Source organism: Rhipicephalus microplus, unplaced genomic scaffold, assembly GCF_043290135.1.
Source record: "Rhipicephalus microplus isolate Deutch F79 unplaced genomic scaffold, USDA_Rmic scaffold_14, whole genome shotgun sequence".
NCBI lineage: Eukaryota > Metazoa > Arthropoda > Arachnida > Ixodida > Ixodidae > Rhipicephalus > Rhipicephalus microplus.
Window position 1 is genome coordinate 38650545 of NW_027464587.1, and position 68661 is coordinate 38719205.

Genomic DNA, 68661 nt, shown 5'->3' on the forward strand with positions numbered 1-68661 from the left:
TGGTGTTGAGAGTGGAGCACGACTACCTCCGGGACGCAATTGGCTAGCGCGTTCGGCTGTTAAGCAAAAGGTTCGAGGTTTGAGCCCTCTCGAGAGCGGTGTGTCTCTTTTTTTTCTTTGCGCTGATAGCTTTGGAGAAATGTTCTGACGGTGGTGAGAATGGAGCACGTCTGTCTCCATGGCGCAATCTGCTAGTGCGTCGGCTTTTAAGTGGAAGGTTGGAAGTTCGAGTCCTCCCAAGAGCGGTGTGTCTCTTTTTTTTTCTTTGCGCTGATAGCTTTGGAGAAATGTTCTGACTGTGGTGAGAGTAGAGCACGACTGTTTCAGTGGCAGAATCGGCTAGCGCGATCAACTGTTAACCAAAAGTTTCGAGCTTCGAGCCCTCCCGAGAGCGGTGTGTCTCTTTTTTTTCTTTGCGCTGATAGCTTTGGAGAAATGTTCTGATGGTGGTGAGAGTGGAGCACGACTACCTCCGTGACGCACTTGGCTAGCGCGTTCGGCTGTTAACCGAAAGGTTGGAGGCTCGAGCTCTCCCGAGAGCGGTGTGTCTCTTTTTTTTCTTTGCGCTGATAGCTTTGGAGAAATGTTCTGACGGTGGTGAGAGTAGGGCACGACTGTTTTCGTGGCAGAATCGGCAAGTGCGATCAACTGTTAACCAAAAGGTTGGAGGTTCGAACCCTCTCATGAGCGGTGTGTCTCTTTTTTTTCTTTGCGCTGATAGTTTTGGAGAAATGTTCTGACGGTGGTGATCGTGGAGCACGACTGTCTCCGTGGCGCAATCTGCTAGTGCGTCGGCTGTTAACGAATAGGTTGGAAGTTCGAACCCTCCCATGAGCGGTGTGTCTCTTTTTTTCTTTGCGCTGATACCTTTAAAAAATGTTTTGATGGTTGTGAGAGTGGAGCACGACTACTTCCGTGACGCAATTTGCTAGCGCGTTCGGCTGTTAACCAAAGGTTGGAGGTTCGAGCCCTCCCGAGAGCGGTGTGTCTCTTTTTTTCTTTGCGCTTATAGCTTTGGAGAAATGTTCTGACGGCGGTGAGAGTGGAGCACGACTATCTCCGTGGCGCAATCTGCTAGTGCGTCGGCTGTTAAGCAAAAGGTTGGAGGTTCGAGCCCTCCCAGGAGCAGGGTGTCAGTTTTTTTCTTTAAGCTGATAGCTTTGGAGAAACGTTCTGACATTGGTGAGAGTGGAGCGTGGTTCGGTCCGTGGTGCAATGGCTAGCGCGATCGGCTGTTAACCAATAGGTTGGAGGTTCGAGCCCTCCCATGAGCGGTGTGTCGCTTTTTTTTCTTTGCACTGATATCTTTGGAGAAGTGTTCTGACCGTGGTGAGACTGGAGCAAGACTGTCTCCGTGGCGCAATTGGGTAGCGCATTGGGCTGTTAACCAGAAGGTTGGAGGTTCGAACCCTCCCATGAGTGGTGTGTCTCTTTTTTTTCTTTACACTGATACCTTTGGAGAAATGTTTTGATGGTGGTGAGAGGGGAGCACGACTACTTCCGTGGCTAGCGCGTTCGGCTGTTAACCGAAAGGTTGGAGGTTCGAGCCCTCCCGTGAGCAGTGTGTCTCTTTTTTTTTCTTTGGACTGATAGCTTTGGAGAAATGTTCTGACGGTGGTGAGAGTGAAGCACGACTGTCTCCGTGGCGGAATCTGCTAGTGCGTCGGCTGTTAGGCAAAAGGTTGGAGGTTCGAGCCCTCCCGAGAGCGGTGTGTCCCTTTTTTTTCTTTGCGCTGATAGTTTTGAAGAAATGTTCTGATGGCGGTGAGAGTAGAGCACTACTGTTTCAGTGGCAGAATCGGCTAGCGCGATCAACTGTTAACCAAAAGTTTGGAGGTTCGAGCCCTCTCGTGAATGGTGTGTCTCTTTTTTTTCTTTGCACTGATAGCTTTGAAGAAATGTTGTGATGGTGGTGAGAGTGGAGCACGACTACCTCCGTGACGCAATTGGCTAGCGCGTTCGGCTGTTAACCGAAAGGTTGGAGGTTCGAGCCCTCCCTAGAGTGGTGTGTCTTTTTTTTTCTTTGCGCTGATAGCTTTGGAGAAATGTTCTGACGGTGGTGAGAGTAGAGCACGACTGTTTCCGTGGCAGAATCGGCTAGCGCGTTCGCCTGTTAAGCAAAAGGTTGGAGGTTCGAGCCCTCCCGGGAGCAGTGTGTCGCTTTTTTTCTTTGCGCTGATAGCTTTGGAGAAACGTTCTGACGGTGGTGAGAGTGGAGCGCGTTTGGGTCCGTGGTGCAATGGCTAGCGCGATTGGCTGTCAACCAAAAGGTTGGAGGTTCGAGCCTCCCATGAGCGGTGTGTCGCTTTTTTTTCTTTGCACTGATATCTTTGGAGAAGTGTTCTGACCGTGGTGAGAGTGGAGCACGACTGTCTCCGTTGCGCAATTGGCAAGCGCGTTGGGCTGTTAACCAAAAGGTTGGAGATTGGAGCCCTCCCAAGAGCGGTGTGTCGCTTTTTTTCCTTTGCACTGATATCTTTCAAGAAGTGTTCTGACCGTGGTGAGAGTGGAGCACGACTGTCTCCGGGGCGCGATTGGCTAGCGCGTTGGGTTGTTAACCAAAAGGTTGGAGCTTTGAACCTTTCCATGAGCAGTGTGTCTCTTGTTTTCTTTGCGCTGATACCTTTGGAAAAATGTTCTGATGGTGGTGAGGGTGGAGCACGACTACCTCCGTGACGCAATTGGCTAGCGAGTTCGGCTGTTAACCAAAAGGTTGGAGGTTCGAGTCTTCCCGAGAGCGGTGTGTCGCTTTTTTTTCTTTGCACTGATATCTTTGGAGAAGGGTTCTGACCGTGGTGAGAGTGGAGCACGACTGTCTCCGTTGCGAAATTGGCTATCGCGTTGGGCTGTTAACCAAAAGGTTGGAGGTTCGAACCCTCCCATGAGCGGTGTGTCTCTTTTTTTCTTTGCACTGATATCTTTGGAGAAGTGTTCTGACCGTGGTGAGAGCGGAGCACGACTGTCTCCGTGGCGTAATTGGCTAGCGCGTTGGGTTGTTAACCAAAAGGTTTGAGGTTCGAACCCTCCCACGAGCGGTGTGTCTCTTTTTTTCTTTGCGCCGATACCTTTGGAAAAATGCTCTGATGGTGGTGAGAGTGGAGCACGACTGCCTCCATGACGCAATTGGCTAGCGCATTCGGCTGTTAACCAAAAGGTTGGAGGTTCGAGCCCTCCCGCGAGCGGTGTGTCGCTTTTTTATTTGCGCTGATAGCTTTGGAGAAAGGTTCTGACGGTGCTGAGAGTAGAGCACGACTGTCTCCGTGGCGCAATCAGCTAGTGCGTCGGCTGTTAACCAAAAGCTTGGAGGTTCGAGCTCTCCCGGGAGCAGTGTGTCGCTTTTTTTTCTTTGCGCTGGTAGCTTTGGAGAAACGTTCTGACAGTGGTGAGAGTGGAGCGCGGGTGGGTCCGCGGTGCAATGGCTAGCGCGTTCGGCTTTTAACCGAAAGGTTGGAGGTTCAAGCCCTCCCGAGAGCGGTGTGTCGTTTTTTTTCTTTGCACTGATATCTTTAGAGAAGTGTTCTGACCGTGGTAAGAGTGGAGAACGACTCTCTCCGTGGCGCAATTGGCTAGCGCGTTGGGCTGTTAACCAAAAGGTTGGAGGTTCGAACCCTTCCGAGAGCGGTGTGTCTCTTTTTTTTCTTTGCGCTGATACCTTTGGAAGAATGTTCTGATGGTGGTGAGAGTGGTACACGACTACCTCCGTGACGCAATTGGCTAGCGCGTTCGGCTGTTAACCAAAAGTTTAGAGGTTCGAGCCCTTCCGAGAGCGGTGTGTCTCTTTTTTTTCTTTGCGCTGATAGCTTTGGAGAAATGTTCTGACGGTAGTGAGAGTGGAGCAGGACTGTTTCCTTGGCAGAATCGGCTAGCGCGATCAACTTTAAACAAAAGGTTGGAGGTTCGAGCCCTCCCGAGAGCGGTTTGTCTCTTTTTTTTACTTTGCGCTGATATCTTTGGAGAAGTGTTCTGACCGTGGTGAGAGCGGAGCACGACTGTCTCCGTGGCGCAATGGGCTAGCGCGTTGGGCTGTTAACCAAAAGGTTGGAGGTTCGAACCCTCCCATGAGCAGTGTGTTCCTTTTTTTTTCTTTGCGCTGATAGTTTTGAAGAAATTTTCTGATGGTGGTGAGGGTAGAGCATTACTGTTTCAGTGGCAGGATCGGCTAGCGCGATCAACTGTTAACCAAAAGTTTGGAGGTTCGAGCCCTCTCGAGAATGGTGTGTCTCTTTTTTTTCTTTGCACTGATAGCTTTGAAGAAATGTTGTGATGGTGGTGAGAGTGGAGCACGACTACCTCCGTGACGCAATTGACTAGCGCGTTCGGCTGTTAACCGAAAGGTTGGAGGTTCGAGCCCTCCCTAGAGCGGTGTTTCTTTTTTTTTCTTTGCGGTGATAGCTTTGGAGAAATGTTCTGACGGTGGTGAGAGTAGAGCACGACTGTTTCCGTGGCACAATCGGCTAGCGCGATCAACTGTTAACAAAAAGGTTTGAGGTTCGAACCCTCCCATGTGCGGTGTGTCTCTTTTTTTTGCGCTGCTGCCTTTGGAAAAATGTTCTGATGGTGGTGAGAGTGGAGCACGACTGTCTCCGTGGCGCAATCTGCTAGTGCGTCGGCTGTTAAGCAGAAGGTTGGAGGTTCGAGCCCTCCCGAGAGCGGTGCGTCTCTTTTTTTTTCTTTGCGCTGATAGCTTTGGAGAAATGTTCTGATGGTGGTGAGAGTGGAGCACGACTGTCTCCGTGGCGCAATCTGCTAGTGCGTCGGCTGTTAAGCAAAATATTGGAGGTTCGAGCCCTCCCGGGAGCAGTGTGTCGCTTTTTTTCTTTGCGCTGATAGCTTTGGAGAAACGTTCTGACGGTGGTGAGTGTGGAACGCGTTTGGGTCCGTGGTGCAATGGCTAGCGCGACTGGCTGTCAACCAAAAGGTTCGAGGTTCGAGCCCTCCCATGAGCGGTGTGTCGCTTTTTTTTCTTTGCACTGATATCTTTGGAGAAGTGTTCTGACCGTGGTGAGAGTGGAGCACGACTGTCTCCGTGGCGCGATTGGCTAGCGCGTTGGGTTGTTAACCAAAAGGTTGGAGCTTTGAACCTCTCCATGAGCAGTGTGTCTCTTGTTTTCTTTGCGCTGATACCTTTGGAAAAATGTTCTGATGGTGGTGAGGGTGGAGCACGACTACCTCCGTGACGCAATTGGCTAGCGAGTTCGGCTGTTAACCAAAAGGTTGGAGGTTCGAGTCTTCCCGAGAGCGGTGTGTCGCTTTTTTTTCTTTGCACTGATATCTTTGGAGAAGTGTTCTGACCGTGGTGAGAGCGGAGCACGACTGTCTCCGTGGCGTAATTGGCTAGCGCATTGGGTTGTTAACCAAAAGGTTTGAGGTTCGAACCCTCCCACGAGCGGTGTGTCTCTTTTTTTTCTTTGCACTGATATCTTTGAAGAAGTGTTCTGACCGTGGTGAGAGTTGAGCACGACTGTCTCCGTGGCGCGATTGGCTAGCGCGTTGGGTTGTTAACCAAAAGGTTGGAGCTTTGAACCTCTCCATGAGCAGTGTGTCTCTTGTTTTCTTTGCGCTGATACCTTTGGAAAAATGTTCTGATGGTGGTGAGGGTGGAGCACGACTACCTCCGTGACGCAATTGGCTAGCGAGTTCGGCTGTTAACCAAAAGGTTGGAGGTTCGAGTCTTCCCGAGAGCGGTGTGTCGCTTTTTTTTCTTTGCACTGATATCTTTGGAGAAGTGTTCTGACCGTGGTGAGAGCAGAGCACGACTGTCTCCGTGGCGTAATTGGCTAGCGCATTGGGTTGTTAACCAAAAGGTTTGAGGTTCGAACCCTCCCACGAGCGGTGTGTCTCTTTTTTTCTTTGCGCTGACACCTTTGGAAAAATGCTCTGATGGTGGTGAGAGTGGAGCAGGACTACCTCCGTGACGCAATTGGCTAGCGCATTCGGCTGTTCACCAAAAGGTTGGAGGTTCGAGCCCTCCCGAGAGCGGTGTGCCTCTTTTTTTATTTGCGCTGAAAGCTTTGGAGAAAGGTTCTTACAGTGCTGAGAGTAGAGCACGACTGTCTCCGTGGCGCAATCAGCTAGTGCGTCGGCTGTTAACCAAAAGCTTGGAGGTTCGAGCTCTCCCGGGAGCAGTGTGTCGCTTTTTTTCTTTGCGCTGGTAGCTTTGGAGAAACGTTCTGACAGTGATGAGAGTGGAGCGCGGGTGGGTCCGTGGCGCAATTGGCTAGCGCGTTGGGCTGTTAACCAAAAGGTTGGAGGTTCGAACCCTTCCGAGAGCGGTGTGTCTCTGTTTTTCTTTGCGCTGATACCTTTGGAAGAATGTTCTGATGGTGGTGAGAGTGGTACACGACTACCTCCGTGACGCAATTGGCTAGCGCGTTCGGCTGTTAACCAAAAGTTTAGAGGTTCGAGCCCTTCCGAGAGCGGTGTGTCTCTTTTTTTTCTTTGCGCTGATAGCTTTGGAGAAATGTTCTGACGGTAGTGAGAGTGGAGCAGGACTGTTTCCTTGGCAGAATCGGCTAGCGCGATCAACTTTAAACAAAAGGTTGGAGGTTCGAGCCCTCCCGAGAGCGGTTTGTCTCTTTTTTTTTCTTTGCGCTGATATCTTTGGAGAAGTGTTCTGACCGTGGTGAGAGCGGAGCACGACTGTCTCCGTGGCGCAATGGGCTAGCGCATTGGGCTGTTAACCAAAAGGTTGGAGGTTCGAACCCTCCGATGAGCGGTGTGTCTCTTTTTTTTCTTTGTGCTGATATCTTTGGAAAAATGTTTCGTTGGTGGTGAGAGTGGACCACGACTGTCTCAGTGGCACAATTGGCTAGCGCGTTGGGTTGTTAACCAAAAGGTTTGAGGTTCGAACCCTCCCATGAGCGGTGTGTCTCTTTTTTTCCTTGCGCTGATACCTTTGGAAAAATGCTCTGATGGTGGTGAGAGTGGAGGAGGACTACCTCCGTGACGCAATTGGCTAGCGCAATCGGCTGTTAACCAAAAGGTTGGAGGTTCAAGCCCTCCCGAAAACGGTGTGTCTCTTTTTTTCTTTGCGCTGATAGCTTTGGAGAAATGTTCTCACGGTGGTGAGAGTGGAGCTCCACTGTTTCCGTGGCAGAATCGGCTAGAGCGATCAGCTGTTAACTGAAAGGTTTGAGGTTTAAGCCCTCCCGGGAGCGGTGTGTCTCTTTTTTTCTTTGCGCTGATACCTTTGGAAAAATGTTCTGACGATAGTGAGAGTGGAGCACGATTGGGTCCGTGGTGCAATGGCTAGCGCGATCGGCTGTTAAGCAAAAGGTTGGAGGTTCGAGCCCTCCCAAGAGCGGTGTGTCGCTTTTTTTCTTTGCACTGATATCTTTGGAGAAGTGTTCTGACCGTGGTGAGAGTAGAGCACGACTGTCTCCGTGGCGCAATCTGCTAGTGCGTCGGCTGTTAACCAAAACCTTGGAGGTTCGAGCTCTCCCGGGAGCAGTGTGTCGTTTTTTTCTTTGCGCTGGTAGCTTTGGAGAAACGTTCTGACGGTGGTGAGAGTGGAAGGCGGTTGGTTCCGTGGTGCAATGGCTAGCGCGATCAGCTGTTAACCAAAAGGCTGGAGGTTCAAGCCCTCCCATGAGCGGTGTGTCGCTTTTTTTTCTTAACACTGATATCTTTGGAGAAGTGTTCTGAACGTGGTGAGAGTGGAGCACGACTACCTTCGTGACGCAATTGGCTAGCGCGTTCGGCTGTTAACCAAAAGATTGGATGTTCGAGCCCTCCCGAGAGCGGTGTGTCTCTTTTTTTCTTGCGCTGATACCTTTGGAAAAATGTTCTGATGATGGTGAGAGTGGAGCACGACTACCTCTGTGACGCAATTGGCTAACGCGTTCCGCTGTTAACCAAAAGGTTGGAGGTTCGAGTCCTCCCGAAAGCGGTGTGTCTCTTTTTTTTCTTTGCGCTGATAACTTTGGAGAATTGTTCTGACTGTGGTGAGAGTAGAGCATGACTATCTCCTTGGCGCATTTGGCTAGCGCGATCGGCTGTTAACCAAAAGATTGGAGGTTCGAGCCCTCCCATGAGCAGTGTGTCGCTTCTTTTTCTTGGCACTGATATCTTTGGAGAAGTGTTCTGACTGTGGTGAGAGTGGAGCACGACTGTCTCCGCGGCGCAATTGGCCAGCACGTTGGGCTGTTAACCAAAAGGTTGGAGGTTCAAAACCTCCCATGAGCGGCGTGTCTTTTTTCTTTGCGCTGATACTTTTGGAAAATTGTTCTGAAGGTGGTGACAGTGAAGCACGCCTACCTTTGTGAGGTAATAGGCTAGTGCTTTCGGCTGTTAACCAAAAGGTTGTAGGTTCGAGCCCTCCCGAGAGCAGTGTGTCTCTTTTTTTTCTTTGCGCTGATAGCTTTGTAGAAACGTTCTGACGGTGGTGAGAGTGGAACGCGGTTTGGTCCGTGGTGCAATGGCTAGCGCGATCGGCTGTTAACCAAAAGGTTGGAGGTTCGAGCCCTTCCATGAGCGGTGTGTCGCTCTTTTTTCTTTGCACTGATATCTTTGGAGAAGTGTTCTGACCGCGGTGAGAGTGGAGCTCGACTGTCTCCGTGGCGCAATTGGCTAGCGCGTTCGGCTGTTAACCAAAAGGTTGGAGGTTCGAGCCCTCCCGAGAGCGGTGTGTCTCTTTGTTTGCGCTGATAGCTTTGGAGAAATGTTCTGACGGTGGTGAGATGGAGCACGACTTCCTCCGTGACGCAATTGGCTAGCGCGTTCGGCTGTTTACCAAAAGATTGCATGCTCGAACCCTCCCGAGAGCGGTGTGTCTCTTTTTTTTCTTTGTGCTGATAGCTTTCGAGAAATGTTCTGACGGTGGTGAGAGTGGAGCACTACTGTCTCCGTGGCGCAATCTGCTAGTGCGTTGGCTGTTAAGCAAAAGGTTGGAGGTTCGAGCCCTCCAGAAAGTGGTGTGTCTCTTTTTTTCTTTGCGCTGATAGCTTTGGAGAAATTTTCTGAAGGTGGTGAGAGTGGAGCACGACTGTTTCCGTGGCAGAATCGGCTGGCGCGAACAACTGTTAACCAAAATGTTGGAGGTTCGAGCCCTCCCGAGAGTGGTGAGTCTCTTTTTTTTTCTTTGCGCTGATAGCTTTGGAGAAATTTTCTGAAGGTGGTGAGAGTGGAGCACGACTGTTTCTGTGGCAGAATCGGCTGGCGCGAACAACTGTTAACCAAAATGTTGGAGGTTCGAGCCCTCCCGAGAGTGGTGAGTCTCTTTTTTTTTCTTTGCGCTGATAGCTTTGGAGAAATTTTCTGAAGGTGGTGAGAGTGGAGCACGACTGTTTCTGTGGCAGAATCGGCTGGCGCGATCAACTGTTAACCAAAAGGTTGGAGGTACGAGCCCTCCCAAGAGCGGTGTGTCTCTTTGTTTTTCTTTGCGCTGATAGCTTTGGAGAAATTTTCTGAAGGTGGTGAGAGTGGAGCACGACTGTTTCCGTGGCAGAATCGGCTGGCGCGAACAACTGTTAACCAAAATGTTGGAGGTTCGAGCCCTCCCGAGAGTGGTGAGTCTCTTTTTTTTTCTTTGCGCTGATAGCTTTGGAGAAATTTTCTGAAGGTGGTGAGAGTGGAGCACGACTGTTTCCGTGGCAGAATCGGCTGGCGCGAACAACTGTTAACCAAAATGTTGGAGGTTCGAGCCCTCCCGAGAGTGGTGAGTCTCTTTTTTTTTCTTTGCGCTGATAGCTTTGGAGAAATTTTCTGAAGGTGGTGAGAGTGGAGCACGACTGTTTCTGTGGCAGAATCGGCTGGCGCGATCAACTGTTAACCAAAAGGTTGGAGGTACGAGCCCTCCCAAGAGCGGTGTGTCTCTTTGTTTTTCTTTGCGCTGATAGCTTTGGAGAAATTTTCTGAAGGTGGTGAGAGTGGAGCACGACTGTTTCTGTGGCAGAATCGGCTGGCGCGAACAACTGTTAACCAAAATGTTGGAGGTTCGAGCCCTCCCGAGAGTGGTGAGTCTCTTTTTTTTTCTTTGCGCTGATAGGTTTGGAGAAATTTTCTGAAGGTGGTGAGAGTGGAGCACGACTGTTTCCGTGGCAGAATCGGCTGGCGCGAACAACTGTTAACCAAAATGTTGGAGGTTCGAGCCCTCCCGAGAGTGGTGAGTCTCTTTTTTTTTCTTTGCGCTGATAGCTTTGGAGAAATTTTCTGAAGGTGGTGAGAGTGGAGCACGACTGTTTCCGTGGCAGAATCGGCTGGCGCGAACAACTGTTAACCAAAATGTTGGAGGTTCGAGCCCTCCCGAGAGTGGTGAGTCTCTTTTTTTTTCTTTGCGCTGATAGCTTTGGAGAAATTTTCTGAAGGTGGTGAGAGTGGAGCACGACTGTTTCTGTGGCAGAATCGGCTGGCGCGATCAACTGTTAACCAAAAGGTTGGAGGTACGAGCCCTCCCAAGAGCGGTGTGTCTCTTTGTTTTTCTTTGCGCTGATACCTTTGGAAAAATGTTCTGATTGTGGTGAGAGTGGAGCACGACTACCTCCTTGACGCAATTGGCTAGCGCGTTCGGCTGTTAACCAAAACCTTGGAGGTTCGAGATCTCCCGGGAGCAGTGTGTCGCTTTTTTTCTTTGCGCTGGCAGCTTTGGAGAAACGTTCTGACGGTGGTGAGAGTGGAGCGCGGGTGGGTCCGTGGTGCAATGGCTAGCGTGTTCGGCTTTTAACCGAAAGGTTGGAGGTTCAAGCCCTCCCGAGAGCGGTGTGTCGTTTTTTTTCTTTGCACTGATATCTTTGGAGAAGTGTTCTGACCGTGGTGAGAGCGGAGAACGACTGTCTCCGTGGCGCAATGGGCTAGCGCGTTGGGCTGTTAACCAAAAGGTTGGAGGTTCGAAACCTCCCATGAGCGGTGTGTCTCTTTTTTTTTCTTTGTGCTGATATCTTTGGAAAAATGTTTTGTTGGTGGTGAGAGTGGAGCACGACTACTTCCGTGACACAATTGACTAGCGCGTTCGGCTGTTAACCGAAAGGTTGGAGGTTCGAGCCCTCCTGAGAGCGGTGTGTCTCTTTTTTTCTTTGAGCTGATAGCTTTGGAGAAACGTTCTGACGGTGGTGAGAGTGGAGCGCGGTTTGGTCCGTGGTGCAATGGCTAGCGCGATCGGCTGTTAACCAAAAGGTTCGAGGTTCGAGCCCTCCCATGAGCGGTGTGTCGCTTTTTTTGCTTTGCACTGATATCTTTGGAGAAGTGTTCTGACCGTGGTGAGAGTGGAGCACGACTGTCTCCGTGGCGCAATTGGCAAGCGCGTTGCGCTGTTAACCAAAAGGTTGGAGGTTCGAACCCTCCCATGAGCGGTGGGTCTCTTTTTTTCTTTGCTCTGATATCTTTGGAGAAGTGTTCTGACCGTGGTGAGAGTGGAGCACGACTGTCTCCGTGGCGCAATTGGATAGCGCGTTGGGTTGTTAACCAAAAGGTTTGAGGTTCGAACCCTCCCATGAGCGGTGTGTCTCTTTTTTTCCTTGCGCTGATACCTTTGGAAAAATGCTCTGATGGTGGTGAGAGTGGAGCAGGACTACCTCCGTGATGCAATTGGCTAGCGCATTCGGCTGTTAACCAAACGGTTGGAGGTTCGAGCCCTCCCGAGAGCGGTGTGTCTCTTTTTTTCTTTGCGCTGATAGCTTTGGAGAAATGTTCTCACGGTGGTGAGAGTGGAGCACGACTGTCTCCGTGGCGCAATTGGCCAGCACGTTGGGCTGTTAACCAAAAGGTTGGAGGTTCAAAACCTCCCATGAGCGGCGTGTCTTTTTTCTTTGCGCTGATACTTTTGGAAAATTGTTCTGAAGGTGGTGACAGTGAAGCACGCCTACCTTCGTGTAGTAATAGGCTAGTGCTTTCGGCTGTTAACCAAAAGGTTGTAGGTTCGAGCCCTCCCGAGAGCGGTGTGTCTCTTTTTTTTCTTTGCGCTGATAGCTTTGAAGAAACGTTCTGACGGTGGTGAGAGTGGAACGCGGTTTGGTCCGTGGTGCAATGGCTAGCGCGATCGGCTGTTAACCAAAAGGTTGGAGGTTCGAGCCCTTCCATGAGCGGTGTGTCGCTTTTTTTCTTTGCACTGATATCTTTGGAGAAGTGTTCTGACCGCGGTGAGAGTGGAGCTCGACTGTCTGCGTGGCGCAATTGGCTAGCGCGTTCGGCTGTTAACCAAAAGGTTGGAGGTTCGAGCCCTCCCGAGAGCGGTGTGTCTCTTTGTTTGCGCTGATAGCTTTGGAGAAATGTTCTGACCGTGGTGAGAGCGGAGCACGACTGTCTCCGTGACGCAATGGGCTAGCGCGTTGGGCTGTTAACCAAAAGGTTGGAGGTTCGAACCCTCCCATGAGCGGTGTGTCTCTTTTTTTTCTTTCTGCTGATATCTTTGGAAAAATGATTTGTTGGTGGTGAGAGTGGAGCACGACTGTCTCAGTGGCGCAATTGGCTGGTGCGTTGGGTTGTTAACCAAAAGGTTGGAGGTTCGAACCCTCCCATGAGCGGTGTGTCTCTTTTTTTCTTTGCACTGATACCTCTGGAAAAATGTTCTGATGGTGGTTAGAGTGGAGCGCGGTTGGGTCTGTGGTGCAATGGCTAGCGCGATCGGCTGGTAACCAAAAGGTTCGAGGTTCGAGCCCTCCCATGAGTGGTGTGTCGCTTTTTTGCTTTGCACTGATATCTTTGGAGAAGTGTTCTGACCGTGGTGAGAGTGGAGCACGTCTGTCTCCGTGGCGCAATTGGCAAGCGCGTTGCGCTGTTAACCAAAAGGTTGGAGGTTCGAACCCTCCCATGAGCGGTGTGTCTCTTTTTTTCTTTGCACTGATATCTTTGGAGAAGTGTTCTGACCATGGTGAGAGTGGAGCACGACTGTCTCCGTGGCGCAATTGGCTAGCGCGTTGGGTTGTTAACCAAAAGGTTTGAGGTTCGAACCCTCCCATGAGCGGTGTGTCTCTTTTTTTCCTTGCGCTGATACCTTTGGAAAAATGCTCTGATGGTGGTGAGAGTGGAGCAGGACTACCTCCGTGACGCAATTGGCTAGCGCATTCGGCTGTTAACCAAAAGGTTGGAGGTTCGAGCCCTCCCGAGAGCGGTGTGTCTCTTTTTTTTTTGCGCTGATAGCTTTGGAGAAATGTTCTCACGGTGGTGAGAGTGGAGCTCCACAGTTTCCGTGGCAGAATCGGCTAGAGCGATCAACTGTTAACTGAAAGGTTTGAGGTTTAAGCCCTCCCGGGAGCGGTGTGTCTCTTTTTTTCTTTGCGCTGATACCTTTGGAAAAATGTTCTGACGATAGTGAGAGTGGAGCACGATTGGGTCCGTGGTGCAATGGCTAGCGCGATCGGCTGTTAAGCAAAAGGTTGGAGGTTCGAGCCCTCCCAAGAGCGGTGTGTCGCTTTTTTTCTTTGCACTGATATTTTTGGAGAAGTGTTCTGACCGTGGTGAGAGTGGAGCACGACTGTCTTCGTAGCGCAATTGGCTAGCGCGTTAGGCTGTTAACCAAAAGGTTGGAGGTTCAAACCCTTCCATGAGCGGTGTGTCTCTTTTTTTCTTTGCGCTGATACCTTTGGAGAAGTGTTCTGACCGTGGTGAGAGTGGAGCACGACTGTCTCCGTGGCGCAATTGGCTAGAGCCTTGGGCTGTTAACCAAAAAGTTTGAGGTTCGAACCCTCCCATGAGCGGTGTGTCTCTTTTTTTTCTTTGTGCTGATATCTTTGGAAAAATGTTTCGTTGGTGGTGAGAGTGGAGCACGACTGTCTCCGTGGCGCAATCTGCTAGTGCGTCGGCTGTTAACCAAAACCTTGGAGGTTCGAGCTCTCCCGGGAGCAGTGTGTCGCTTTTTTTCTTTGCGCTGGCAGCTTTGGAGAAACGTTCTGACGGTGGTGAGAGTGGAGCGCGGGTGGGTCCGTGGTGCAATGGCTAGCGTGTTCGGCTTTTACCCGAAAGGTTGGAGGTTCAAGCCCTCCCGAGAGCGGTGTGTCGTTTTTTTTTTCTTTGCACTGATATCTTTGGAGAAGTGTTCTGACCGTGGTGAGAGCGGAGCACGACTGTCTCCGTGGCGCAATGGGCTAGCGCGTTGGGCTGTTAACCAAAAGGTTGGAGGTTCGAAACCTCCCATGAGCGGTGTGTCTCTTTTTTTTCTTTGTGCTGATATCTTTGGAAAAATGTTTTGTTGGTGGTGAGAGTGGAGCACAACTACTTCCGTGACACAATTGACTAGCGCGTTCGGCTGTTAACCGAAAGGTTGGAGGTTCGAGCCCTCCCGAGAGCGGTGTGTCTCTTTTTTTTCTTTGAGCTGATAGCTTTGGAGAAAAGTTCTGGCGGTGGTGAGAGTGGAAGGCGGTTGGGTTCGTGGTGCATTGGCTAGCGCGATCAGCTGTTAACCAAAAGGCTGGAGGTTCGAACCCTCCTATGAGCGGTGTGTCTCTTTTTTTGCTTTGCACTGATATCTTTGGAGAAGTGTTCTGACCGTGGTGAGAGTGGAGCACGACTGTCTCCGTGGCGCAATTGGCAAGCGCGTTGCGCTGTTAACCAAAAGGTTGGAGGTTCGAACCCTCCCATGAGCGGTGTGTCTCTTTTTTTCTTTGCACTGATATCTTTGGAGAAGTGTTCTGACCGTGGTGAGAGTGGAGCACGACTGTCTCCGTGGCGCAATTGGCTAGCGCGTTCGGCTGTTAACCAAAAGGTTGGAGGTTCTAGTCCTCCCGAAAGCGGTGTGTCTCTTTTTTTTCTTTGCGCTGATAGCTTTGGAGAATTGTTCTGACTGTGGTGAGAGTGGAGCATGACTATCTCCTTGGCGCAATTGGCTAGCGCGATCGGCTGTTAACCAAAAGGTTGGAGGTTCGAGCCCTCCCATGAGCAGTGTGTCGCTTTTTTTTCTTGGCACTGATATCTTTGGAGAAGTGTTCTGACTGTGGTGAGAGTGGAGCTCCACTGTTTCCGTGGCAGAATCGGCTAGAGCGATCAACTGTTAACTGATAGGTTTGAGGTTTAAGCCCTCCCGGGAGCGGTGTGTCTCTTTTTTACTTTGCGCTCATACCTTTGGAAAAATGTTCTGACGATAGTGAGAGTGGAGCACGATTGGGTCCGTGGTGCAATGGCTAGCGCGATCGGCTGTTAAGCGAAAGGTTGGAAATTCGAGCCCTCCCAAGAGCGGTGTGTCACTTTTTTTCTTTGCACTGATATTTTTGGAGAAGTGTTCTGACCGTGGTGAGAGTGGAGCACGACTGTCTTCGTAGCGCAATTGGCTAGCGCGTTAGGCTGTTAACCAAAAGGTTGGAGGTTCGAACCCTCCCATGAGCGGTGTTCTCTTTTTTTCTTTGCGCTGATACCTTTGGAGAAGTGTTCTGACCGTGGTGAGAGTGGAGCACGACTGTCTCCGTGGCGCAATTGGCTAGAGCCTTGGGCTGTTAACCAAAAAGTTTGAGGTTCGAACCCTCCCATGAGCGGTGTGTCTCTTTTTTTTCTTTGTGCTGATATCTTTGGAAAAATGTTTCGTTGGTGGTGAGAGTGGAGCACGACTGTCTCCGTGGCGCAATCTGCTAGTGCGTCGGCTGTTAACCAAAACCTTGGAGGTTCAAGCTCTCCCGGGAGCAGTGTGTCGCTTGTTTTCTTTGCGCTGGCAGCGTTTCAGAAACGTTCTGACGGTGGTGAGAGTGGAGCGCGGGTGGGTCCGTGGTGCAATGGCTAGCGTGTTCGGCTTTTAACCGAAAGGTTGGAGGTTCAAGCCCTCCCGAGAGCGGTGTGTCGTTTTTTTTTCTTTGCACTGATATCTTTGGAGAAGTGTTCTGACCGTGGTGAGAGCGGAGCACGACTGTCTCCGTGGCGCAATGGGCTAGCGCGTTGGGCTGTTAACCAAAAGGTTGGAGGTTCGAAACCTCCCATGAGCGGTGTGTCTCTTTTTTTTTCTTTGTGCTGATATCTTTGGAAAAATGTTTTGTTGGTGGTGAGAGTGGAGCACGACTACTTCCGTGACAATATTGACTAGCGGGTTCGGCTGTTAACCGAAAGGTTGGAGGTTCGAGCCCTCCTGAGAGCGGTGTGTCTCTTTTTTTTTCTTTGAGCTGATAGCTTTGGAGAAAAGTTGTGGCGGTGGTGAGAGTGGAAGGCGGTTGGGTCCGTGGTGCATTGGCTAGCCCGATCAGCTGTTAACCAAAAGGCTGGAGGTTCATGCCCTCCCATGAGCGGTGTGTCGCTTTTTTTTCTTTGCACTGATATCTTTGGAGAAGTGTTCTGAACGTGGTGAGAGTGGAGCACGACTGTCTCCGTGGCGCAATTGGCTAGCGCGTTGGACATTTAACCAAAAGGTTGGAGGTTCGAACCCTCCTATGAGTAGTGTGTCTCTTTTTTTCTTTGCGCTGATAACTTTGAAAAAATGTTCTGATGGTGGTGAGAGTGGAGCACGACTACCTTCGTGACGCAATTGGCTAGCGCGTTCGGCTGTTAACCAAAAGATTGGATGTTCGAGCCCTCCCGAGAGCGGTGTGTCTCTTTTTTTCTTGCGCTGATACCTTTGGAAAAATGTTCTGATGATGGTGAGAGTGGAGCACGACTACCTCTGTGACGTAATTGGCTAACGCGTTCGGCTGTTAACCAAAAGGTTGGAGGTTCGAGTCCTCCCGAAAGCGGTGTGTCTCTTTTTTTTCTTTGCGCTGATAGCTTTGGAGAATTGTTCTGACTGTGGTGAGAGTAGAGCATGACTATCTCCTTTGCGCAATTGGCTAGCGCGATCGGCTGTTAACCAAAAGGTTGGAGGTTCGAGCCCTCCCATGAGCAGTGTGTCGCTTTTTTTTCTTGGCACTGATATCTTTGGAGAAGTGTTCTGACTGTGGTGAGAGTGGAGCACGACTACTTCCGTGACACAATTGACTAGCGCGTTCGGCTGTTAACCGAAAGGTTGGAGGTTCGAGCCCTCCCGAGAGCGGTGTGTCTCTTTTTTTTCTTTGAGCTGATAGCTTTGGAGAAAAGTTCTGGCGGTGGTGAGAGTGGAAGGCGGTTGGGTCCGTGGTGCATTGGCTAGCGCGATCAGCTGTTAACCAAAAGGTTGTAGGTTCGAGCCCTTTCGAGAGCACTGTGTCTCTTTTTTTTCTTTGCGCTGATAGCTTTGGAGAAACGTTCTGACGGTGGTGAGAGTGGAGCGCGGTTTGGTCCGTGGTGCAATGGCTAGCGCGATCGGCTGTTAACCAAATGGTTGGAGGTTCGAGCCCTTCCATAAGCGGTGTGTCGCTTTTTTTTCTTTGCACTGATATCTTTGGAGAAGTGTTCTGACCGCGGTGAGAGTGGAGCTCGACTGTCTCCGTGGCGCAATTGGCTAGCGCGTTCGGCTGTTAACCAAAAGGTTGGAGGTTCGAGCCCTCCCGAGAGCGGTGTGTCTCTTTGTTTGCACTGATAGCTTTGGAGAAATGTTCTGACGGTGGTGAGAGTGGAGCACGACTTCCTCCGTGACGCAATTGGCTAGCGCGTTCGGCTGTTTACCAAAAGATTGCATGCTCGAACCCTCCTATGAGCGGTGTGTCTCTTTTTTTGCTTTGCACTGATATCTTTGGAGAAGTGTTCTGACCGTGGTGAGAGTGGAGCACGACTGTCTCCGTGGCGCAATTGGCAAGCGCGTTGCGCTGTTAACCAAAAGGTTGGAGGTTCGAACCCTCCCATGAGCGGTGTGTCTCTTTTTTTCTTTGCACTGATATCTTTGGAGAAGTGTTCTGACCGTGGTGAGAGTGGAGCACGACTGTCTCCGTGGCGCAATTGGCTAGCGCGTTCGGCTGTTAACCAAAAGGTTGGAGGTTCTAGTCCTCCCGAAAGCGGTGTGTCTCTTTTTTTTCTTTGCGCTGATAGCTTTGGAGAATTGTTCTGACTGTGGTGAGAGTGGAGCATGACTATCTCCTTGGCGCAATTGGCTAGCGCGATCGGCTGTTAACCAAAAGGTTGGAGGTTCGAGCCCTCCCATGAGCAGTGTGTCGCTTTTTTTTCTTGGCACTGATATCTTTGGAGAAGTGTTCTGACTGTGGTGAGAGTGGAGCTCCACTGTTTCCGTGGCAGAATCGGCTAGAGCGATCAACTGTTAACTGATAGGTTTGAGGTTTAAGCCCTCCCGGGAGCGGTGTGTCTCTTTTTTACTTTGCGCTCATACCTTTGGAAAAATGTTCTGACGATAGTGAGAGTGGAGCACGATTGGGTCCGTGGTGCAATGGCTAGCGCGATCGGCTGTTAAGCGAAAGGTTGGAAATTCGAGCCCTCCCAAGAGCGGTGTGTCACTTTTTTTCTTTGCACTGATATTTTTGGAGAAGTGTTCTGACCGTGGTGAGAGTGGAGCACGACTGTCTTCGTAGCGCAATTGGCTAGCGCGTTAGGCTGTTAACCAAAAGGTTGGAGGTTCGAACCCTCCCATGAGCGGTGTTCTCTTTTTTTCTTTGCGCTGATACCTTTGGAGAAGTGTTCTGACCGTGGTGAGAGTGGAGCACGACTGTCTCCGTGGCGCAATTGGCTAGAGCCTTGGGCTGTTAACCAAAAAGTTTGAGGTTCGAACCCTCCCATGAGCGGTGTGTCTCTTTTTTTTCTTTGTGCTGATATCTTTGGAAAAATGTTTCGTTGGTGGTGAGAGTGGAGCACGACTGTCTCCGTGGCGCAATCTGCTAGTGCGTCGGCTGTTAACCAAAACCTTGGAGGTTCAAGCTCTCCCGGGAGCAGTGTGTCGCTTGTTTTCTTTGCGCTGGCAGCGTTTCAGAAACGTTCTGACGGTGGTGAGAGTGGAGCGCGGGTGGGTCCGTGGTGCAATGGCTAGCGTGTTCGGCTTTTAACCGAAAGGTTGGAGGTTCAAGCCCTCCCGAGAGCGGTGTGTCGTTTTTTTTTCTTTGCACTGATATCTTTGGAGAAGTGTTCTGACCGTGGTGAGAGCGGAGCACGACTGTCTCCGTGGCGCAATGGGCTAGCGCGTTGGGCTGTTAACCAAAAGGTTGGAGGTTCGAAACCTCCCATGAGCGGTGTGTCTCTTTTTTTTTCTTTGTGCTGATATCTTTGGAAAAATGTTTTGTTGGTGGTGAGAGTGGAGCACGACTACTTCCGTGACAATATTGACTAGCGGGTTCGGCTGTTAACCGAAAGGTTGGAGGTTCGAGCCCTCCTGAGAGCGGTGTGTCTCTTTTTTTTTCTTTGAGCTGATAGCTTTGGAGAAAAGTTGTGGCGGTGGTGAGAGTGGAAGGCGGTTGGGTCCGTGGTGCATTGGCTAGCCCGATCAGCTGTTAACCAAAAGGCTGGAGGTTCATGCCCTCCCATGAGCGGTGTGTCGCTTTTTTTTCTTTGCACTGATATCTTTGGAGAAGTGTTCTGAACGTGGTGAGAGTGGAGCACGACTGTCTCCGTGGCGCAATTGGCTAGCGCGTTGGACATTTAACCAAAAGGTTGGAGGTTCGAACCCTCCTATGAGTAGTGTGTCTCTTTTTTTCTTTGCGCTGATAACTTTGAAAAAATGTTCTGATGGTGGTGAGAGTGGAGCACGACTACCTTCGTGACGCAATTGGCTAGCGCGTTCGGCTGTTAACCAAAAGATTGGATGTTCGAGCCCTCCCGAGAGCGGTGTGTCTCTTTTTTTCTTGCGCTGATACCTTTGGAAAAATGTTCTGATGATGGTGAGAGTGGAGCACGACTACCTCTGTGACGTAATTGGCTAACGCGTTCGGCTGTTAACCAAAAGGTTGGAGGTTCGAGTCCTCCCGAAAGCGGTGTGTCTCTTTTTTTTCTTTGCGCTGATAGCTTTGGAGAATTGTTCTGACTGTGGTGAGAGTAGAGCATGACTATCTCCTTTGCGCAATTGGCTAGCGCGATCGGCTGTTAACCAAAAGGTTGGAGGTTCGAGCCCTCCCATGAGCAGTGTGTCGCTTTTTTTTCTTGGCACTGATATCTTTGGAGAAGTGTTCTGACTGTGGTGAGAGTGGAGCACGACTACTTCCGTGACACAATTGACTAGCGCGTTCGGCTGTTAACCGAAAGGTTGGAGGTTCGAGCCCTCCCGAGAGCGGTGTGTCTCTTTTTTTTCTTTGAGCTGATAGCTTTGGAGAAAAGTTCTGGCGGTGGTGAGAGTGGAAGGCGGTTGGGTCCGTGGTGCATTGGCTAGCGCGATCAGCTGTTAACCAAAAGGTTGTAGGTTCGAGCCCTTTCGAGAGCACTGTGTCTCTTTTTTTTCTTTGCGCTGATAGCTTTGGAGAAACGTTCTGACGGTGGTGAGAGTGGAGCGCGGTTTGGTCCGTGGTGCAATGGCTAGCGCGATCGGCTGTTAACCAAATGGTTGGAGGTTCGAGCCCTTCCATAAGCGGTGTGTCGCTTTTTTTTCTTTGCACTGATATCTTTGGAGAAGTGTTCTGACCGCGGTGAGAGTGGAGCTCGACTGTCTCCGTGGCGCAATTGGCTAGCGCGTTCGGCTGTTAACCAAAAGGTTGGAGGTTCGAGCCCTCCCGAGAGCGGTGTGTCTCTTTGTTTGCACTGATAGCTTTGGAGAAATGTTCTGACGGTGGTGAGAGTGGAGCACGACTTCCTCCGTGACGCAATTGGCTAGCGCGTTCGGCTGTTTACCAAAAGATTGCATGCTCGAACCCTCCCGAGAGCGGTGTGTCTCTTTTTTTTCTTTGCGCTGATAGCTTTCGAGAAATGTTCTGACGGTGGTGAGAGTGGAGCACAACTGTCTCCGTGGCGCAATCTGCTAGTGCGTTGGCTGTTAAGCAAAAGGTTGGAGGTTCGAGCCCTCCAGAGAGTGGTGTGTCTCTGTTTTTCTTTGCACTGATAGCTTTGGAGAAATTTTCTGAAGGTGGTGAGAGTGGAGCACGACTGTTTCCGTGGCAGAATCGGCTGGCGCGAACAACTGTTAACCAAAATGTTGGAGGTTCGAGCCCTCCCGAGAGTGGTGAGTCTTTTTTTTTCTTTGCGCTGATACCTTTAGAAAAATGTTTTGACGGTGGTGAGAGTGGAGCACGACTGTTTCCGTTGCAGAATCGGCTAGCGCGATCAACTGTTAACCAAAAGGTTGGAGGTTCGAGCCCTCCCATGAACGGTGTGTCGCTTTTTTTCTTTGCACTGATATCTTTAGAGAAGTGTTCTGACCGTGGTGAGAGTGGAGCACGACAATCTCCATGGCGAAATTGGCTAGCGCGTTTGGCTGCTAACCAAAAGGTTGGAGGTTCGAGCCCTCCCATGAGCAGTGTGTCGGTTTTTTTCTTGGCACTGATATCTTTGAAGAAGTGTTCTGACCGTGGTGAGAGTGGAGCACGACTGTCTCCGTGGCGCAATTGGTTAGCGCGTTGGGTGGTTAACCAAAAAGTTGGAGGTTCGAAACCTTCCGAGAGCGGTGTGTCTCTTTTTTTTCTTTGCTCTGATAGCTTTGGAGAAATGTTCTGATGGTGGTGAGAGTGGAGCACTGCTGTCTCCGTGGCGCAATCTGCTAGTGCGTCGGCTGTTAACCAAAAGGTTGGAGGTTCGAGCCCTCCCATGAGCAGTGTGTCGGTTTTTTTCTTGGCACTGATATCTTTGAAGAAGTGTTCTGACCGTGGTGAGAGTGGAGCACGACTGTCTCCGTGGCGCAATTGGTTAGCGCGTTGGGTGGTTAACCAAAAAGTTGGAGGTTCCAAACCTTCCGAGAGCGGTGTGTCTCTTTTTTTTCTTTGCGCTGATAGCTTTGGAGAAATGTTCTGATGGTGGTGAGAGTGGAGCACTGCTGTCTCCGTGGCGCAATCTGCTAGTGCGTCGGCTGTTAAGCAAAAGGTTGGAGGTTCGATCCCTCCAGAGAGCGGTGTGTCTCTTTTTTTTTTCTTTGCGCTGATAGCTTTGGAGAAATTTTCTGAAGGTGGTGAGAGTGGAGCACGACTGTTTCCGTGGCAGAATCGGCTGGCGCGATCAACTGTTAACCAAAAGGTTGGAGGTTCGAGCCCTCCTAAGAGCGGTGTGTCTCTTTGTTTTTCTTTGCGCTGATACCTTTGGAAAAATGTTGTGATGGTGGTGAGAGTGGAGCACGACTACCTCCTTGACGCAATTGGCTAGCGCGTTCGGCTGTTAACCAAAAGGTTGGAGGTTCGAGTCCTCCCGAGAGCGGTGAGTCTCTTTTTTTTTCTTTGCGCTGATACCTTTGGAAAAAATTTCTGACGGTGATGAGAGTAAAGCACGACTGTTTCCGTGGCAGAATCGGCTAGCGCGATCAACTGTTAACCAGAAGGTTGGAGGTTCGAGCCCTCCCAAGAGCGGTGTGTCTCTTTGTTTTTCTTTGCGCTGATACCTTTGGAAAAATGTTCTGATGGTGGTGAGAGTGGAGAACAACTACCTCCTTGACGCAATTGGCTAGCGCGTTCGGCTGTTAACCAAAAGGTTGGAGGTTCGAGTCCTCCCGAGAGCGGTGTGTCTCTTTTTTTTCTTTGCGCTGATAGCTTTGGAGAAATGTTCTGACGTTGGTGAGAGTAGAGCACGACTATCTCCTTTGAGCGATTGGCTAGCGCAATCGGCTGTTAACCAAAAGGTTGGAGGTTCGAGCCCTTCCATGAGCAGTATTTGGTTTTTTTCTTGGCACTGATATCTTTGAAGAAGTGTTCTGACCGTGGTGAGAGTGGAGCACGACTGTCTCCGTGGCGCAATTGGCTAGCGCGTTGGGCTGTTAACCAAAAGGTTGGAGGTTCGAAACCTCCCATGAGCTGTGTGTCTTTTTTCTTCTTTGCGCTGATACTTTTGGAAAAATGTTGTGAAAGTGGTGAGAGTGGAGCACAACTGTCTCCTTGGCGCAATGAGCTAGCGCGATTGGCTGTTAACCGAAAGGTTGGAGGTTCGAGCCCTCCCATGAGCGGTGTGTCGCTTTTTTTCTTTGCACTGATATCTTTGGAGAAGTGTTCTGAACGTGGTGAGAGTGGAGCACGAATGTCTCCGTAGCGCAATTGGCCAGAGCGTTTGGCTGCTAACCAAAAGGTTGAAGGTTCGATCCCTCCCATGAGCGGTGTGTCTCTTTTTTTCTTTGCGCAGATACCTTTGCAAAAATGTTCTTATGGTGGTGAGAGTGGAGGACGAGTACCTCCGTGACGCTATTGGCTAGCGCGTTCGGCTGGTAACTAAAAGGTTGGAGGTTCGAGCCCTCCCGAGAGCGGTGTGTCTCTTTTTTTTCTTTGCGCTGATAGCTTTGGAGAAATGTTCTGAGGGTGGTGAGAGTGGAGCATTACTGTTTCCGTGGCGCAATTTGCTATTGCGTCGGCTGTTAAGCAAAAGGTTGGAGGTTCGAGCCCTCCCATGAGCGGTGTGTCGCTTTTTTTCTTTGCACTGATATCTTTGGAGAAGTGTTCTGATCGTGGTGAGAGTGGAGCACGACTGTCTCCGTAGCGCAATTGGCTAGAGCGTTTGGCTGTTAACCAAAAGGTTGGAGGTTTGATCTCTCCCATGAGCGGTGTGTCTCTTTTTTTCTTTGCGCAGATACCTTTGCAAAAATGTTCTTATGGTGGTGAGAGTGGAGCACGACTGTCTCCGTGGCGCAATTGGCCAGCACGTTGGGCTGTTAACCAAAAGGGTAGAGGTTCAAAACCTCCCATGAGCGGCGTGTCTTTTTTCTTTGCGCTGATACTTTTGGAAAATTGTTCTGAAGGTGGTGACAGTGAAGCACGCCTACATTCGTGAGGTAATAGGCTAGTGCTTTCGGCTGTTAACCAAAAGGTAGTAGGTTCGAGCCCTCCCGAGAGCAGTGTGTCTTTTTTTTCTTTGCGCTGATAGCTTTGAAGAAACGTTCTGACGTTGGTGAGAGTGGAACGCGGTTTGGTCCGTGGTGCAATGGCTAGCGCGATCGGCTGTTAACCAAAAGGTTGGAGGTTCGAGCCCTTCCATGAGCGGTGTGTCGCTTTTTTTCTTTGCACTGATATCTTTGGAGAAGTGTTCCGACCGCGGTGAGAGTGGAGCTCGACTGTCTACGTGGCGCAATTGGCTAGCGCGTTCGGCTGTTAACCAAAAGGTTGGAGGTTCGAGCCCTCCCGAGAGCGGTGTGTCTCTTTGTTTGCGCTGATAGCTTTGGAGAAATGTTCTGACCGTGGTGAGAGCGGAGAACGACTGTCTCCGTGGCGCAATGGGCTAGCGCGTTGGGCTGTTAACCAAAAGGTTGGAGGTTCGAACCCTCCCATGAGCGGTGTGTCTCTTTTTTTCTTTGCACTGATACCTCTGGAAAAATGTTCTGATGGTGGTTAGAGTGGAGCGCGGTTGGGTCTGTGGTGCAATGGCTAGCGCGATCGGCTGTTAACCAAAAGGTTCGAGGTTCGAGCCCTCCCATGAGCGGTGTGTCGCTTTTTTTGCTTTGCACTGATATCTTTGGAGAAGTGTTCTGACCGTGGTGAGAGTGGAGCACGACTGTCTCCGTGGCGCAATAGGCAAGAGCGTTGCGCTGTTAACCAAAAGGTTGGAGGTTCGAACCCTCCCATGAGCGGTGTGTCTCTTTTTTTCTTTGCACTGATATCTTTGGAGAAGTGTTCTGACCGTGGTGAGAGTGGAGCACGACTGTCTCCGTGGCGCAATTGGCTAGCGCGTTGGGTTGTTAACCAAAAGGTTTGAGGTTCGAACCCTCCCATGAGCGGTGTGTCTCTTTTTTTCCTTGCGCTGATACCTTTGGAAAAATGCTCTGATGGTGGTGAGAGTGGAGCAGGACTACCTCCGTGACGCAATTGGCTAGCGCATTCGGCTGTTAACCAAAAGGTTGGAGGTTCGAGCCCTCCCGAGAGCGGTGTGTCTCTCTTTTTCTTTGCGCTGATAGCTTTGGAGAAATGTTCTCACGGTGGTGAGAGTGGAGCTCCACTGTTTCCGTGGCAGAATCGGCTGGAGCGATCAACTGTTAACTGAAAGGTTTGAGGTTTAAGCCCTCCCAGGAGCGGTGTGTCTCTTTTTTTCTTTGCGCTGATACCTTTGGAAAAATGTTCTGACGATAGTGAGAGTGGAGCACGATTGGGTCCGTGGTGCAATGGCTAGCGCGATCGGCTGTTAAGCAAAAGGTTGGAGGTTCGAGCCCTCCCAAGAGCGGTGTGTCGCTTTTTTTCTTTGCACTGATATTTTTGGAGAAGTGTTCTGACTGTGGTGAGAGTGGAGCACGACTGTCTTCGTAGCGCAATTGGCTAGCGCGTTAGGCTGTTAACCAAAAGGTTGGAGGTTCGAACCCTCCCATGAGCGGTGTGTCTCTTTTTTTCTTTGCGCTGATACCTTTCAAAAGTGTTTTGATGGTGCTGAGAATAGAGCACGACTGTCTCCATGGCGCAATCTGCTAGTGCGTCGGCTGTTAACCAAAACCTTGGAGGTTCGAGCTCTCCCGGGAGCAGTGTGTCGCTTTTTTTCTTTGCACTGGCAGCTTTGGAGAAACGTTCTGACGGTGGTGAGAGTGGAGCGCGGGTGGGTCCGTGGTGCAATGGCTAGCGTGTTCGGCTTTTTCCCGAAAGGTTGGAGGTTCAAGCCCTCCCGAGAGCGGTGTGTCGTTTTTTTTTTGCACTGATATCTTTGGAGAAGTGTTCTGACCGTGGTGAGAGCGGAGCACGACTGTCTCCGTGGCGCAATGGGCTAGCGCGTTGGGCTGTTAACCAAAAGGTTGGAGGTTCGAAACCTCCCATGAGCGGTGTGTCTCTTTTTTTTCTTTGTGCTGATATCTTTGGAAAAATGTTTTGTTGGTGGTGAGAGTGGAGCACAACTACTTCCGTGACACAATTGACTAGCGTGTTCGGCTGTTAACCGAAAGGTTGGAGGTTCGAGCCCTCCCGAGAGCGGTGTGTCTCTTTTTTTTCTTTGAGCTGATAGCTTTGGAGAAAAGTTCTGGCGGTGGTGAGAGTGGAAGGCGGTTGGGTTCGTGGTGCATTGGCTAGCGCGATCAGCTGTTAACCAAAAGGCTGGAGGTTCAAGCCCTTCCATGAGCGGTGTGTCGCTTTTTTTTTCTTTGCACTGATATCTTTGGAGAAGTGTTCTGAACGTGGTGAGAGTGGAGCACGACTGTCTCCGTGGCGCAATTGGCTAGCGCGTTGGGCATTTAACCAAAAGGTTGGAGGTTCGAACCCTCCTATGAGCGGTGTGTCTCTTTTTTGCTTTGCACTGATATCTTTGGAGAAGTGTTCTGACCTTGGTGAGAGTGGAGCACGACTGTCTCCGTGGCGCAATTGGCTAGAGCCTTGGGCTGTTAACCAAAAAGTTTGAGGTTCGAACCCTCCCATGAGCGGTGTGTCTCTTTTTTTTTCTTTGTGCTGATATCTTTTGAAAAATGTTTCGTTGGTGGTGAGAGTGGAGCACGACTGTCTCCGTGGCGCAATCTGCTAGTGCGTCGGCTGTTAACCAAAACCTTGGAGGTTCGAGCTCTCCCGGGAGCAGTGTGTCGCTTTTTTTCTTTGCGCTGGCAGCGTTTGAGAAACGTTCTGACGGTGGTGAGAGTGGAGCGCGGGTGGGTCCGTGGTGAAATGCTAGCGTGTTCGGCTTTTAACCGAAAGGTTGGAGGTTCAAGCCCTCCCGAGAGCGGTGTGTCGTTTTTTTTTCTTTGCACTGATATCTTTGGAGAAGTGTTCTGACCGTGGTGAGAGCGGAGCACGACTGTCTCCGTGGCGCAATGGGCTAGCGCGTTGGGCTGTTAACCAAAAGGTTGGAGGTTCGAAACCTCCCATGAGCGGTGTGTCTCTTTTTTTTTCTTTGTGCTGATATCTTTGGAAAAATGTTTTGTTGGTGGTGAGAGTGGAGCACGACTACTTCCGTGACAATATTGACTAGCGGGCTCGGCTGTTAACCGAAAGGTTGGAGGTTCGAGCCCTCCTGAGTGTGGTGTGTCTCTTTTTTTTCTTTGAGCTGATAGCTTTGGAGAAAAGTTGTGGCGGTGGTGAGAGTGGAAGGCGGTTGGGTCCGTGGTGCATTGGCTAGCGCGATCAGCTGTTAACCAAAAGGCTGGAGGTTCAAGCCCTCCCATGAGCGGTGTGTCGCTTTTTTTTCTTTGCACTGATATCTTTGGAGAAGTGTTCTGAACGTGGTGAGAGTGGAGCACGACTGTCTCCGTGACGCAATGGGCTAGCGCGTTGGGCTGTTAACCAAAAGGTTGGAGGTTCGAACCCTCCCATGAGCGGTGTGTCTCTTTTTTTTCTTTGTGCTGATATCTTTGGAAAAATGATTTGTTGGTGGTGAGAGTGGAGCACGACTGTCTCAGTGGCGCAATTGGCTGGTGCGTTGGGTTGTTAACCAAAAGGTTGGAGGTTCGAACCCTCCCATGAGCGGTGTGTCTCTTTTTTTCTTTGCACTGATACCTCTGGAAAAATGTTCTGATGGTGGTTAGAGTGGAGCGCGGTTGGGTCTGTGGTGCAATGGCTAGCGCGATCGGCTGGTAACCAAAAGGTTCGAGGTTCGAGACCTCCCATGAGTGGTGTGTCGCTTTTTTGCTTTGCACTGATATCTTTGGAGAAGTGTTCTGACCGTGGTGAGAGTGGAGCACGTCTGTCTCCGTGGCGCAATTGGCAAGCGCGTTGCGCTGTTAACCAAAAGGTTGGAGGTTCGAACCCTCCCATGAGCGGTGTGTCTCTTTTTTTCTTTGCACTGATATCTTTGGAGAAGTGTTCTGACCATGGTGAGAGTGGAGCACGACTGTCTCCGTGGCGCAATTGGCTAGCGCGTTGGGTTGTTAACCAAAAGGTTTGAGGTTCGAACCCTCCCATGAGCGGTGTGTCTCTTTTTTTCCTTGCGCTGATACCTTTGGAAAAATGCTCTGATGGTGGTGAGAGTGGAGCAGGACTACCTCCGTGACGCAATTGGCTAGCGCATTCGGCTGTTAACCAAAAGGTTGGAGGTTCGAGCCCTCCCGAGAGCGGTGTGTCTCTTTTTTTTGCGCTGATAGCTTTGGAGAAATGTTCTCACGGTGGTGAGAGTGGAGCTCCACTGTTTCCGTGGCAGAATCGGCTAGAGCGATCAACTGTTAACTGAAAGGTTTGAGGTTTAAGCCCTCCCGGGAGCGGTGTGTCTCTTTTTTTCTTTGCGCTGATACCTTTGGAAAAATGTTCTGACGATAGTGAGAGTGGAGCACGATTGGGTCCGTGGTGCAATGGCTAGCGCGATCGGCTGTTAAGCAAAAGGTTGGAGGTTCGAGCCCTCCCAAGAGCGGTGTGTCGCTTTTTTTCTTTGCACTGATATTTTTGGAGAAGTGTTCTGACCGTGGTGAGAGTGGAGCACGACTGTCTCCGTGGCGCAATTGGCAAGCGCGTTGCGCTGTTAACCAAAAGGTTGGAGGTTCGAACCCTCCCATGAGCGGTGTGTCTCTTTTTTTCTTTGCACTGATATCTTTGGAGAAGTGTTCTGACCGTGGTGAGAGTGGAGCACGACTGTCTCCGTGGCGCAATTGGCTAGCGCGTTCGGCTGTTAACCAAAAGGTTGGAGGTTCTAGTCCTCCCGAAAGCGGTGTGTCTCTTTTTTTTCTTTGCGCTGATAGCTTTGGAGAATTGTTCTGACTGTGGTGAGAGTGGAGCATGACTATCTCCTTGGCGCAATTGGCTAGCGCGATCGGCTGTTAACCAAAAGGTTGGAGGTTCGAGCCCTCCCATGAGCAGTGTGTCGCTTTTTTTTCTTGGCACTGATATCTTTGGAGAAGTGTTCTGACTGTGGTGAGAGTGGAGCTCCACTGTTTCCGTGGCAGAATCGGCTAGAGCGATCAACTGTTAACTGATAGGTTTGAGGTTTAAGCCCTCCCGGGAGCGGTGTGTCTCTTTTTTACTTTGCGCTCATACCTTTGGAAAAATGTTCTGACGATAGTGAGAGTGGAGCACGATTGGGTCCGTGGTGCAATGGCTAGCGCGATCGGCTGTTAAGCGAAAGGTTGGAAATTCGAGCCCTCCCAAGAGCGGTGTGTCACTTTTTTTCTTTGCACTGATATTTTTGGAGAAGTGTTCTGACCGTGGTGAGAGTGGAGCACGACTGTCTTCGTAGCGCAATTGGCTAGCGCGTTAGGCTGTTAACCAAAAGGTTGGAGGTTCGAACCCTCCCATGAGCGGTGTGTCTCTTTTTTTCTTTGCGCTGATACCTTTGGAGAAGTGTTCTGACCGTGGTGAGAGTGGAGCACGACTGTCTCCGTGGCGCAATTGGCTAGAGCCTTGGGCTGTTAACCAAAAAGTTTGAGGTTCGAACCCTCCCATGAGCGGTGTGTCTCTTTTTTTTCTTTGTGCTGATATCTTTGGAAAAATGTTTCGTTGGTGGTGAGAGTGGAGCACGACTGTCTCCGTGGCGCAATCTGCTAGTGCGTCGGCTGTTAACCAAAACCTTGGAGGTTCAAGCTCTCCCGGGAGCAGTGTGTCGCTTGTTTTCTTTGCGCTGGCAGCGTTTCAGAAACGTTCTGACGGTGGTGAGAGTGGAGCGCGGGTGGGTCCGTGGTGCAATGGCTAGCGTGTTCGGCTTTTAACCGAAAGGTTGGAGGTTCAAGCCCTCCCGAGAGCGGTGTGTCGTTTTTTTTTCTTTGCACTGATATCTTTGGAGAAGTGTTCTGACCGTGGTGAGAGCGGAGCACGACTGTCTCCGTGGCGCAATGGGCTAGCGCGTTGGGCTGTTAACCAAAAGGTTGGAGGTTCGAAACCTCCCATGAGCGGTGTGTCTCTTTTTTTTTCTTTGTGCTGATATCTTTGGAAAAATGTTTTGTTGGTGGTGAGAGTGGAGCACGACTACTTCCGTGACAATATTGACTAGCGGGTTCGGCTGTTAACCGAAAGGTTGGAGGTTCGAGCCCTCCTGAGAGCGGTGTGTCTCTTTTTTTTCTTTGAGCTGATAGCTTTGGAGAAAAGTTGTGGCGGTGGTGAGAGTGGAAGGCGGTTGGGTCCGTGGTGCATTGGCTAGCCCGATCAGCTGTTAACCAAAAGGCTGGAGGTTCATGCCCTCCCATGAGCGGTGGGTCGCTTTTTTTTCTTTGCACTGATATCTTTGGAGAAGTGTTCTGAACGTGGTGAGAGTGGAGCACGACTGTCTCCGTGGCGCAATTGGCTAGCGCGTTGGACATTTAACCAAAAGGTTGGAGGTTCGAACCCTCCTATGAGTAGTGTGTCTCTTTTTTTCTTTGCGCTGATAACTTTGAAAAAATGTTCTGATGGTGGTGAGAGTGGAGCACGACTACCTTCGTGACGCAATTGGCTAGCGCGTTCGGCTGTTAACCAAAAGATTGGATGTTCGAGCCCTCCCAAGAGCGGTGTGTCTCTTTTTTTCTTGCGCTGATACCTTTGGAAAAATGTTCTGATGATGGTGAGAGTGGAGCACGACTACCTCTGTGACGTAATTGGCTAACGCGTTCGGCTGTTAACCAAAAGGTTGGAGGTTCGAGTCCTCCCGAAAGCGGTGTGTCTCTTTTTTTTCTTTGCGCTGATAGCTTTGGAGAATTGTTCTGACTGTGGTGAGAGTAGAGCATGACTATCTCCTTTGCGCAATTGGCTAGCGCGATCGGCTGTTAACCAAAAGGTTTGAGGTTCGAGCCCTCCCATGAGCAGTGTGTCGCTTTTTTTTCTTGGCACTGATATCTTTGGAGAAGTGTTCTGACTGTGGTGAGAGTGGAGCACGACTACTTCCGTGACACAATTGACTAGCGCGTTCGGCTGTTAACCGAAAGGTTGGAGGTTCGAGCCCTCCCGAGAGCGGTGTGTCTCTTTTTTTTCTTTGAGCTGATAGCTTTGGAGAAAAGTTCTGGCGGTGGTGAGAGTGGAAGGCGGTTGGGTCCGTGGTGCATTGGCTAGCGCGATCAGCTGTTAACCAAAAGGTTGTAGGTTCGAGCCCTTTCGAGAGCAGTGTGTCTCTTTTTTTTCTTTGCGCTGATAGCTTTGGAGAAACGTTCTGACGGTGGTGAGAGTGGAGCGCGGTTTGGTCCGTGGTGCAATGGCTAGCGCGATCGGCTGTTAACCAAATGGTTGGAGGTTCGAGCCCTTCCATGAGCGGTGTGTCGCTTTTTTTTCTTTGCACTGATATCTTTGGAGAAGTGTTCTGACCGCGGTGAGAGTGGAGCTCGACTGTCTCCGTGGCGCAATTGGCTAGCGCGTTCGGCTGTTAACCAAAAGGTTGGAGGTTCGAGCCCTCCCGAGAGCGGTGTGTCTCTTTGTTTGCACTGATAGCTTTGGAGAAATGTTCTGACGGTGGTGAGAGTGGAGCACGACTTCCTCCGTGACGCAATTGGCTAGCGCGTTCGGCTGTTTACCAAAAGATTGCATGCTCGAACCCTCCCGAGAGCGGTGTGTCTCTTTTTTTTCTTTGCGCTGATAGCTTTCGAGAAATGTTCTGACGGTGGTGAGAGTGGAGCACTACTGTCTCCGTGGCGCAATCTGCTAGTGCGTTGGCTGTTAAGCAAAAGGTTGGAGGTTCGAGCCCTCCAGAGAGTGGTGTGTCTCTGTTTTTCTTTGCACTGATAGCTTTGGAGAAATTTTCTGAAGGTGGTGAGAGTGGAGCACGACTGTTTCCGTGGCAGAATCGGCTGGCGCGAACAACTGTTAACCAAAATGTTGGAGGTTCGAGCCCTCCCGAGAGTGGTGAGTCTTTTTTTTTCTTTGCGCTGATACCTTTAGAAAAATGTTTTGACGGTGGTGAGAGTGGAGCACGACTGTTTCCGTTGCAGAATCGGCTAGCGCGATCAACTGTTAACCAAAAGGTTGGAGGTTCGAGCCCTCCCATGAACGGTGTGTCGCTTTTTTTCTTTGCACTGATATCTTTAGAGAAGTGTTCTGACCGTGGTGAGAGTGGAGCACGACAATCTCCATGGCGAAATTGGCTAGCGCGTTTGGCTGCTAACCAAAAGGTTGGAGGTTCGAGCCCTCCCATGAGCAGTGTGTCGGTTTTTTTCTTGGCACTGATATCTTTGAAGAAGTGTTCTGACCGTGGTGAGAGTGGAGCACGACTGTCTCCGTGGCGCAATTGGTTAGCGCGTTGGGTGGTTAACCAAAAAGTTAGAGGTTCCAAACCTTCCGAGAGCGGTGTGTCTCTTTTTTTTCTTTGCGCTGATAGCTTTGGAGAAATGTTCTGATGGTGGTGAGAGTGGAGCACTGCTGTCTCCGTGGCGCAATCTGCTAGTGCGTCGGCTGTTAACCAAAAGGTTGGAGGTTCGAGCCCTCCCATGAGCAGTGTGTCGGTTTTTTTCTTGGCACTGATATCTTTGAAGAAGTGTTCTGACCGTGGTGAGAGTGGAGCACGACTGTCTCCGTGGCGCAATTGGTTAGCGCGTTGGGTGGTTAACCAAAAAGTTGGAGGTTCCAAACCTTCCGAGAGCGGTGTGTCTCTTTTTTTTCTTTGCGCTGATAGCTTTGGAGAAATGTTCTGATGGTGGTGAGAGTGGAGCACTGCTGTCTCCGTGGCGCAATCTGCTAGTGCGTCGGCTGTTAAGCAAAAGGTTGGAGGTTCGATCCCTCCAGAGAGCGGTGTGTCTCTTTTTTTTTCTTTGCGCTGATAGCTTTGGAGAAATTTTCTGAAGGTGGTGAGAGTGGAGCACGACTGTTTCCGTGGCAGAATCGGCTGGCGCGATCAACTGTTAACCAAAAGGTTGGAGGTTCGAGCCCTCCTAAGAGCGGTGTGTCTCTTTGTTTTTCTTTGCGCTGATACCTTTGGAAAAATGTTGTGATGGTGGTGAGAGTGGAGCACGACTACCTCCTTGACGCAATTGGCTAGCGCGTTCGGCTGTTAACCAAAAGGTTGGAGGTTCGAGTCCTCCCGAGAGCGGTGAGTCTCTTTTTTTTTCTTTGCGCTGATACCTTTAGAAAAAATTTCTGACGGTGATGAGAGTAAAGCACGACTGTTTCCGTGGCAGAATCGGCTAGCGCGATCAACTGTTAACCAGAAGGTTGGAGGTTCGAGCCCTCCCAAGAGCGGTGTGTCTCTGTTTTTCTTTGCGCTGATACCTTTGGAAAAATGTTCTGATGGTGGTGAGAGTGGAGAACAACTACCTCCTTGACGCAATTGGCTAGCGCGTTCGGCTGTTAACCAAAAGGTTGGAGGTTCGAGTCCTCCCGAGAGCGGTGTGTCTCTTTTTTTTCTTTGCGCTGATAGCTTTGGAGAAATGTTCTGACGTTGGTGAGAGTAGAGCACGACTATCTCCTTTGAGCGATTGGCTAGCGCAATCGGCTGTTAACCAAAAGGTTGGAGGTTCGAGCCCTTCCATGAGCAGTATTTGGTTTTTTTCTTGGCACTGATATCTTTGAAGAAGTGTTCTGACCGTGGTGAGAGTGGAGCACGACTGTCTCCGTGGCGCAATTGGCTAGCGCGTTGGGCTGTTAACCAAAAGGTTGGAGGTTCGAAACCTCCCATGAGCTGTGTGTCTTTTTTCTTCTTTGCGCTGATACTTTTGGAAAAATGTTGTGAAAGTGGTGAGAGTGGAGCACAACTGTCTCCTTGGCGCAATGAGCTAGCGCGATTGGCTGTTAACCGAAAGGTTGGAGGTTCGAGCCCTCCCATGAGCGGTGTGTCGCTTTTTTTCTTTGCACTGATATCTTTGGAGAAGTGTTCTGAACGTGGTGAGAGTGGAGCACGACTGTCTCCGTAGCGCAATTGGCCAGAGCGTTTGGCTGCTAACCAAAAGGTTGAAGGTTCGATCCCTCCCATGAGCGGTGTGTCTCTTTTTTTCTTTGCGCAGATACCTTTGCAAAAATGTTCTTATGGTGGTGAGAGTGGAGGACGAGTACCTCCGTGACGCTATTGGCTAGCGCGTTCGGCTGGTAACTAAAAGGTTGGAGGTTCGAGCCCTCCCGAGAGCGGTGTGTCTCTTTTTTTTCTTTGCGCTGATAGCTTTGGAGAAATGTTCTGAGGGTGGTGAGAGTGGAGCATTACTGTTTCCGTGGCGCAATTTGCTATTGCGTCGGCTGTTAAGCAAAAGGTTGGAGGTTCGAGCCCTCCCATGAGCGGTGTGTCGCTTTTTTTCTTTGCACTGATATCTTTGGAGAAGTGTTCTGACCGTGGTGAGAGTGGAGCACGACTGTCTCCGTAGCGCAATTGGCTAGAGCGTTTGGCTGTTAACCAAAAGGTTGGAGGTTTGATCTCTCCCATGAGCGGTGTGTCTCTTTTTTTCTTTGCGCAGATACCTTTGCAAAAATGTTCTTATGGTGGTGAGAGTGGAGCACGACTGTCTCCGTGGCGCAATTGGCCAGCACGTTGGGCTGTTAACCAAAAGGGTAGAGGTTCAAAACCTCCCATGAGCGGCGTGTCTTTTTTCTTTGCGCTGATACTTTTGGAAAATTGTTCTGAAGGTGGTGACAGTGAAGCACGCCTACATTCGTGAGGTAATAGGCTAGTGCTTTCGGCTGTTAACCAAAAGGTTGTAGGTTCGAGCCCTCCCGAGAGCAGTGTGTCTTTTTTTTCTTTGCGCTGATAGCTTTGAAGAAACGTTCTGACGTTGGTGAGAGTGGAACGCGGTTTGGTCCGTGGTGCAATGGCTAGCGCGATCGGCTGTTAACCAAAAGGTTGGAGGTTCGAGCCCTTCCATGAGCGGTGTGTCGCTTTTTTTCTTTGCACTGATATCTTTGGAGAAGTGTTCCGACCGCGGTGAGAGTGGAGCTCGACTGTCTACGTGGCGCAATTGGCTAGCGCGTTCGGCTGTTAACCAAAAGGTTGGAGGTTCGAGCCCTCCCGAGAGCGGTGTGTCTCTTTGTTTGCGCTGATAGCTTTGGAGAAATGTTCTGACCGTGGTGAGAGCGGAGAACGACTGTCTCCGTGGCGCAATGGGCTAGCGCGTTGGGCTGTTAACCAAAAGGTTGGAGGTTCGAACCCTCCCATGAGCGGTGTGTCTCTTTTTTTCTTTGCACTGATACCTCTGGAAAAATGTTCTGATGGTGGTTAGAGTGGAGCGCGGTTGGGTCTGTGGTGCAATGGCTAGCGCGATCGGCTGTTAACCAAAAGGTTCGAGGTTCGAGCCCTCCCATGAGCGGTGTGTCGCTTTTTTTGCTTTGCACTGATATCTTTGGAGAAGTGTTCTGACCGTGGTGAGAGTGGAGCACGACTGTCTCCGTGGCGCACTAGGCAAGAGCGTTGCGCTGTTAACCAAAAGGTTGGAGGTTCGAACCCTCCCATGAGCGGTGTGTCTCTTTTTTTCTTTGCACTGATATCTTTGGAGAAGTGTTCTGACCGTGGTGAGAGTGGAGCACGACTGTCTCCGTGGCGAAATTGGCTAGCGCGTTGGGTTGTTAACCAAAAGGTTTGAGGTTCGAACCCTCCCATGAGCGGTGTGTCTCTTTTTTTCCTTGCGCTGATACCTTTGGAAAAATGCTCTGATGGTGGTGAGAGTGGAGCAGGACTACCTCCGTGACGCAATTGGCTAGCGCATTCGGCTGTTAACCAAAAGGTTGGAGGTTCGAGCCCTCCCGAGAGCGGTGTGTCTCTTTTTTTCTTTGCGCTGATAGCTTTGGAGAAATGTTCTCACGGTGGTGAGAGTGGAGCTCCACTGTTTCCGTGGCAGAATCGGCTGGAGCGGTCAACTGTTAACTGAAAGGTTTGAGGTTTAAGCCCTCCCAGGAGCGGTGTGTCTCTTTTTTTCTTTGCGCTGATACCTTTGGAAAAATGTTCTGACGATAGTGAGAGTGGAGCACGATTGGGTCCGTGGTGCAATGGCTAGCGCGATCGGCTGTTAAGCAAAAGGTTGGAGGTTCGAGCCCTCCCAAGAGCGGTGTGTCGCTTTTTTTCTTTGCACTGATATTTTTGGAGAAGTGTTCTGACCGTGGTGAGAGTGGAGCACGACTGTCTTCGTAGCGCAATTGGCTAGCGCGTTAGGCTGTTAACCAAAAGGTTGGAGGTTCGAACCCTCCCATGAGCGGTGTGTCTCTTTTTTTCTTTGCGCTGATACCTTTCAAAAGTGTTTTGATGGTGCTGAGAGTAGAGCACGACTGTCTCCATGGCGCAATCTGCTAGTGCGTCGGCTGTTAACCAAAACCTTGGAGGTTCGAGCTCTCCCGGGAGCAGTGTGTCGCTTTTTTTCTTTGCACTGGCAGCTTTGGAGAAACGTTCTGACGGTGGTGAGAGTGGAGCGCGGGTGGGTCCGTGGTGCAATGGCTAGCGTGTTCGGCTTTTTCCCGAAAGGTTGGAGGTTCAAGCCCTCCCGAGAGCGGTGTGTCGTTTTTTTTTTGCACTGATATCTTTGGAGAAGTGTTCTGACCGTGGTGAGAGCGGAGCACGACTGTCTCCGTGGCGCAATGGGCTAGCGCGTTGGGCTGTTAACCAAAAAGTTTGAGGTTCGAACCCTCCCATGAGCGGTGTGTCTCTTTTTTTTCTTTGTGCTGATATCTTTTGAAAAATGTTTCGTTGGTGGTGAGAGTGGAGCACGACTGTCTCCGTGGCGCAATCTGCTAGTGCGTCGGCTGTTAACCAAAACCTTGGAGGTTCGAGCTCTCCCGGGAGCAGTGTGTCGCTTTTTTTCTTTGCGCTGGCAGCGTTTGAGAAACGTTCTGACGGTGGTGAGAGTGGAGCGCGGGTGGGTCCGTGGTGAAATGCTAGCGTGTTCGGCTTTTAACCGAAAGGTTGGAGGTTCAAGCCCTCCCGAGAGCGGTGTGTCGTTTTTTTTTCTTTGCACTGATATCTTTGGAGAAGTGTTCTGACCGTGGTGAGAGCGGAGCACGACTGTCTCCGTGGCGCAATGGGCTAGCGCGTTGGGCTGTTAACCAAAAGGTTGGAGGTTCGAAACCTCCCATGAGCGGTGTGTCTCTTTTTTTTTCTTTGTGCTGATATCTTTGGAAAAATGTTTTGTTGGTGGTGAGAGTGGAGCACGACTACTTCCGTGACAATATTGACTAGCGGGCTCGGCTGTTAACCGAAAGGTTGGAGGTTCGAGCCCTCCTGAGAGTGGTGTGTCTCTTTTTTTTCTTTGAGCTGATAGCTTTGGAGAAAAGTTGTGGCGGTGGTGAGAGTGGAAGGCGGTTGGGTCCGTGGTGCATTGGCTAGCGCGATCAGCTGTTAACCAAAAGGCTGGAGGTTCAAGCCCTCCCATGAGCGGTGTGTCGCTTTTTTTTCTTTGCACTGATATCTTTGGAGAAGTGTTCTGAACGTGGTGAGAGTGGAGCACGACTGTCTCCGTGGCGCAATTGGCTAGCGCGTTGGGCATTTAACCAAAAGGTTGGAGGTTCGAACCCTCCTATGAGTGGTGTGTCTCTTTTTTTCTTTGCGCTGATAACTTTGAAAAAATGTTCTGATGGTGGTGAGAGTGGAGCACGACTACCTTCGTGACGCAATTGGCTAGCGCGTTCGGCTGTTAACCAAAAGATTGGATGTTCGAGCCCTCCCGAGAGCGGTGTGTCTCTTTTTTTCTTGCGCTGATACCTTTGGAAAAATGTTCTGATGATAGTGAGAGTGGAGCACGACTACCTCTGTGACGTAATTGGCTAACGCGTTCGGCTGTTAACCAAAAGGTTGGAGGTTCGGGTCCTCCCGAAAGCGGTGTGTCTCTTTTTTTTCTTTGCGCTGATAGCTTTGGAGAATTGTTCTGACTGTGGTGAGAGTAGAGCATGACTATCTCCTTTGCGCAATTGGCTAGCGCGATCGGCTGTTAACCAAAAGGTTGGAGGTTCGAGCCCTCCCATGAGCAGTGTGTCGCTTTTTTTTCTTGGCACTGATATCTTTGGAGAAGTGTTCTGACTGTGGTGAGAGTGGAGCACGACTACTTCCGTGACACAATTGACTAGCGCGTTCGGCTGTTAACCGAAAGGTTGGAGGTTCGAGCCCTCCCGAGAGCGGTGTGTCTCTTTTTTTTCTTTGAGCTGATAGCTTTGGAGAAAAGTTCTGGCGGTGGTGAGAGTGGAAGGCGGTTGGGTCCGTGGTGCATTGGCTAGCGCGATCAGCTGTTAACCAAAAGGTTGTAGGTTCGAGCCCTTTCGAGAGCAGTGTGTCTCTTTTTTTTCTTTGCGCTGATAGCTTTGGAGAAACGTTCTGACGGTGGTGAGAGTGGAGCGCGGTTTGGTCCGTGGTGCAATGGCTAGCGCGATCGGCTGTTAACCAAATGGTTGGAGGTTCGAGCCCTTCCATGAGCGGTGTGTCGCTTTTTTTTCTTTGCACTGATATCTTTGGAGAAGTGTTCTGACCGCGGTGAGAGTGGAGCTCGACTGTCTCCGTGGCGCAATTGGCTAGCGCGTTCGGCTGTTAACCAAAAGGTTGGAGGTTCGAGCCCTCCCGAGAGCGGTGTGTCTCTTTGTTTGCACTGATAGCTTTGGAGAAATGTTCTGACGGTGGTGAGAGTGGAGCACGACTTCCTCCGTGACGCAATTGGCTAGCGCGTTCGGCTGTTTACCAAAAGATTGCATGCTCGAACCCTCCCGAGAGCGGTGTGTCTCTTTTTTTTCTTTGCGCTGATAGCTTTCGAGAAATGTTCTGACGGTGGTGAGAGTGGAGCACTACTGTCTCCGTGGCGCAATCTGCTAGTGCGTTGGCTGTTAAGCAAAAGGTTGGAGGTTCGAGCCCTCCAGAGAGTGGTGTGTCTCTGTTTTTCTTTGCACTGATAGCTTTGGAGAAATTTTCTGAAGGTGGTGAGAGTGGAGCACGACTGTTTCCGTGGCAGAATCGGCTGGCGCGAACAACTGTTAACCAAAATGTTGGAGGTTCGAGCCCTCCCGAGAGTGGTGAGTCTTTTTTTTCTTTGCGCTGATACCTTTAGAAAATTGTTTTGACGGTGGTGAGAGTGGAGCACGACTGTTTCCGTGGCAGAATCGGCTAGCGCGATCAACTGTTAACCAAAAGGTTGGAGGTTCGAGCCCTCCCATGAACGGTGTGTCGCTTTTTTTCTTTGCACTGATATCTTTGGAGAAGTGTTCTGACCGTGGTGAGAGTGGAGCACGACTATCTCCATGGCGAAATTGGCTAGCGCGTTTGGCTGTTAACCAAAAGGTTGGAGGTTCGAGCCCTCCCATGAGCAGTGTGTCGGTTTTTTTCTTGGCACTGATATCTTTGAAGAAGTGTTCTGACCGTGGTGAGAGTGGAGCACGACTGTCTCCGTGGCGCAATTGGTTAGCGCGTTGGGTGGTTAACCAAAAAGTTGGAGGTTCCAAACCTTCCGAGAGCGGTGTGTCTCTTTTTTTTCTTTGCGCTGATAGCTTTGGAGAAATGTTCTGATGGTGGTGAGAGTGGAGCACTGCTGTCTTCGTGGCGCAATCTGCTAGTGCGTCGGCTGTTAACCAAAAGGTTGGAGGTTCGAGCCCTCCCATGAGCAGTGTGTCGGTTTTTTTCTTGGCACTGATATCTTTGAAGAAGTGTTCTGACCGTGGTGAGAGTGGAGCACGACTGTCTCCGTGGCGCAATTGGTTAGCGCGTTGGGTGGTTAACCAAAAAGTTGGAGGTTCCAAACCTTCCGAGAGCGGTGTGTCTCTTTTTTTTCTTTGCGCTGATAGCTTTGGAGAAATGTTCTGAAGTGGTGAGAGTGGAGCACTGCTGTCTCCGTGGCGCAATCTGCTAGTGCGTCGGCTGTTAAGCAAAAGGTTGGAGGTTCGATCCCTCCAGAGAGCGGTGTGTCTCTTTTTTTTTCTTTGCGCTGATAGCTTTGGAAAAATTTTCTGAAGGTGGTGAGAGTGGAGCACGACTGTTTCCGAGGCAGAATCGGCTGGCGCGATCAACTGTTAACCAAAAGGTTGGAGGTTCGAGCCCTCCCAAGAGCGGTGTGTCTCTTTGTTTTTCTTTGCGCTGATACCTTTGGAAAAATGTTCTGATGGTGGTGAGAGTGGAGCACGACTACCTCCTTGACGCAATTGGCTAGCGCGTTCGGCTGTTAACCAAAAGGTTGGCGGTTCGAGTCCTCCCGAGAGCGGTGAGTCTCTTTTTTTTCTTTGCGCTGATACCTTTGGAAAAAATTTCTGACGGTGATGAGAGTAAAGCACGACTGTTTCCGTGGCAGAATCGGCTAGCGCGATCAACTGTTAACCAGAAGGTTGGAGGTTCGAGCCCTCCCAAGAGCGGTGTGTCTCTTTGTTTTTCTTTGCGCTGATACCTTTGGAAAAATGTTCTGATGGTGGTGAGAGTGGAGAACAACTACCTCCTTGACGCAATTGGCTAGCGCGTTCGGCTGTTAACCAAAAGGTTGGAGGTTCGAGTCCTCCCGAGAGCGGTGTGTCTCTTTTTTTTCTTTGCGCTGATAGCTTTGGAGAAATGTTCTGACGTTGGTGAGAGTAGAGCACGACTATCTCCTTTGAGCGATTGGCTAGCGCAATCGGCTGTTAACCAAAAGGTTGGAGGTTCGAGCCCTTCCATGAGCAGTATTTGGTTTTTTCTTGGCACTGATATCTTTGAAGAAGTGTTCTGACCGTGGTGAGAGTGGAGCACGACTGTCTCCGTGGCGCAATTGGCTAGCGCGTTGGGCTGTTAACCAAAAGGTTGGAGGTTCGAAACCTCCCATGAGCTGTGTGTCTTTTTTCTTCTTTGCGCTGATACTTTTGGAAAAATTTTCTGAAGGTGGTGAGAGTGGAGCACAACTGTCTCCTTGGCGCAATGGGCTAGCGCGATTGGCTGTTAACCGAAAGGTTGGAGGTTCGAGCCCTCCCATGAGCGGTGTGTCGCTTTTTTTCTTTGCACTGATATCTTTGGAGAAGTGTTCTGAACGTGGTGAGAGTGGAGCACGACTGTCTCCGTAGCGCAATTGGCCAGAGCGTTTGGCTGTTAACCAAAAGGTTGAAGGTTCGATCCCTCCCATGAGTGGTGTGTCTCTTTTTTTCTTTGCGCAGATACCTTTGCAAAAATGTTCTTATGGTGGTGAGAGTGGAGGACGAGTACCTCCGTGACGCTATTGGCTAGCGCGTTCGGCTGGTAACTAAAAGGTTGGAGGTTCGAGCCCTCCCGAGAGCGGTGTGTCTCTTTTTTTTCTTTGCGCTGATAGCTTTGGAGAAATGTTCTGAGGGTGGTGAGAGTGGAGCATTACTGTTTCCGTGGCGCAATTTGCTATTGCGTCGGCTGTTAAGCAAAAGGTTGAAGGTTCAAGCCTTCCAGAGAGCGGTGTGTCTCTTTTTTTTCTTTGCGCTGATAGCTTTGGAGAAATGTTCTGACGGTAGTGAGAGTGGAGCACGACTGTTTCCGTGGCAGAATCGGCTAGCGCGATCAACAGTTAACCAGAAGGTTGGAGGTTCGAGCCCTCCCATGAGCGGTGTGTCGCTTTTTTTCTTTGCACTGATATCTTTGGAGAAGTGTTCTGACCGTGGTGAGAGTGGAGCACGACTGTCTCCGTAGCGCAATTGGCTAGAGCGTTTGGCTGTTAACCAAAAGGTTGGAGGTTTGATCTCTCCCATGAGCGGTATGTCTCTTTTTTTCTTTGCGCAGATACCTTTGCAAAAATGTTCTTATGGTGGTGAGAGTGGAGCACGACTGTCTCCGTGGCGCAATTGGCCAGCACGTTGGGCTGTTAACCAAAAGGTTGGAGGTTCAAAACCTCCCATGAGCGGCGTGTCTTTTTTCTTTGCGCTGATACTTTTGGAAAATTGTTCTGAAGGTGGTGACAGTGAAGCACGCCTACATTCGTGAGGTAATAGGCTAGTGCTTTCGGCTGTTAACCAAAAGGTTGGAGGTTCGAGCCCTCCCATGAGCAGTGTGTCGGTTTTTTTCTTGGCACTGATATCTTTGAAGAAGTGTTCTGACCGTGGTGAGAGTGGAGCACGACTGTCTCCGTGGCGCAATTGGTTAGCGCGTTGGGTGGTTAACCAAAAAGTTGGAGGTTCCAAACCTTCCGAGAGCGGTGTGTCTCTTTTTTTTCTTTGCGCTGATAGCTTTGGAGAAATGTTCTGATGGTGGTGAGAGTGGAGCACTGCTGTCTCCGTGGCGCAATCTGCTAGTGCGTCGGCTGTTAACCAAAAGGTTGGAGGTTCGAGCCCTCCCATGAGCAGTGTGTCGGTTTTTTTCTTGGCACTGATATCTTTGAAGAAGTGTTCTGACCGTGGTGAGAGTGGAGCACGACTGTCTCCGTGGCGCAATTGGTTAGCGCGTTGGGTGGTTAACCAAAAAGTTGGAGGTTCCAAACCTTCCGAGAGCGGTGTGTCTCTTTTTTTTCTTTGCGCTGATAGCTTTGGAGAAATGTTCTGAAGTGGTGAGAGTGGAGCACTGCTGTCTCCGTGGCGCAATCTGCTAGTGCGTCGGCTGTTAAGCAAAAGGTTGGAGGTTCGATCCCTCCAGAGAGCGGTGTGTCTCTTTTTTTTTCTTTGCGCTGATAGCTTTGGAAAAATTTTCTGAAGGTGGTGAGAGTGGAGCACGACTGTTTCCGAGGCAGAATCGGCTGGCGCGATCAACTGTTAACCAAAAGGTTGGAGGTTCGAGCCCTCCCAAGAGCGGTGTGTCTCTTTGTTTTTCTTTGCGCTGATACCTTTGGAAAAATGTTCTGATGGTGGTGAGAGTGGAGCACGACTACCTCCTTGACGCAATTGGCTAGCGCGTTCGGCTGTTAACCAAAAGGTTGGCGGTTCGAGTCCTCCCGAGAGCGATGAGTCTCTTTTTTTTCTTTGCGCTGATACCTTTGGAAAAAATTTCTGACGGTGATGAGAGTAAAGCACGACTGTTTCCGTGGCAGAATCGGCTAGCGCGATCAACTGTTAACCAGAAGGTTGGAGGTTCGAGCCCTCCCAAGAGCGGTGTGTCTCTTTGTTTTTCTTTGCGCTGATACCTTTGGAAAAATGTTCTGATGGTGGTGAGAGTGGAGAACAACTACCTCCTTGACGCAATTGGCTAGCGCGTTCGGCTGTTAACCAAAAGGTTGGAGGTTCGAGTCCTCCCGAGAGCGGTGTGTCTCTTTTTTTTCTTTGCGCTGATAGCTTTGGAGAAATGTTCTGACGTTGGTGAGAGTAGAGCACGACTATCTCCTTTGAGCGATTGGCTAGCGCAATCGGCTGTTAACCAAAAGGTTGGAGGTTCGAGCCCTTCCATGAGCAGTATTTGGTTTTTTCTTGGCACTGATATCTTTGAAGAAGTGTTCTGACCGTGGTGAGAGTGGAGCACGACTGTCTCCGTGGCGCAATTGGCTAGCGCGTTGGGCTGTTAACCAAAAGGTTGGAGGTTCGAAACCTCCCATGAGCTGTGTGTCTTTTTTCTTCTTTGCGCTGATACTTTTGGAAAAATTTTCTGAAGGTGGTGAGAGTGGAGCACAACTGTCTCCTTGGCGCAATGGGCTAGCGCGATTGGCTGTTAACCGAAAGGTTGGAGGTTCGAGCCCTCCCATGAGCGGTGTGTCGCTTTTTTTCTTTGCACTGATATCTTTGGAGAAGTGTTCTGAACGTGGTGAGAGTGGAGCACGACTGTCTCCGTAGCGCAATTGGCCAGAGCGTTTGGCTGTTAACCAAAAGGTTGAAGGTTTGATCCCTCCCATGAGTGGTGTGTCTCTTTTTTTCTTTGCGCAGATACCTTTGCAAAAATGTTCTTATGGTGGTGAGAGTGGAGGACGAGTACCTCCGTGACGCTATTGGCTAGCGCGTTCGGCTGGTAACTAAAAGGTTGGAGGTTCGAGCCCTCCCGAGAGCGGTGTGTCTCTTTTTTTTCTTTGCGCTGATAGCTTTGGAGAAATGTTCTGAGGGTGGTGAGAGTGGAGCATTACTGTTTCCGTGGCGCAATTTGCTATTGCGTCGGCTGTTAAGCAAAAGGTTGAAGGTTCAAGCCTTCCAGAGAGCGGTGTGTCTCTTTTTTTTCTTTGCGCTGATAGCTTTGGAGAAATGTTCTGACGGTAGTGAGAGTGGAGCACGACTGTTTCCGTGGCAGAATCGGCTAGCGCGATCAACAGTTAACCAGAAGGTTGGAGGTTCGAGCCCTCCCATGAGCGGTGTGTCGCTTTTTTTCTTTGCACTGATATCTTTGGAGAAGTGTTCTGACCGTGGTGAGAGTGGAGCACGACTGTCTCCGTAGCGCAATTGGCTAGAGCGTTTGGCTGTTAACCAAAAGGTTGGAGGTTTGATCTCTCCCATGAGCGGTATGTCTCTTTTTTTCTTTGCGCAGATACCTTTGCAAAAATGTTCTTATGGTGGTGAGAGTGGAGCACGACTGTCTCCGTGGCGCAATTGGCCAGCACGTTGGGCTGTTAACCAAAAGGTTGGAGGTTCAAAACCTCCCATGAGCGGCGTGTCTTTTTTCTTTGCGCTGATACTTTTGGAAAATTGTTCTGAAGGTGGTGACAGTGAAGCACGCCTACATTCGTGAGGTAATAGGCTAGTGCTTTCGGCTGTTAACCAAAAGGTTGTAGGTTCGAGCCCTCCCGAGAGCAGTGTGTCTCTTTTTTTCTTTGCGCTGATAGCTTTGAAGAAACGTTCTGACGGTGGTGAGAGTGGAACGCGGTTTGGTCCGTGGTGCAATGGCTAGCGCGATCGGCTGTTAACCAAAAGGTTGGAGGTTCGAGCCCTTCCATGAGCGGTGTGTCGCTTTTTTTCTTTGCACTGATATCTTTGGAGAAGTGTTCTGACCGCGGTGAGAGTGGAGCTCGACTGTCTACGTGGCGCAATTGGCTAGCGCGTTCGGCTGTTAACCAAAAGGTTGGAGGTTCGAGCCCTCCCGAGAGCGGTGTGTCTCTTTGTTTGCGCTGATAGCTTTGGAGAAATGTTCTGACCGTGGTGAGAGCGGAGCACGACTGTCTCCGTGGCGCAATGGGCTAGCGCGTTGGGCTGTTAACCAAAAGGTTGGAGGTTCGAACCCTCCCATGAGCGGTGTGTCTCTTTTTTTCTTTGTGCTGATATCTTTGGAAAAATGTTTTGTTGGTGGTGAGAGTGGAGCACGACTGTCTCAGTGGCGCAATTGGCTGGTGCGTTGGGTTGTTAACCAAAAGGTTGGAGGTTCGAACCCTCCCATGAGCGGTGTGTCTCTTTTTTTCTTTGCACTGATACCTCTGGAAAAATGTTCTGATGGTGGTTAGAGTGGAGCGCGGTTGGGTCTGTGGTGCAATGGCTAGCGCGATCGGCTGTTAACCAAAAGGTTCGAGGTTCGAGCCCTCCCATGAGCGGTGTGTCGCTTTTTTGCTTTGCACTGATATCTTTGGAGAAGTGTTCTGACCGTGGTGAGAGTGGAGCACGACTGTCTCCGTGGCGCAATTGGCAAGCGCGTTGCGCTGTTAACCGAAAGGTTGGAGGTTCGAGCCCTCCCGAGAGCGGTGTGTCTCTTTTTTTCTTTGCGCTGATAGCTTTGGAGAAATGTTCTCACGGTGGTGAGAGTGGAGCTCCACTGTTTCCGTGGCAGAATCGGCTAGAGCGATCAACTGTTAACTGAAAGGTTTGAGGTTTAAGCCCTCCCGGGAGCGGTGTGTCTCTTTTTTTCTTTGCGCTGATACCTTTGGAAAAATGTTCTGACGATAGTGAGAGTGGAGCACGATTGGGTCCGTGGTGCAATGGCTAGCGCGATCGGCTGTTAAGCAAAAGGTTGGAGGTTCGAGCTCTCCCAAGAGCGGTGTGTCGCTTTTTTTCTTTGCACTGATATTTTTGGAGAAGTGTTCTGACCGTTGTGAGAGTGGAGCACGACTGTCTTCGTAGCGCAATTGGCTAGCGCGTTAGGCTGTTAACCAAAAGGTTGGAGGTTCGAACCCTTCCATGAGCGGTGTGTCTCTTTTTTTCTTTGCGCTGATACCTTTCAAAAGTGTTTTGATGGTGCTGAGAGTAGAGCACGACTGTCTCCATGGCGCAATCTGCTAGTGCGTCGGCTGTTAACCAAAACCTTGGAGGTTCGAGCTCTCCCGGGAGCAGTGTGTCGCTTTTTTTCTTTGCACTGGCAGCTTTGGAGAAACATTCTGACGGTGGTGAGAGTGGAGCGCGGGTGGGTCCGTGGTGCAATGGCTAGCGTGTTCGGCTTTTTCCCGAAAGGTTGGAGGTTCATGCCCTCCCGAGAGCAGTGTGTCGTTTTTTTTTCTTTGCACTGATATCTTTGGAGAAGTGTTCTGACCGTGGTGAGAGCGGAGCACGACTGTCTCCGTGGCGCATTGGGCTAGCGCGTTGGGCTGTTAACCAAAAGGTTGGAGGTTCGAAACCTCCCATGAGCGGTGTGTCTCTTTTTTTTTCTTTGTGCTGATATCTTTGGAAAAATGTTTTGTTGGTGGTGAGAGTGGAGCACAACTACTTCCGTGACACAATTGACTAGCGCGTTCGGCTGTTAACCGAAAGGTTGGAGGTTCGAGCCCTCCCGAGAGCGGTGTGTCTCTTTTTTTTCTTTGAGCTGATAGCTTTGGAGAAAAGTTCTGGCGGTGGTGAGAGTGGAAGGCGGTTGGGTTCGTGGTGCATTGGCTAGCGCGATCAGCTGTTAACCAAAAGGCTGGAGGTTCAAGCCCTCCCATGAGCGGTGTGTCGCTTTTTTTTCTTTGCACTGATATCTTTGGAGAAGTGTTCTGAACGTGGTGAGAGTGGAGCACGACTGTCTCCGTGGCGCAATTGGCTAGCGCGTTGGGCATTTAACCAAAAGGTTGGAGGTTCGAACCCTCCTATGAGCGGTGTGTCTCTTTTTTTGATTTGCACTGATATCTTTGGAGAAGTGTTCTGACCGTGGTGAGAGTGGAGCACGACTGTCTCCGTGGCGCAATTGGCAAGCGCGTTGCGCTGTTAACCAAAAGGTTGGAGGTTCAAACCCTCCCATGAGCGGTGTGTCTCTTTTTTTCTTTGCACTGATATCTTTGGAGAAGTGTTCTGACCGTGGTGAGAGTGGAGCACGACTGTCTCCGTGGCGCAATTGGCTAGCGCGTTCGGCTGTTAACCAAAAGGTTGGAGGTTCTAGTCCTCCCGAAAGCGGTGTGTCTCTTTTTTTTCTTTGCGCTGATAGCTTTGGAGAATTGTTCTGACTGTGGTGAGAGTGGAGCATGACTATCTCCTTGGCGCAATTGGCTAGCGCGATCGGCTGTTAACCAAAAGGATGGAGGTTCGAGCCCTCCCATGAGCAGTGTGTCGCTTTTTTTTCTTGGCACTGATATCTTTGGAGAAGTGTTCTGACTGTGGTGAGAGTGGAGCTCCACTGTTTCCGTGGCAGAATCGGCTAGAGCGATCAACTGTTAACTGATAGGTTTGAGGTTTAAGCCCTCCCGGGAGCGGTGTGTCTCTTTTTTTCTTTGCGCTCATACCTTTGGAAAAATGTTCTGACGATAGTGAGAGTGGAGCACGATTGGGTCCGTGGTGCAATGGCTAGCGCGATCGGCTGTTAAGCAAAAGGTTGGAGGTTCGAGCCCTCCCAAGAGCGGTGTGTCACTTTTTTTCTTTGCACTGATATTTTTGGAGAAGTGTTCTGACCGTGGTGAGAGTGGAGCACGACTGTCTTCGTAGCGCAATTGGCTAGCGCGTTAGGCTGTTAACCGAAAGGTTGGAGGTTCGAACCCTCCCAGGAGCGGTGTGTCTCTTTTTTTCTTTGCGCTGATACCTTTGGAGAAGTGTTCTGACCGTGGTGAGAGTGGAGCACGACTGTCTCCGTGGCGCAATTGGCTAGAGCCTTGGGCTGTTAACCAAAAAGTTGGAGGTACGAACCCTCCCATGAGCGGTGTGTCTCTTTTTTTCTTTGCGCTGATACCTTTCAAAAATGTTTTGATGGTGCTGAGAGTAGAGCACGACTGTCTCCGTGGCGCAATCTGCTAGTGCGTCGGCTGTTAACCAAAACCTTGGAGGTTCGAGCTCTCCCGGGAGCAGTGTGTCGCTTTTTTTCTTTGCGCTGGCAGCGTTTGAGAAACGTTCTGACGGTGGTGAGAGTGGAGCGCGGGTGGGTCCGTGGTGCAATGGCTAGCGTGTTCGGCTTTTAACCGAAAGGTTGGAGGTTCAAGCCCTCCCGAGAGCGGTGTGTCGTTTTTTTTCTTTGCACTGATATCTTTGGAGAAGTGTTCTGACCATGGTGAGAGCGGAGCACGACTGTCTCCGTGGCGCAATGGGCTAGCGCGTTGGGCTGTTAACCAAAAGGTTGGAGGTTCGAAACCTCCCATGAGCGGTGTGTCTCTTTTTTTTTCTTTGTGCTGATATCTTTGGAAAAATGTTTTGTTGGCGGTGAGAGTGGAGCACGACTACTTCCGTGACACAATTGACTAGCGGGTTCGGCTGTTAACCGAAAGGTTGGAGGTTCGAGCCCTCCCGAGAGCGGTGTGTCTCTTTTTTTTCTTTGAGCTGATAGCTTTGGAGAAAAGTTGTGGCGGTGGTGAGAGTGGAAGGCGGTTGGGTCCGTGGTGCATTGGCTAGCGCGATCAGCTGTTAACCAAAAGGCTGGAGGTTCAAGCCCTCCCATGAGCGGTGTGTCGCTTTTTTTTCTTTGCACTGATATCTTTGGAGAAGTGTTCTGAACGTGGTGAGAGTGGAGCACGACTGTCTCCGTGGCGCAATTGGCTAGCGCGTTGGGCATTTAAACAAAAGGTTGGAGGTTCGAACCCTCCTATGAGTGGTGTGTCTCTTTTTTTCTTTGCGCTGATAACTTTGAAAAAATGTTCTGATGGTGGTGAGAGTGGAGCACGACTACCTTCGTGACGCAATTGGCTAGCGCGTTCGGCTGTTAACCAAAAGATTGGATGTTCGAGCCCTCCCGAGAGCGGTGTGTCTCTTTTTTTCTTGCGCTGATACCTTTGGAAAAATGTTCTGATGATGGTGAGAGTGGAGCACGACTACCTCTGTGACGTAATTGGCTAACGCGTTCGGCTGTTAACCAAAAGGTTGGAGGTTCGAGTCCTCCCGAAAGCGGTGTGTCTCTTTTTTTTCTTTGCGCTGATAGCTTTGGAGAATTGTTCTGACTGTGGTGAGAGTAGAGCATGACTATCTCCTTGGCGCAATTGGCTAGCGCGATCGGCTGTTAACCAAAAGGTTGGAGGTTCGAGCCCTCCCATGAGCAGTGTGTCGCTTTTTTTTCTTGGCACTGATATCTTTGGAGAAGTGTTCTGACTGTGGTGAGAGTGGAGCACGACTACGTCCGTGACACAATTGACTAGCGCGTTCGGCTGTTAACCGAAAGGTTGGAGGTTCGAGCCCTCCCGAGAGCGGTGTGTCTCTTTTTTTTCTTTGAGCTGATAGCTTTGGAGAAAAGTTCTGGCGGTGGTGAGAGTGGAAGGCGGTTGGGTCCGTGGTGCATTGGCTAGCGCGATCAGCTGTTAACCAAAAGGTTGTAGGTTCGAGCCCTCCCGAGAGCAGTGTGTCTCTTTTTTTTCTTTGCGCTGATAGCTTTTGGAGAAACGTTCTGACGGTGGTGAGAGTGGAGCGCGGTTTGGTCCGTGGTGCAATGGCTAGCGCGATCGGCTGTTAACCAAACGGTTGGAGTTCGAGCCCTTCCATGAGCGGTGTGTCGCTTTTTTTTCTTGGCACTGATATCTTTGGAGAAGTGTTCTGACTGTGGTGAGAGTGGAGCTCCACTGTTTCCGTGGCAGAATCGGCTAGAGCGATCAACTGTTAACTGATAGGTTTGAGGTTTAAGCCCTCCCGGGAGCGGTGTGTCTCTTTTTTTCTTTGCGCTCATACCTTTGGAAAAATGTTCTGACGATAGTGAGAGTGGAGCACGATTGGGTCCGTGGTGCAATGGCTAGCGCGATCGGCTGTTAAGCAAAAGGTTGGAGGTTCGAGCCCTCCCAAGAGCGGTGTGTCACTTTTTTTCTTTGCACTGATATTTTTGGAGAAGTGTTCTGACCGTGGTGAGAGTGGAGCACGACTGTCTTCGTAGCGCAATTGGCTAGCGCGTTAGGCTGTTAACCGAAAGGTTGGAGGTTCGAACCCTCCCATGAGCGGTGTGTCTCTTTTTTTCTTGCGCTGATACCTTTGGAGAAGTGTTCTGACCGTGGTGAGAGTGGAGCACGACTGTCTCCGTGGCGCAATTGGCTAGAGCCTCGGGCTGTTAACCAAAAAGTTGGAGGTACGAACCCTCCCATGAGCGGTGTGTCTCTTTTTTTCTTTGCGCTGATACCTTTCAAAAATGTTTTGATGGTGCTGAGAGTAGAGCTCGACTGTCTCCGTGGCGCAATCTGCTAGTGCGTCGGCTGTGAACCAAAACCTTGGAGGTTCGAGCTCTCCCGGGAGCCGTGTGTCGCTTTTTTTCTTTGCGCTGGCAGCGTTTGAGAAACGTTCTGACGGTGGTGAGAGTGGAGAGCGGGTGGGTCCGTGGTGCAATGGCTAGCGTGTTCGGCTTTTAACCGAAAGGTTGGAGGTTCAAGCCCTCCCGAGAGCGGTGTGTCGTTTTTTTTCTTTGCACTGATATCTTTGGAGAAATGTTCTGACCGTGGTGAGAGCGGAGCACGACTGTCTCCGTGGCGCAATGGGCTAGCGCGTTGGGCTGTTAACCAAAAGGTTGGAGGTTCGAAACCTCCCATGAGCGGTGTGTCTCTTTTTTTCCTTGCGCTGATACCTTTGGAAAAATGCTCTGATGGTGGTGAGAGTGGAGCAGGACTACCTCCGTGACGCAATTGGCTAGCGCATTCGGCTGTTAACCAAAAGGTTGGAGGTTCGAGCCCTCCCGAGAGCGGTGTGTCTCTTTTTTTCTTTGCGCTGATAGCTTTGGAGAAATGTTCTCACGGTGGTGAGAGTGGAGCTCCACTGTTTCCGTGGCAGAATCGGCTAGAGCGATCAACTGTTAACTGAAAGGTTTGAGGTTTAAGCCCTCCCGGGAGCGGTGTGTCTCTTTTTTTCTTTGCGCTGATACCTTTGGAAAAATGTTCTGACGATAGTGAGAGTGGAGCACGATTGGGTCCGTGGTGCAATGGCTAGCGCGATCGGCTGTTAAGCAAAAGGTTGGAGGTTCGAGCTCTCCCAAGAGCGGTGTGTCGCTTTTTTTCTTTGCACTGATATTTTTGGAGAAGTGTTCTGACCGTTGTGAGAGTGGAGCACGACTGTCTTCGTAGCGCAATTGGCTAGCGCGTTAGGCTGTTAACCAAAAGGTTGGAGGTTCGAACCCTTCCATGAGCGGTGTGTCTCTTTTTTTCTTTGCGCTGATACCTTTCAAAAGTGTTTTGATGGTGCTGAGAGTAGAGCACGACTGTCTCCATGGCGCAATCTGCTAGTGCGTCGGCTGTTAACCAAAACCTTGGAGGTTCGAGCTCTCCCGGGAGCAGTGTGTCGCTTTTTTTCTTTGCACTGGCAGCTTTGGAGAAACATTCTGACGGTGGTGAGAGTGGAGCGCGGGTGGGTCCGTGGTGCAATGGCTAGCGTGTTCGGCTTTTTCCCGAAAGGTTGGAGGTTCATGCCCTCCCGAGAGCAGTGTGTCGTTTTTTTTCTTTGCACTGATATCTTTGGAGAAGTGTTCTGACCGTGGTGAGAGCGGAGCACGACTGTCTCCGTGGCGCAATGGGCTAGCGCGTTGGGCTGTTAACCAAAAGGTTGGAGGTTCGAAACCTCCCATGAGCGGTGTGTCTCTTTTTTTTCTTTGTGCTGATATCTTTGGAAAAATGTTTTGTTGGTGGTGAGAGTGGAGCACAACTACTTCCGTGACACAATTGACTAGCGCGTTCGGCTGTTAACCGAAAGGTTGGATGTTCGAGCCCTCCCGAGAGCGGTGTGTCTCTTTTTTTTCTTTGAGCTGATAGCTTTGGAGAAAAGTTCTGGCGGTGGTGAGAGTGGAAGGCGGTTGGGTTCGTGGTGCATTGGCTAGCGCGATCAGCTGTTAACCAAAAGGCTGGAGGTTCAAGCCCTCCCATGAGCGGTGTGTCGCTTTTTTTTTCTTTGCACTGATATCTTTGGAGAAGTGTTCTGAACGTGGTGAGAGTGGAGCACGACTGTCTCCGTGGCGCAATTGGCTAGCGCGTTGGGCATTTAACCAAAAGGTTGGAGGTTCGAACCCTCCTATGAGCGGTGTGTCTCTTTTTTTGCTTTGCACTGATATCTTTGGAGAAGTGTTCTGACCGTGGTGAGAGTGGAGCACGACTGTCTCCGTGGCGCAATTGGCAAGCGCGTTGCGCTGTTAACCAAAAGGTTGGAGGTTCAAACCCTCCCATGAGCGGTGTGTCTCTTTTTTTCTTTGCACTGATATCTTTGGAGAAGTGTTCTGACCGTGGTGAGAGTGGAGCACGACTGTCTCCGTGGCGCAATTGGCTAGCGCGTTCGGCTGTTAACCAAAAGGTTGGAGGTTCTAGTCCTCCCGAAAGCGGTGTGTCTCTTTTTTTTCTTTGCGCTGATAGCTTTGGAGAATTGTTCTGACTGTGGTGAGAGTGGAGCATGACTATCTCCTTGGCGCAATTGGCTAGCGCGATCGGCTGTTAACCAAAAGGATGGAGGTTCGAGCCCTCCCATGAGCAGTGTGTCGCTTTTTTTTCTTGGCACTGATATCTTTGGAGAAGTGTTCTGACTGTGGTGAGAGTGGAGCTCCACTGTTTCCGTGGCAGAATCGGCTAGAGCGATCAACTGTTAACTGATAGGTTTGAGGTTTAAGCCCTCCCGGGAGCGGTGTGTCTCTTTTTTTTCTTTGAGCTGATAGCTTTGGAGAAAAGTTGTGGCGGTGGTGAGAGTGGAAGGCGGTTGGGTCCGTGGTGCATTGGCTAGCGCGATCAGCTGTTAACCAAAAGGCTGGAGGTTCAAGCCCTCCCATGAGCGGTGTGTCGCTTTTTTTTCTTTGCACTGATATCTTTGGAGAAGTGTTCTGAACGTGGTGAGAGTGGAGCACGACTGTCTCCGTGGCGCAATTGGCTAGCGCGTTGGGCATTTAAACAAAAGGTTGGAGGTTCGAACCCTCCTATGAGTGGTGTGTCTCTTTTTTTCTTTGCGCTGATAACTTTGAAAAAATGTTCTGATGGTGGTGAGAGTGGAGCACGACTACCTTCGTGACGCAATTGGCTAGCGCGTTCGGCTGTTAACCAAAAGATTGGATGTTCGAGCCCTCCCGAGAGCGGTGTGTCTCTTTTTTTCTTGCGCTGATACCTTTGGAAAAATGTTCTGATGATGGTGAGAGTGGAGCACGACTACCTCTGTGACGTAATTGGCTAACGCGTTCGGCTGTTAACCAAAAGGTTGGAGGTTCGAGTCCTCCCGAAAGCGGTGTGTCTCTTTTTTTTCTTTGCGCTGATAGCTTTGGAGAATTGTTCTGACTGTGGTGAGAGCAGAGCATGACTATCTCCTTGGCGCAATTGGCTAGCGCGATCGGCTGTTAACCAAAAGGTTGGAGGTTCGAGCCCTCCCATGAGCAGTGTGTCGCTTTTTTTTCTTGGCACTGATATCTTTGGAGAAGTGTTCTGACTGTGGTGAGAGTGGAGCACGACTACGTCCGTGACACAATTGACTAGCGCGTTCGGCTGTTAACCGAAAGGTTGGAGGTTCGAGCCCTCCCGTGAGCGGTGTGTCTCTTTTTTTTCTTTGAGCTGATAGCTTTGGAGAAAAGTTCTGGCGGTGGTGAGAGTGGAAGGCGGTTGGGTCCGTGGTGCATTGGCTAGCGCGATCAGCTGTTAACCAAAAGGTTGTAGGTTCGAGCCCTCCCGAGAGCAGTGTGTCTCTTTTTTTTCTTTGCGCTGATAGCTTTTGGAGAAACGTTCTGACGGTGGTGAGAGTGGAGCGCGGTTTGGTCCGTGGTGCAATGGCTAGCGCGATCGGCTGTTAACCAAATGGTTGGAGGTTCGAGTCCTTCCATGAGCGGTGTGTCGCTTTTTTTTCTTGGCACTGATATCTTTGGAGAAGTGTTCTGACCGCGGTGAGAGTGGAGCTCGACTGTCTCCGTGGCGCAATTGGCTAGCGCGTTCGGCTGTTAACCAAAAGGTTGGAGGTTCGAGCCCTCCCGAGAGCGGTGTGTCTCTTTGTTTGCGCTGATAGCTTTGGAGAAATGTTCTGACGGTGGTGAGAGTGGAGCACGACTTCCTCCGTGACGCAATTGGCTAGCGCGTTCGGCTGTTTACCAAAAGATTGCATGCTCGAACCCTCCCGAGAGCGGTGTGTCTCTTTTTTTTCTTTGCGCTGATAGCTTTCGAGAAATGTTCTGACGGTGGTGAGAGTGGAGCACTACTGTCTCCGTGGCGCAATCTGCTAGTGCGTTGGCTGTTAAGCAAAAGGTTGGAGGTTCGAGCCCTCCAGAGAGTGGTGTGTCTCTGTTTTTCTTTGCGCTGATAGCTTTGGAGAAATTTTCTGATGGTGGTGAGAGTGGAGCACGACTGTTTCCGTGGCAGAATCGGCTGGCGCGAACAACTGTTAACCAAAATGTTGGAGGTTCGAGCCCTCCCGAGAGTGGTGAGTCTCTTTTTTTTTCTTTGCGCTGATACCTTTAGAAAAATGTTTTGACGGTGGTGAGAGTGGAGCACGACTGTTTCCGTGGCAGAATCGGCTAGCGCGATCAACTGTTAACCAAAAGGTTGGAGGTTCGAGCCCTCCCATGAACGGTGTGTCGCTTTTTTTCTTTGCACTGATATCTTTGGAGAAGTGTTCTGACCGTGGTGAGAGTGGAGCACGACTATCTCCATGGCGAAATTGGCTAGCGCGTTTGGCTGGTAACCAAAAGGTCTGAGGTTCGAGCCCTCCCATGAGCAGTGTGTCGGTTTTTTTCTTGGCACTGATATCTTTGAAGAAGTGTTCTGACCGTGGTGAGAGTGGAGCACGACTGTCTACGTCGCGCAATTGGTTAGCGCGTTGGGTGGTTAACCAAAAAGTTGGAGGTTCCAAACCTTCCGAGAGCGGTGTGTCTTTTTTTTCTTTGCGCTGATAGCTTTGGAGAAATGTTCTGACCGTGGTGAGAGTGGAGCACAACTGTCTCCTTGGCGCAATGGCGCAATGGGCTAGCGCGATTGGCTGTTAACCGAAAGGTTGGAGGTTCGAGCCCTCCCATGAGCGGTGTGTCGCTTTTTTTCTTTGCACTGATATCTTTGGAGAAGTGTTCTGAACGTGGTGAGAGTGGAGCACGACTGTCTCCGTAGCGCAATTGGCCAGAGCGTTTGGCTGTTAACCAAAAGGTTGAAGGTTCGATCCCTCCCATGAGCGGTGTGTCTCTTTTTTTCTTTGCGCAGATACCTTTGCAAAAATGTTCTTATGGTGGTGAGAGTGGAGGACGAGTACCTCCGTGACGCTATTGGCTAGCGCGTTCGGCTGGTAACTAAAAGGTTGGAGGTTCGAGCCCTCCCGAGAGCGGTGTGTCTCTTTTTTTTCTTTGCGCTGATAGCTTTGGAGAAATGTTCTGAGGGTGGTGAGAGTGGAGCATTACTGTTTCCGTGGCGCAATTTGCTATTGCGTCGGCTGTTAAGCAAAAGGTTGGAGGTTCAAGCCTTCCAGAGAGCGGTGTGTCTCTTTTTTTTCTTTGCGCTGATAGCTTTGGAGAAATGTTCTGACGGTAGTGAGAGTGGAGCACGACTGTGTCCGTGGCAGAATCGGCTAGCGCGATGAACAGTTAACCAGAAGGTTGGAGGTTCGAGCCCTCCCATGAGCGGTGTGTCGCTTTTTTTCTTTGCACTGATATCTTTGGAGAAGCGTTCTGACCGTGGTGAGAGTGGAGCACGACTGTCTCCGTAGCGCAATTGGCTAGAGCGTTTGGCTGTTAACCAAAAGGTTGGAGGTTTGATCTCTCCCATGAGCGGTGTGTCTCTTTTTTTCTTTGCGCAGATACCTTTGCAAAAATGTTCTTATGGTGGTGAGAGTGGAGGACGAGTACCTCCGTGACGCTATTGGCTAGCGCGTTCGGCTGGTAACTAAAAGGTTGGAGGTTCGAGCCCTCCCGAGAGCGGTGTGTCTCTTTTTTTTCTTTGCGCTGATAGCTTTGGAGAAATGTTCTGAGGGTGGTGAGAGTGGAGCATTACTGTTTCCGTGGCGCAATTTGCTATTGCGTCGGCTGTTAAGCAAAAGGTTGGAGGTTCAAGCCTTCCAGAGAGCGGTGTGTCTCTTTTTTTTCTTTGCGCTGATAGCTTTGGAGAAATGTTCTGACGGTAGTGAGAGTGGAGCACGACTGTTTCCGTGGTGCAATGGCTAGCGCGATCGGCTGTTAACCAAATGGTTGGAGGTTCGAGCCCTTCCATGAGCGGTGTGTCGCTTTTTTTTCTTTGCACTGATATCTTTGGAGAAGTGTTCTGACCGCGGTGAGAGTGGAGCTCGACTGTCTCCGTGGCGCAATTGGCTAGTGCGTTCGGCTGTTAACCAAAAGGTTGGAGGTTCGAGCCCTCCCGGGAGCTGTGTGTCTCTTTGTTTGCGCTGATAGCTTTGGAGAAATGTTCTGACGGTGGTGAGAGTGGAGCACGACTTCCTCCGTGACGCAATTGGCTAGCGCGTTCGGCTGTTTACCAAAAGATTGCATGCTCGAACCCTCCCGAGAGCGGTGTGTCTCTTTTTTTTCTTTGCGCTGATAGCTTTCGAGAAATGTTCTGACGGTGGTGAGAGTGGAGCACTACTGTCTCCGTGGCGCAATCTGCTAGTGCGTTGGCTGTTAAGCAAAAGGTTGGAGGTTCGAGCCCTCCAGAGAGTGGTGTGTCTCTGTTTTTCTTTGCGCTGATAGCTTTGGAGAAATTTTCTGAAGGTGGTGAGAGTGGAGCACGACTGTTTCCGTGGCAGAATCGGCTGGCGCGAACAACTGTTAACCAAAATGTTGGAGGTTCGAGCCCTCCCGAGAGTGGTGAGTCTCTTTTTTTCTTTGCGCTGATACCTTTAGAAAAATGTTTTGACGGTGGTGAGAGTGGAGCACGACTGTTTCCGTGGCAGAATCGGCTAGCGCGATCAACTGTTAACCAAAAGGTTGGAGGTTCGAGCCCTCCCATGAACGGTGTGTCGCTTTTTTTCTTTGCACTGATATCTTTGGAGAAGTGTTCTGACCGTGGTGAGAGTGGAGCACGACTATCTCCATGGCGAAATTGGCTAGCGCGTTTGGCTGTTAACCAAAAGGTTGGAGGTTCGAGCCCTCCCATGAGCAGTGTGTCGGTTTTTTTCTTGGCACTGATATCTTTGAAGAAGTGTTCTGACCGTGGTGAGAGTGGAGCACGACTGTCTACGTGGCGCAATTGGTTAGCGCGTTGGGTGGTTAACGAAAAAGTTGGAGGTTCCAAACCTTCCGAGAGCGGTGTGTCTCTTTTTTTTCTTTGCGCTGATAGCTTTGGAGAAATGTTCTGAGGGTGGTGAGAGTGGAGCATTACTGTTTCCGTGGCGCAATTTGCTATTGCGTCGGCTGTTAAGCAAAAGGTTGGAGGTTCAAGCCTTCCAGAGAGCGGTGTGTCTCTTTTTTTTCTTTGCGCTGATAGCTTTGGAGAAAGTTTCTGACGGTAGTGAGAGTGGAGCACGACTGTGTCCGTGGCAGAATCGGCTAGCGCGATGAACAGTTAACCAGAAGGTTGGAGGTTCGAGCCCTCCCATGAGCGGTGTGTCGCTTTTTTTCTTTGCACTGATATCTTTGGAGAAGCGTTCTGACCGTGGTGAGAGTGGAGCACGACTGTCTCCGTAGCGCAATTGGCTAGAGCGTTTGGCTGTTAACCAAAAGGTTGGAGGTTTGATCTCTCCCATGAGCGGTGTGTCTCTTTTTTTCTTTGCGCAGATACCTTTGCAAAAATGTTCTTATGGTGGTGAGAGTGGAGGACGAGTACCTCCGTGACGCTATTGGCTAGCGCGTTCGGCTGGTAACTAAAAGGTTGGAGGTTCGAGCCCTCCCGAGAGCGGTGTGTCTCTTTTTTTTCTTTGCGCTGATAGCTTTGGAGAAATGTTCTGAGGGTGGTGAGAGTGGAGCATTACTGTTTCCGTGGCGCAATTTGCTATTGCGTCGGCTGTTAAGCAAAAGGTTGGAGGTTCAAGCCTTCCAGAGAGCGGTGTGTCTCTTTTTTTTCTTTGCGCTGATAGCTTTGGAGAAATGTTCTGACGGTAGTGAGAGTGGAGCACGACTGTTTCCGTGGTGAAATGGCTAGCGCGATCGGCTGTTAACCAAATGGTTGGAGGTTCGAGCCCTTCCATGAGCGGTGTGTCGCTTTTTTTTCTTTGCACTGATATCTTTGGAGAAGTGTTCTGACCGCGGTGAGAGTGGAGCTCGACTGTCTCCGTGGCGCAATTGGCTAGTGCGTTCGGCTGTTAACCAAAAGGTTGGAGGTTCGAGCCCTCCCGGGAGCTGTGTGTCTCTTTGTTTGCGCTGATAGCTTTGGAGAAATGTTCTGACGGTGGTGAGAGTGGAGCACGACTTCCTCCGTGACGCAATTGGCTAGCGCGTTCGGCTGCTTACCAAAAGATTGCATGCTCGAACCCTCCCGAGAGCGGTGTGTCTCTTTTTTTTCTTTGCGCTGATAGCTTTCGAGAAATGTTCTGACGGTGGTGAGAGTGGAGCACTACTGTCTCCGTGGCGCAATCTGCTAGTGCGTTGGCTGTTAAGCAAAAGGTTGGAGGTTCGAGCCCTCCAGAGAGTGGTGTGTCTCTGTTTTTCTTTGCGCTGATAGCTTTGGAGAAATTTTCTGAAGGTGGTGAGAGTGGAGCACGACTGTTTCCGTGGCAGAATCGGCTGGCGCGAACAACTGTTAACCAAAATGTTGGAGGTTCGAGCCCTCCCGAGAGTGGTGAGTTTCTTTTTTTTCTTTGCGCTGATACCTTTAGAAAAATGTTTTGACGGTGGTGAGAGTGGAGCACGACTGTTTCCGTGGCAGAATCGGCTAGCGCGATCAACTGTTAACCAAAAGGTTGGAGGTTCGAGCCCTCCCATGAACGGTGTGTCGCTTTTTTTCTTTGCACTGATATCTTTGGAGAAGTGTTCTGACCGTGGTGAGAGTGGAGCACGACTATCTCCATGGCGAAATTGGCTAGCGCGTTTGGCTGTTAACCAAAAGGTTGGAGGTTCGAGCCCTCCCAAGAGCAGTGTGTCGGTTTTTTTCTTGGCACTGATATCTTTGAAGAAGTGTTCTGACCGTGGTGAGAGTGGAGCACGACTGTCTACGTGGCGCAATTGGTTAGCGCGTTGGGTGGTTAACGAAAAAGTTGGAGGTTCCAAACCTTCCGAGAGCGGTGTGTCTCTTTTTTTTCTTTGCGCTGATAGCTTTGGAGAAATGTTCTGATGGTGGTGAGAGTGGAGCACTGCTGTCTCCGTGGCGCAATCTGCTAGTGCGTCGGCTGTTAACCAAAAGGTTGGAGGTTCGAGCCCTCCAATGAGCAGTGTGTCGGTTTTTTTCTTGGCACTGATATCTTTGAAGAAGTGTTCTGACCGTGGTGAGAGTGGAGCACGACTGTCTCCGTGGCGCAATTGGTTAGCGCGTTGGGTGGTTAACCAAAAAGTTGGAGGTTCCAAACCTTCCGAGAGCGGTGTGTCTCTTTTTTTTCTTTGCGCTGATAGCTTTGGAGAAATGTTCTGATGGTGGTGAGAGTGGAGCACTGCTGTCTCCGTGGCGCAATCTGCTAGTGCGTCGGCTGTTAAGCAAAAGGTTGGAGGTTCGATCCCTCCAGAGAGCGGTGTGTCTCTTTTTTTTTCTTTGCGCTGATAGCTTTGGAGAAATTTTCTGAAGGTGGTGAGAGTGGAGCACGACTGTTTCCGTGGCAGAATTGGCTGGCGCGATCAACTGTTAACCAAAAGGTTGCAGGTTCGAGCCCTCCCAAGAGCGGTGTGTCTCTTTGTTTTTCTTTGCGCTGATACCTTTGGAAAAATGTTCTGATGGTGGTGAGAGTGGAGCACGACTACCTCCTTGACGCTATTGGCTAGCGCGTTCGGCTGTTAACCAAAAGGTTGGAGGTTCGAGTCCTCCCGAGAGCGGTGAGTCTCTTTTTTTTCTTTGCGCTGATACCTTTGGAAAAAATTTCTGACGGTGATGAGAGTAAAGCACGACTATTTCCGTGGCAGAATCGGCTAGCGCGATCAACTGTTAACCAGAAGGTTGGAGGTTCGAGCCCTCCCAAGAGCGGTGTGTCTCTTTGTTTTTCTTTGCGCTGATACCTTTGGAAAAATGTTCTGATGGTGGTGAGAGTGGAGCACAACTACCTCCTTGACGCAATTGGCTAGCGCGTTCGGCTGTTAACCAAAAGGTTGGAGGTTCGAGTCCTCCCGAGAGCGGTGTGTCTCTTTTTTTTCTTTGCGCTGATAGCTTTGGAGAAATGTTCTGACGTTGGTGAGAGTAGAGCACGACTATCTCCTTTGAGCGATTGGCTAGCGCAATCGGCTGTTAACCAAAAGGTTGGAGGTTCGAGCCCTTCCATGAGCAGTATTTGGTTTTTTTCTTGGCACTGATATCTTTGAAGAAGTGTTCTGACCGTGGTGAGAGTGGAGCACGACTGTCTTCGTGGCGCAATTGGCTAGCGCGTTGGGCTGTTAACCAAAAGGTTGGAGGTTCGAAACCTCCCATGAGCTGTGTGTCTTTTTTCTTCTTTGCGCTGATACTTTTGGAAAAATGTTCTGAAGGTGGTGAGAGTGGAGCACAACTGTCTCCTTGGCGCAATAGGCTAGCGCGATTGGCTGTTAACCGAAAGGTTGGAGGTTCGAGCCCTCCCATGAGCGGTGTGTCGCTTTTTTTCTTTGCACTGATATCTTTGGAGAAGTGTTCTGAACGTGGTGAGAGTGGAGCACGACTGTCTCCGTAGCGCAATTGGCCAGAGCGTTTGGCTGTTAACCAAAAGGTTGAAGGTTCGATCCCTCCCATGAGCGGTGTGTCTCTTTTTTTCTTTGCGCAGATACCTTTGCAAAATTGTTCTTATGGTGGTGAGAGTGGAGGACGAGTACCTCCGTGACGCTATTGGCTAGCGCGTTCGGCTGGTAACTAAAAGGTTGGAGGTTCGAGCCATCCCGAGAGCGGTGTGTCTCTTTTTTTTCTTTGCGCTGATAGCTTTGGAGAAATGTTCTGAGGGTGGTGAGAGTGGAGCATTACTGTTTCCGTGGCGCGATTTGCTATTGCGTCGGCTGTTAAGCAAAAGGTTGGAGGTTCAAGCCTTCCAGAGAGCGGTGGGTCTCTTTTTTTTCTTTGCGCTGATAGCTTTGGAGAAATGTTCTGACGTTGGTGAGAGTAGAGCACGACTATCTCCTTTGAGCGATTGGCTAGCGCAATCGGCTGTTAACCAAAAGGTTGGAGGTTCGAGCCCTCCCATGAGCAGTGTGTCGGTTTTTTTCTTGGCACTGATATCTTTGAAGAAGTGTTCTGACCGTGGTGAGAGTGGAGCACGACTGTCTACGTGGCGCAATTGGTTAGCGCGTTGGGTGGTTAACGAAAAAGTTGGAGGTTCCAAACCTTCCGAGAGCGGTGTGTCTCTTTTTTTTCTTTGCGCTGATAGCTTTGGAGAAATGTTCTGATGGTGGTGAGAGTGGAGCACTGCTGTCTCCGTGGCGCAATCTGCTAGTGCGTCGGCTGTTAACCAAAAGGTTGGAGGTTCGAGCCCTCCAATGAGCAGTGTGTCGGTTTTTTTCTTGGCACTGATATCTTTGAAGAAGTGTTCTGACCGTGGTGAGAGTGGAGCACGACTGTCTCCGTGGCGCAATTGGTTAGCGCGTTGGGTGGTTAACCAAAAAGTTGGAGGTTCCAAACCTTCCGAGAGCGGTGTGTCTCTTTTTTTTCTTTGCGCTGATAGCTTTGGAGAAATGTTCTGATGGTGGTGAGAGTGGAGCACTGCTGTCTCCGTGGCGCAATCTGCTAGTGCGTCGGCTGTTAAGCAAAAGGTTGGAGGTTCGATCCCTCCAGAGAGCGGTGTGTCTCTTTTTTTTTCTTTTCGCTGATAGCTTTGGAGAAATTTTCTGAAGGTGGTGAGAGTGGAGCACGACTGTTTCCGTGGCAGAATCGGCTGGCGCGATCAACTGTTAACCAAAAGGTTGCAGGTTCGAGCCCTCCCAAGAGCGGTGTGTCTCTTTGTTTTTCTTTGCGCTGATACCTTTGGAAAAATGTTCTGATGGTGGTGAGAGTGGAGCACGACTACCTCCTTGACGCAATTGGCTAGCGCGTTCGGCTGTTAACCAAAAGGTTGGAGGTTCGAGTCCTCCCGAGAGCGGTGAGTCTCTTTTTTTTTCTTTGCGCTGATACCTTTGGAAAAAATTTCTGACGGTGATGAGAGTAAAGCACGACTGTTTCCGTGGCAGAATCGGCTAGCGCGATCAACTGTTAACCAGAAGGTTGGAGGTTCGAGCCCTCCCAAGAGCGGTGTGTCTCTTTGTTTTTCTTTGCGCTGATACCTTTGGAAAAATGTTCTGATGGTGGTGAGAGTGGAGCGCAACTACCTCCTTGACGCAATTGGCTAGCGCGTTCGGCTGTTAACCAAAAGGTTGGAGGTTCGAGTCCTCCCGAGAGCGGTGTGTCTCTTTTTTTTCTTTGCGCTGATAGCTTTGGAGAAATGTTCTGACGTTGGTGAGAGTAGAGCACGACTATCTCCTTTGAGCGATTGGCTAGCGCAATCGGCTGTTAACCAAAAGGTTGGAGGTTCGAGCCCTTCCATGAGCAGTATTTGGTTTTTTTCTTGGCACTGATATCTTTGAAGAAGTGTTCTGACCGTGGTGAGAGTGGAGCACGACTGTCTCCGTGGCGCAATTGGCTAGCGCGTTGGGCTGTTAACCAAAAGGTTGGAGGTTCGAAACCTCCCATGAGCTGTGTGTCTTTTTTCTTCTTTGCGCTGATACTTTTGGAAAAATGTTCTGAAGGTGGTGAGAGTGGAGCACAACTGTCTCCTTGGCGCAATAGGCTAGCGCGATTGGCTGTTAACCGAAAGGTTGGAGGTTGGAGCCCTCCCATGAGCGGTGTGTCGCTTTTTTTCTTTGCACTGATATCTTTGGAGAAGTGTTCTGAACGTGGTGAGAGTGGAGCACGACTGTCTCCGTAGCGCAATTGGCCAGAGCGTTTGGCTGTTAACCAAAAGGTTGAAGGTTCGATCCCTCCCATGAGCGCTGTGTCTCTTTTTTTCTTTGCACAGATACCTTTGCAAAAATGTTCTTATGGTGGTGAGAGTGGAGGACGAGTACCTCCGTGACGCTATTGGCTAGCGCGTTCGGCTGGTAACTAAAAGGTTGGAGGTTCGAGCCATCCCGAGAGCGGTGTGTCTCTTTTTTTTCTTTGCGCTGATAGCTTTGGAGAAATGTTCTGAGGGTGGTGAGAGTGGAGCATTACTGTTTCCGTGGCGCAATTTGCTATTGCGTCGGCTGTTAAGCAAAAGGTTGGAGGTTCAAGCCTTCCAGAGAGCGGTGTGTCTCTTTTTTTTCTTTGCGCTGATAGCTTTGGAGAAATGTTTTGACGGTAGTGAGAGTGGAGCACGACTGTTTCCGTGGCAGAATCGGCTAGCGCGATCAACAGTTAACCAGAAGGTTGGAGGTTCGAGCCCTCCCATGAGCGGTGTGTCGCTTTTTTTCTTTGCACTGATATCTTTGGAGAAGTGTTCTGACCGTGGTGAGAGTGGAGCACGACTGTCTCCGTAGCGCAATTGGCTAGAGCGTTTGGCTGTTAACCAAAAGGTTGGAGGCTTGATCTCTCCCATGAGCGGTGTGTCTCTTTTTTTCTTTGCGCAGATACCTTTGCAAAAAGTTCTTATGGTGGTGAGAGTGGAGGACGAGTACCTCCGTGACGCTATTGGCTAGCGCGTTGGGCTGTTAACCCAAACTTTGGAGGTCCAAACCCTCCCATGAGCAGTGTGTCTCTTTTTTTCTTTGCGCTGATACTTTTTAAAAAATGTTCTAATGGTGGTGAGGGTGTACCACGACTACCTCCGTGACGCAATTGGATAGCGCGTGCGGCTGTTAACCAAAAGGTTGGAGGTTCGAGCCCTCCCGAGAGCGGTGTGTCTTTTTTTTTCTTTGCGCTGATAGCTTTGGAGAAATGTTCTCACGGTGGTGAGAGTGGAGCTCGACTGTTTCCGTGGCAGAATCGCCTAGCGCGATCAACTGTTAACTGAAAGGTTGGAGGTTTAAGCACTCCCGGGAGCGGTGTGTCTCTTTTCTTCTTTGCGCTGATAGCTTTGGAGAAATGTTCTGACGGTGGTGAGAGTGGAGCACGACTGTCTCCGTGGCGCAATCTGCTAGTGCGTCGGCTGTTAAGCAAAAGGTTGGAGGTTCGAGCCCTCCCGGAAGCAGTGTATCGCTTTTTTCCTTTGCGCTGAAAGCTTTGGAGAAACGTTATGACGGTGGTGAGAGTGGAGCGCGGTTCGGTCCGTAGTGCAATGGCTATGCGATCGGCTGTTAACCAAAAGGCTGGAGGTTCGAGCCCTTCTATGAGCGGTGTGTTGCTTTTTTTTCTTTGCACTGATATCTTTGGAGAAGTGTTCTGACCGTGGTGAAAGTGGAGCACGACTGTCTCCGTGGCGCAATTGGCGCGTTGGGCTGTTAATGAGAAGGTTGGAGGTTCGAACCCTCCCTTGAGCGGTGTGTCTCTTTTCTTTTCTTTGCGCTCATACCTTTGGAAAAATGTTTTGATGGTGGTGAGAGTTGAGCACGACTACTTCCGTGGGGCCTTCTGCTAGTGCGTCAGCTGTTAAGCAAAATGTTGGAGGTTCGAGCCCTCCCGAGAGCGGTGTGTCTTTTTTTTCTTTGTGCTGATAGCTTTGGAGAAATGTTCTGACGGTGGTGAGAGTGGAGCACGACTGTCTCCGTGGAGAAATCTGCTAGTGCGTCGGCTGTTAGGCAAAAGGTTGGAGGTTCGAGCCCTCCCGAGAGTGGTGATCTCTTTTTTCTTTGCGCTGGCAGCTGTGCAGAAATGTTCTGACGGTGGTGAGGGGTGAGCACGACTGTCTACGTGGAACATTTGGCTAGCGCGATCGGCTGTTTACGGAAAAGTTGGAGGTTGGAGCACTCCCGAGAGCGGTGTGTCTCTCTTTTTCTTTGCGCTTATGGCATAGGAGAAATGTTCTGATGGTGATGAGAGTGGAGCACGACTACCTCCGTGACGCAATTGGCTAGCGCGTTCGGCTGTTAACCAAAAGGTTGGAGGTTCGAGCCATCCCGAGAGCGGTGTGTCTCTTTTTTTTCTTTGCGCTGATAGATTTGGAGAGATGTTCTGATGGTGGTGAAAGTGGAGCACGACTACCTCCGTGACGATATTGGCTAGCGCGTTCGGCTGTTAACGAAAAGGTTGGAAGTTCGAACCCTCCCATGAGCGGTGTGTCTCTTTTTTTTCATTTCGCTGATAGCTTTGGACAATTGTTCTGACGGTGGTGAGAGGGGAGCACGACTGTCTCCGGGGCGCAATCTGCTAGTGCGTCGGCTGTTAAGCAAAAGGTTGGAGGTTCGAGCCCTCCCGGGAGCAGTGTGTCGCTTTTTTTCTTTGCGCCGATAGCTTTGGAGAAACGTTCTGACGGTGGTGAGAGTGGAGCGTGGTTGGGTCTGTGGTGCAATGGCTAGAGCGATCGGCTGTTAACCAAAAGGTTGTAGGTTCGAGCCCTTCCATGAGCGGTGTGTCGCTTTTTTTTCTTTGCACTGATATCTTTGGAGAAGTGTTCTGACCGCGGTGAGAGTGGAGCTCGACTGTCTCCGTGGCGCAATTAGCTAGCGCGTTCGTCTGTTAACCAAAAGGTTGGAGGTTCGAGCCCTCCCGAGAGCGGTGTGTCTCTTTGTTTGCGCTGATAGCTTTGGAGAAATGTTCTGACGGTGGTGAGAGTGGAGCACGACTTCCTCTGTGATGCAATTGGCTAGCGCGTTCGGCTGTTTACCAAAAGATTGCATGCTCGAACCTTCCCGAGAGCGGAGTGTCTCTTTTTTTTCTTTGCGCTGATAGCTTTCGAGAAATGTTCTGACAATGGTGAGAGTGGAGCACTACTGTCTCCGTGGCGCAATCTGCTAGTGCGTTGGCTGTTAAGCAAAAGGTTGGAGGTTCGAGCCCTCCAGAGAGTGGTGTGTCTCTTTTTTTCTTTGCGCTGATAGCTTTGGAGAAATTTTCTGAAGGTGGTGAGAGTGGAGCACGACTGTTTCCGTGGCAGAATCGGCTGGCGCGAACAACTGTTAACCAAAATGTTGGAGGTTCGAGCCTTCTCGAGAGTGGTGAGTCTCTTTTTTTTTCTTTGCGCTGATACCTTTAGAAAAATGTTCTGACGGTGGTGAGAGTGGAGCACGACTGTTTCCGTGGCAGAATCGGCTAGCGCGATCAACTGTTAACCAAAAGGTTGGAGGTTCGAGCCCTCCCATGAACGGTGTGTCGCTTTTTTTCTTTGCACTGATATCTTTGGAGAAGTGTTCTGGCCGTGGTGAGAGTGGAGCACGACTATCTCCATGGCGAAATTGGCTAGCGCGTTTGGCTGTTAACCAAAAGGTTGGAGGTTCGAGCCCTCCCATGAGCAGTGTGTCGGTTTTTTTCTTGGCACTGATATCTTTGAAGAAGTGTTCTGACCGTGGTGAGAGTGGAGCACGACTGTCTCCGTGGCGCAATTGGTTAGCGCGTTGGGTGGTTAACCAAAAAGTTGGAGGTTCCAAACCTTCCGAGAGCGGTGAGTCTCTTTTTTTTCTTTGCGCTGATAGCTTTGGAGAAATGTTCTGATGGTGGTGAGAGTGGAGCACTGCTGTCTCCGTGGCGCAATCTGCTAATGCGTCGGCTGTTAAGCAAAAGGTTGGAGGTTCGATCCCTCCAGAGAGCGGTGTGTCTCTTTTTTTTTCTTTGCGCTGATAGCTTTGGAGAAATTTTCTGAAGGTGGTGAGAGTGGAGCACGACTGTTTCCGTGGCAGAATCGGCTGGCGCGATCAACTGTTATCCAAAAGGTTGGAGGTTCGAGCCCTCCCAAGAGCGGTGTGTCTCTTTGTTTTTCTTCGCGCTGATACCTTTGGAAAAATGTTCTGATGGTGGTGAGAGTGGAGCACGACTACCTCCTTGACGCAATTGGCTAGCGCGTTCGGCTGTTAACCAAAAGGTTGGAGGTTCGAGTCCTCCCGAGAGCACTGAGTCTCTTTTTTTTTCTTTGCGCTGATACCTTTGGAAAAATTTTCTGACGGTGATGAGAGTAAAGCACGACTGTTTCCGTGGCAGAATCGGCTAGCGCGATCAACTGTTATCCAGAAGGTTGGAGGTTCGAGCCCTCCCAAGAGCGGTGTGTCTCTTTGTTTTTCTTTGCGCTGATACCTTTGGAAAAATGTTCTGATGGTGGTGAGAGTGGAGCACAACTACCTCCTTGACGCAATTGGCTAGCGCGTTCGGCTGTTAACCAAAAGGTTGGAGGTTCGAGTCCTCCCGAGAGCGGTGTGTCTCTTTTTTTTCTTTGCGCTGATAGCTTTGGAGAAATGTTCTGACTGTGGTGAGAGTAGAGCACGACTATCTCCTTTGAGCGATTGGCTTGCGCAATCGGCTGTTAACCAAAAGGTTGGAGGTTCGAGCCCTTCCATGAGCAGTATTTGGTTTTTTTCTTGGCACTGATATCTTTGAAGAAGTGTTCTGACCGTGGTGAGAGTGGAGCACGACTGTCTCCGTAACGCAATTGGCTAGCGCGTTGGGCTGTTAACCAAAAGGTTGGAGGTTCGAAACCTCCCATGAGCTGTGTGTCTTTTTTCTTCTTTGCGCTGATACTTTTGGAAAAATGTTCTGAAGGTGGTGAGAGTGGAGCACAACTGTCTCCTTGGCGCAATGGGCTAGCGCGATTGGCTGTTAACCGAAAGGTTGGAGGTTCGAGCCCTCCCATGAGCGGTGTGTCGCTTTTTTTCTTTGCACTGATATCTTTCGAGAAGTGTTCTGAACGTGGTGAGAGTGGAGCACGACTGTCTCCGTAGCGCAATTGGCCAGCGCGTTTGGCTGTTAACCAAAAGGTTGAAGGTTCGATCCCTCCCATGAGCGGTGTGTCTCTTTTTTTCTTTGCGCAGATACCTTTGCAAAAATGTTCTTATGGTGGTGAGAGTGGAGGACGAGTACCTCCGTGACGCTATTGGCTAGCGCGTTCGGCTGGTAACTAAAAGGTTGGAGGTTCGAGCCCTCCCGAGAGCGGTGTGTCTCTTTTTTTTGCGCTGATAGCTTTGGAGGAATGTTCTGAGGGTGGTGAGAGTGGAGCATTACTGTCTCCGTGGCGCAATTTGCTATTGTGTCGGCTGTTAAGCAAAAGGTTGGAGGTTCAAGCCTTCCAGAGAGCGGTGTGTCCCTTTTTTTTCTTTGCGCTGATAGCTTTGGAGAAATGTTCTGACGGTAGTGAGAGTGGAGCACGACTGTTTCCGTGGCAGAATCGGCGAGCGCGATCAACAGTTAACCAGAAGGTTGGAGGTTCGAGCCCTCCCATGAGCGGTGTGTCGCTTTTTTTCTTTGCACTGATATCTTTGGAGAAGTGTTCTGACCGTGGTGAGAGTGGAGCACGACTGTCTCCGTAGCGCAATTGGCTAGAGCGTTTGGCTGTTAACCAGAAGGTTGGAGGTTCGATCTCTACCATGAGCGGTGTGTCTCTTTTTTTCTTTGCGCAGATACCTTTGCAAAAATGTTCTTATGGTGGTGAGAGTGGAGGACGAGTACCTCCGTGACGCTATTGGCTAGCGCGTTGGGCTGTTAACCCAAACTTTGGAGGTCCAAACCCTCCCATGAGCAGTGTGTCTCTTTTTTTCTTTGCGCTGATACTTTTGGAAAAATGTTCTAATGGTGGTGAGGGTGTACCACGACTACCTCCGTGACGCAATTGGACAGCGCGTGCGGCTGTTAACCAAAAGGTTGGAGGTTCGAGCCCTCCCGAGAGCGGTGTGTCTTTTTTTTTCTTTGCGCTGATAGCTTTGGAGAAATGTTCTCACGGTGGTGAGAGTGGAGCTCGACTGTTTCCGTGGCAGAATCGGCTAGCGCGATCAACTGTTAACTGAAAGGTTGGAGGTTTAAGCACTCCCGGGAGCAGTGTGTCTCTTTTTTTCTTTGCGCTGATACCTTTGGAAAAATGTTCTGATGGTGGTGAGAGTGTCGCACGACTACTTCCGTGACGCAATTGGCTAGTGCGTTCGGCTGTTAACCGAAAGGTTTGAGGTTCGAGCCCTCCCGAGAGCAGTGTGTCTCTTTTCTTCTTTGCGCTGATAGCTTTGGAGAAATGTTCTGACGGTGGTGAGAGTGGAGCACGACTGTCTCCGTGGCGCAATCTGCTAGTGCGTCGGCTGTTAAGCAAAAGGTTGGAGGTTCGAGCCCTCCCGGAAGCAGTGTATCGCTTTTTTCCTTTGCGCTGAAAGCTTTGGAGAAAC